A 69,971-nucleotide genomic window follows, 5' to 3' on the forward strand; every position below is an offset into this window, starting at 1 on the left:
GCAGGCAGCGCGATGAGAAATCCACCCCGCCCCCCCCCCCTCGCCCCAGATGCCGCCGCCGCGTGCCCTCGCTGGGTCTGCCACGCCTGGTGTCCCCACGGCGTCCGCACTGGCCACCTCTGCACACACCCCAACCCCTGACCCTTGACACACGCTTGACCCTGTGGCTGCAGTTCTGCAACCCCCCTCCCCAGGCCCTCCAGGTTGACCGGCCCAGCCCTCAACAGGTCAGAAGATAACAGGGCTTGGATCTAACCCACTTCCAAGCGGCTCTCGGGTTTCGGGCGAGTCATTCTCCCGCTGGGATCTGGTGGGAACAGGAGGCCTGGCTGACGGGGATGCGGGTCAGATGCCTCTGAAGGACAAGCCCGAGGCGTCCTGCCCGCTCCACTGCCCGGCCCTTCCTGGAAACCGCTCCCTGTGAGCCTCTCCGACCGGCACAGTCACCGCTGCCCGCATCCCAGTCGCTGCCCCGACATGCCTGGCCTGGCTGGGACAAGGCGCCCAGGCACGGCTGCCATGGTGGCCCCCATTTCCCAGGTGCAGCCTTGGGGGACAGAGGGTCCCAGCCACAGCCTAGGCCTCATGCACACCCCTGGACTGCTGGGGTTGTGGGGGGGGGGGCGGGTAAGGCCTCTCCAGGGTCCAGAAAGAGGGCAATGCCACCCTCCCCCACCATCCATCGGGAAAGAAGGCTCCTACCTGGCCCCCCTCTGCAACCCGGCCAGGAGGGCAGGGACGATATTCTCCCGAGGTTGAGGGGTGAGACGGAGGCCTTTCCAGCCCTCCTCGCCCCCTCCCCACCCCCCACCCCAGAGCTGCAAGGGGCCCCTGGGAAGCTGGGCCCACATGGCACCGGAGTGGCCGCTCGGGGCTCCTCTCCCCAACACACAGGCAGCCGGAGGCCCTCAGCCAGCCGCCTCCTCGGAGGCCCAGGGACTGGCATTCCTGCCCGAGGGCGGCAGCCCGGGCCGGGGATCATCTTACGCGGGCGGCCGCTGCCCGTCTCATCCTGCAGGCTCGCGGCCACCCGCAGCCCCACTCGCTCGCTGGCAGAACCAGGTCAGGTTCACCCGAACAAAGCTCAGCTGTTTGCAGCTTCCGAGAGGCCACGGAGAGCAAAGCTCCCGGGAGCCGCCCCGCACGGCATCGGCATCGGCTCATGCCCCTCACCCGGGACGGAAAGAGCCCGGGCCCTGGACGGAGATAAGGCAGGGACACTGGGCTGGGAGCGGCCTCGCTCAGCCTGGGACCCGCCAGGCCGCCTCCGCAATGACGACCGAGTGGACTCAGGCCGGAGCCAGCCGGCACCCCAGCTCAGCGGGGCTGCAGGGAAGTCTGTGGCCCCAGGGCCCCAGGCCTGACTGTGGCCCCCCGCCCCTCCCTAGGGCCCTGCGGCCCTGGGCAGATGCCCCCCAGTCTCGCTTCTGGACCAGCTGACCTCGGCAGCTGCCCCAGGGACGCTGGCCTCTGCAGGAGACCATCCTGGCCTGGTGGGGGCTGCGACCCGTGGGCTCCATGGTGGTCCCGGGGGCCTCCCCCCTCACCACTTGTGCCCGCGGGTGCCCCTAAGCCCCTGGCAACGCTCAGCCTGGGTCTCCCAGGCCGCTGCCCCAACAAGCAGAGGCACAGGAGCCCAGCCCGTCGGTGCCCACAGGCTCACACCCCTCTGCCGGGCTCTCTGCAACCCTCTCCCCGCCCCCCCCCCCACGGCCACCAGCACCCGCTCTGGCTCCTGGCTCCCTGGCTGGGCCCTGAGCCGCCCGTGTGCTGAACCCTCCGTATCGAGTCCATCTGAAGCACACTGCAGAGCCCACGCCAGGCTGCCCATGGACGATCAGCGTCGGGCCCCGCCACCGCGCCGGGGAGGCCGGGAATCTGGGAGGAGGGCGCCCGGGGGACCGTCGGTGGAGGAGGGAGGGCTCCTGCTGCTGTTGGGGTCCCCGGGGCCTCGGGCGAGGTGTCCTCTGCTGACACCCACCCGCACGTGGTCGCCCCACTTCCACCTGGACGTGGGCTCCCCCCGGCACCTGGCCCAACTTGAACCCACGCGGATGGGCTGGCTCACACTCAGGTGCGTGGCCAGGTGCTGGCACTCGGCTCGGGACCCCCTGGGCGGGTGCGGAGAGGCTGCCGGGCAGGTGACTGTGGTCTGGGGGTGCCTCCCTGCTCTGTACCTGCCCCCAGGAAGCAGCTCAGCCAGCTCTCCCAGGATTGGGGGCCGGGCGTCCGCAAGGTCCACGACCCTGGGCATGAGTCCGACAGACGTGAGAGCACAAGAGGCAGCCGAAGGGACGTGGGTGGGGCAGAGGGTACAGAAGAGGAAGAAACCCTGCCTTCGCTCCCCGCTCCCCGGGGAGTCCCTCTTCCTTCCCTCAGTCAGCTCCTGAAGCGCCGTGGGGGAGGAGGGGAGCAGGGACGACACCCTAACCCTTCCCTGGTGCAGCCTCCAGCCCTGCCCTGGGCCCCGGGGCGGGGGGCTGTCACCACAGCACAGAGCTTTGTAACCTTAGGTAGCCAGCAACCTCCTGAGAGCCACAAACAATCTCAGAACAGCCCGGCTGGCGTGGCTCCGTAGTTGAGTGTCGACCTATAAACCAGGAGGTCACGGTTTGATTCCCCGTCAGGGCACATGCCCGGATTGTGGGCTCCATCCCCAGTGTGGGGGCGGGCAGGGGGCAGCCGATCCATGATTCTCTCTCATCATTGATGATGCTCTCTCTCTCCCTCTCCCTTCCTCTCTGACATCAATAACATATATGCACACGCGGACCAATCCCGTGTCCCCATTTCTGTGGCTCAGGCCTCGGGTAAGTGCCCCCCATGCCACTGAGGATCCCCGGGGGGGGGTCAGGGGCCCAGCACGTGCAGCGACACACCACAGACTCAGGACACCCAGCAACGGGAGGGGTTCAGCCTGCAGCCCGCTCCCACAGTGAAGGGCTGGGTAAGAAGCCGGGGCTCCGGAGCCGAAACCGGTTTGGCTCAGTGGATAGAGCGTCGGCCTGCGGACTGAAGGGTCCCGGGTTCGATTCCGGTCAAGGGCATGTACCTTGGTTGCGGGCACATCCCCAGTGGGAGGTGTGCAGGAGGCAGCTGATCGATGTTTCTCTCTCATCGATGTTTCTAGCTCTCTATCCCTCTCCCTTCCTCTCTGTAAAATATCAATAAAATATATTTTTTTTTTTAAAAAAAAAGAAGAAGCCGGGGCTCCACTCCTGGCCCCCACACCAGCACGGGTGGGGGTGCGGGGAGGGTGCCAGCAGCCCCGGCACCCTGGCCAAGGCAGGGACACAGGCCTCCTCTCCTCCTGCTTGTTGCTAAGAATGAAGGTGCAGGGGCCTTTCTAAGCCCTTTGTGGATGAACTCATTCAATCTTCACAACAAATTAGCAACAAATGAGCCGCCTGAGGTAAGTGCCTTGCCCCACAGCCAGGAGGCGCGCACCTTTGTCAGCTGGGCCCGTGGGAACACGACAGGTAAGGCGCATCCAGGAAGTCTGCACCCCCCGCGGTCCTACAGCCCCACCTGGGCCTGTGCATCCTCCCCCAAGGATATTCTCCATTGATTTTTAGAGACAGTGGCAGGGAGAGGGAGAGACAGAGAGAAACATCCGTGTGAGAGAGACACATCGTTTGGGTGGCTCCTGCACGCACCCCAACCAGCACCGGGGAACCTGCAACCGAGGTCCATGCCCTTGACCGCAATTGAACCCGGGACCCTTCAGTCCGAGGGCCAGGGCTCTATCCACTGAGCCACACCGGCTAGGGCAGGGCCTTCCCTTTGTGGCCCCTGAAAAGACACTTTTTATCCACCACCTCCTCAACATGTCTCACGCCTCACGGCCTAGTTCAGGGGTGGGCAAACTTTTTGACTCGAGGGCCACCATGGGTTCTTAAACTGGACCGAGGGCCGGAACAAAAGCATGGATGGAGTGTTTGTGTGAACTCATATAAATTCAAAGTAAAGGAGCGGAGGGGAGAGCAAGAGAACCGGATAGAACAGCCGGATCCGGCCCGCGGGCCGTAGTTTGCCCAAGGCTGGCCTCGTTCCATCTCGCCTGCCTCCAAACCTCCCATCAGGCCCAGGCTCCTCCTTCTAGGGCAGTGGTCGGCAAACTGCGGCTCACGAGCCACATGCGGCTCGCGAGCCGCGGTTTGCCGCTCTGTTGACTAATGAGTTTGCAGACCACTGTTCTAGGGCATTCTGCAGCTCTGGGCCCCGCGCTCAGCGGGGAGGGGTGTGAGCGCCGCTCCTCCCGGTGTCCTGCCTCTGCAGTGAGGGTGCCAGTCCCCAGCAGGCGAGGGCCACGCCAGCCCTGGGGGCACCTGCCCAACACGGTGCGCGTTCAGTGAGTGTAGATAGGCCCAAGGCACTGGGGATCCCCCCAAAAAACACACGTATTTTTAAAACTTCCCTCTATTCAGAGACTCATGCGTGCTGGGCCCAGCTCCATGAGGACACGGTAAGTATGCCATTTAGTCTCGAGCCTGTCACAGGTCCCGCGCGGTAACCCCACCCAGTCCAGGTGCAGGCAAAGGTCCTCGGATTCCCGACGCCGCATTTTAACGCCGCTCGCTGCCTTCCTTTCTCTCCCGGACACTACAAGGTGTCCTGAATCGGACGGGGCCACCCAGAGAACTGGAGAAGCTCAGACTGAGGCCGCACCAGCCTGCCCTGCGCCCTTGGCCCCCTGCCAGGAGGGGCCCCGACTGGACGCGCTCCAAGCCCTCCCCGCTCTCACCCTCCAGGCCCCGCCCTCTTGGTAAACACAGGAGCTGGGAGGCTGCCCGCTCAAGAGCGGGTCCCTACTCACCCCATAAACTCCACTTCCACCCGCTGTGAAAGCCTCATTTTTTTCTCACCTGCGGGAGGGAGTAGGCTGCAGGAGAGGACCATCAAGCCCGCTTCCCAGGCCCTCTGGCATCTCAAAGGTCCCCCCAGGAAAAGGCCAAGGACCTATGACCTGGGGGGGGGGCAATGGCCCCCACTGTCCAGCAGGAGGTGAAGCGCAGGGAGCCACGGGCAGGAAGGGGCCGCCCTGGCAGCGATGCCCACAACCATCTCAAGTGTCCAGAGCATGCCGGGGGGAGGGAGGAGAGGCCACACGCCAAACCCCAACACCTGCCACCTGGAAGCCCCTCCCCCACTCCTCACACCAGCGCGCCCCGAGCCTGGGACGGAGCTGTGTTCGGGGCTGTCTGAGGGCCATGCTGTTTGCGATGCGGGGGCGAAGGTTGAAATGCGAAGCCACTGACCCAGAGGCATTTTAGGGGACGCTCTGAGGAACCCGCTCAGAGACCAGTTACTCCCAGGATCCTGTCCTCTTGTCAATAAAAGTTAATTCATGGTCCTGGCAGGAAACTACTGCCCGCGGAGCTCGAGGGAGGAGCGTGGTGTCTGCAGGGTGAGCAGGAGCAGGGGGATGTGTTTACTTGACGGCTGAGTGGACAAAGGATCCCGCCCGGCTCCTCAGGAAAACCACACAGAAAAGACGAAGAAAGAGCCCTGGCAGGTTTGGCTCAGTGGTTACAGCATCAGCCCTTGGACCGAAGCGTCTCGGGTTCGACTCCCGGTCAAGGGCAGTACCTGGGTGGCAGGTACCTCAGTTGCAGGCTTCCCAGCCCCAGTAGGGGCCCGGCAACCGACCCAGATGTCTCTCCGACGTCAGTGTTTCTGTCTCTCTCCCCTGCTCCCTCCCGTCCACGCACCGAGAAATCAATGCGGGAGACACCCTCGGGTGAGGATCGTGGACACCTGAGGCACCTGCACCTGCCCTGGAGGGGGGGCCTGTCTGCCGGCTGCGGGATGGAGCTCCAGAGAACCCCCGGGGAAAGGTCCCGCGCGCATTATGAGAGCCCGGCAGGCCTTCTCACCTGTGTGACGTCAGACCCGCCACCCAAGAGAGGGACCGAGTTGCCAAACTGGGGTGCTGTGGGGCATGGTCCCATTTGGGGAGAAGAAATGACCCGAAGAAAGGATGCAGCGCCCAGACCCCGGGAGGAGGCTGACCCCAGAAAATCCTCCACTCAGCCGCCCCCCTACACACACACACACACACACACACACACATACATACACACACACACACACACACACACACACACGCACGCAGCAGGGACGGCCAGCCCAGCGGCCCCAAAGCGGGCAGTGGCTGACAGACAGCGGCAGGGGACCCAAGGCCAAGGCCAGAGGGCTCGGCGCCCGGGGTCTCCCCCTCCCCCCGCACTGGGGCCAAAGGGAGCGCTAACCCCGCCGAGGGCGGCAATGCCGGGAGTCCCCCATCCCGACGGGGAAGGCTGCGTCACTGGCCCGCGGGCCAAACCTGCCCCGGGAGTTCCGGACTCGCTGGGCGCCCGGACCCCTCGCCTACCGCGACCGAGCGCCTGGCGCAGGTGAGCAGGCTGGTGCCGGCCCGCCCTCTCCCGCCCGGCGCGGCGCCCACCTGAGAACTTCTTCATGGCGCCGCCGCCGCTCCCAGCAAGTGTGCCGCCGCGAGGCCCCGGGCGCGGGCTCCAGCGCGCTGATCCCCAGCGGCCGCGGGAGGCTGGACGCGGGAGGAGGAGGGGGGCCCTGACCCCGCCCGGGCCCTGACCCCGCCCCTTCCCGGGCCGCCCCGCCCCGCCCCGCCCCGCCCCGCGGAGGTGCGCGCCCCGCCCCGCTGCACCTGGCGGACCCGCGGGCCCGCGCACCCGACGTGCGGGAGGTGCGCCCCCGGCTGCCTGCGCTGCGCTCGCCCCCGCGCCCTGCGCGTCCCCGACGTAGGTTGTCCGAACGTGGGGGTGCCCGGGCCACATCCATCCCCCGGGCGCCAGGCGTTCGTTCCGGGGCGTCGCTGCCACTTTCCCTTCTGGAGTCCGGGCGCAGCGGGGCCTGCCAGGTGCCCACGAGCGCTAGGAGCCGCCGCGCGCTCGCGGGCACAGCCCGGGGGGCGGACCAGGACGCGGAGGCGAGGGACCGTGCCTTCCCCGCTACCTCCCGGCAATCCAAAGGGCAGGCGGCATCGACTCCTCGGATGAGCCGGGGCCTCCGGGCCTCTCCTGTAAAATGGGTGCGTGGGGCCGGAGGGTCATTTCTGTTCCGTCTGAGAAGCATGGAGCGTGCGCTCTGCGCCGGGTACCGTGTGGCGACATAGAAACGCAGACACACGGACTGGCGTGTTTCCAACGCGGATAAAGCGGCGGTGGGTAGGGGTGTGCGTTCCCCGGCAAATGCTCTGCGGCAGAATTCTAGGTTTGTGCCTTCCAGAAAGTCCCATAACAACTGCGCTTTGTGTGGACAGAGGAGAAAGCGCCGGATTTTGTCTAGTTTTATTGAGGGGATGCCAGGGCGCCAAGGTGCCGGGGAGGCTAGAGGCGGGGCCACGCCTGGGAGGCGGGGTGTCAGGGAATGTGCCAAGGGATACACGCGGGTGGGCACTCCTGGGTTTGCCAGCGAGGCCCCAGGTGAAGACGGGTGGAGATGTGACTCCGTGGGCCCACACCAGCTGAGCACAGCTCCCCTCCCCCTGCCCTCCACCCCAATAGCACGGGGGCCCAGAAAGTGTAATTACCACCAAAAACTCCCTCCTGGCCCTCCTGAGCGTGGGAACTGGTGACGTGGAAACAGAGGCACATGTGGCTCAGCTGGTCTGTGGGTCCTCCCCGCCCCCTTGTCAAGAAATCTGTCCAGCCACGGCCCTGCAAAGGAGCAGCCGGGCCCAGTGACCTTCCCCTCTGGCGGGAGCTGACTGGACCAGAGGGGACGCAGACTCCACCTGGAGCACCTCCAAACCCTTATCTGGGGATCAGTCAGAGGCTGAGGGAGGGAAGGGGTGGGCAGGGAGCAGCCACAGGCCTGGGAGGGGAGATGAATTGTGAGTAGCTGTGCTTGGATTCTGGGATAGCCACGCACACCCCCACACACAACCCCACACACACCCCACGCACACTATGCACACACACACCCCACACACTATGCACACACACCCCACACACACCCCACGCACACACCCCCCACACCCCCCATGCACACTATGCACACACACTACACACACATACACACACACGCACACTATGCACACACACACACCCCCCACCCCCCACGCACACTATGCACACACACACACACACACACTATGCACACACACCCCCCACGCACACTATGCACACACACACCCCACACCCCCCACGCAACTATGCACACACACACACCCCACACACTATGCACACACACACCCCACACACACACCCCCACACCCCTCACGCACACTATGCACACACACACACCCCACACACACCCACGCACACACACACTATGCACACACATACACACACACACACACAATTGCCCCTTGCGCCAGAGGCTTAGCTGTGTTCTGGTTCGGGCCGGTAAGCATGATTCGACCCTGAGGCTAATGCCTGCGGTTCCCACATCCACCACCTTTCAAGAATCCAGCTAATGGGCATGCTGTTGGCTCGTGTGGGGGGTGCCCTGCTGCTCCCCCATCGGCGGAGAGGCACCTGGAGTCGGGCCCCTCTCAGCGGGTACAGGACACTTCACGCGGACACTCAGCTCCCGGAGACGGGATGAGGGAAACGGTAACGACGTGGTCTCTGCTCGGGCTCTGGTGCCCAGCGTGTGCCTTCCGGGGTCTGGAAATGAGGATTCTGCCGACATTTCAAAGGTATGTTATCTGAGACGCCCAAAGACAACGGGCAGTTTCAAAAATAAAGGCTGACCTTTGTCGAGGAAGCTACCGGCTAGGACGTGACCGCCCACTATGACCCGCTTTGGGTAGGAATGCTGATGTTCAGCCCGCCCTGTGGGGTTACCTGGGCCTCCCCTGAGCTTGTCAGGGTCAGCATGTGGCCCCTTCTTCGTCCACCAGGCAAAACTGGTGGCCAGGAGCTGGGGGGGAGGAGGCGTGGGCCGGTGCAGCTCAGAGGGCTCTTCGGCAGCGCAGCGACCCTGTATGACACTAATGGTGGACACACGCCGTTAGACATTTGTCAAACAGAATGTGCATCACCAAGCGTGAACCCTAATGTCCAGCACACACTCCTGGCAATAATCCTACATTAATATTGGCTCATCAGTTGTAACCAAGATTCCTCATGGTAATGAGACGGGGAACAGGGGGGGGGGGGTGCATATGGGAACTCTGTACTCTCTAGTCCAGCCGTGGGCAAACTACGGCCCGCGGGCCGGATCCGGCTGTTCTATCCGGTTCTCTTGCTCTCCCCTCCGCTCCTTTACTTTGAATTTATATTAGTTCACACAAACACTCCATCCATGCTTTTGTTCCGGCCTTCCGGTCCAGTTTAAGAACCCATGGTGGCCCTCGAGTCAAAAAGTTTGCCCACCCCTGCGTCTAGTTAATATTTCTGTAAACCTGAAACTGCTCAAAAAAAAGTTTGTGAAGCCCGGCTGGCGTGGCTCAGTGGTTGAGCATCGATCTATGAACCAGGAGGTCATGGTTCAATTCCCGGTCAGGGCACGTGCCCGGGCTGTGGGGTGTGCAGGAGGCAGCCGATCCATGATTCTCTCTCATCATGGATGTTTCTCTCCCCACCCCCTTCCTCTCTGAAATCAATAAAAAATATACATATATATATATTTTTAAAGTCTGTGAACCTTTTTAAAGGCTTCTGAGTATGGTTTTATCTCATGGAGAAGATTTTAAATTAATAGGCCGCCCCCCACGTTTTCCAAGGATTTAGTTGCTTGGGCTAAATGGATGAGGACAGAAGAATGAAAGGAGGCGGCTGCACTCTGACCTTCTGAAGGGAGGAAGCAGGCTGGGAACGCTGCTGTCCAAGCTCAGACTTCTCATGCGAAAAGGAAGGATGACTCAGCAGACGGGGTCAGAGGGCACGGAGAGCCCAGGCCAGGACTGGGCTCCCTCCCCCCGGAGCCCCCTCTTCACAGGACCTGCTCTCCATGGCCACATCCTGCACCTCGCATCTGAGCCCCAAACCATGAAGGATGGGTCCTGGGGGTTCCCAGGGTCGGGCGAGCGTATTGTGCACGTGGGAGGGATGTGAGCTGTGGCCTGTGGGTGGGCTGTGTCTGAACATCTTTTCCAAAAATGACCTCAAGGCTCTCTCCCATCCTCCTGCTCTTCGGCAGTGTGGCCCTGCCATTCATTCCTCCTGGTCCCCTCCCCTTGGATCTGAGAGGGCCTGGTTGGTTGTGATCCTTGAACTTGGAGTCTGGACACCCTGAGACCTCCACACTGTGGGAGTGTGTTCGTTATCTGCTGCAGTGTAACTAATTACTCCACACTTAGTGGTTTACTTTTTTAAATAAAAAAATAAATATGGCACGGCCATAGGTGAACCTGAGAAGGGGCGGTGAAGGATTGAGAAAAGACAGACAAGAGAATAAAGTTGGGTCTGGGTGGGACACTGTCCTCTCTGCAAGCCGAGTTTTTATTTTATACCCAGATTCCAGGAGGCAAAGGAAGGGCGTGGCTACGTTCTTGTGGGCTTCGAATCCACTCCATTACACGCACCTGATCAAGCTTTGTTTACTGGCTGCAACTCCCGCAGCCCATATCACTCAGCCACGTGGGACCCCAGGTTCGGACCATAAGGTCAAGCTTACAACCACAGCCTTTGGCTGTAATGGTGCTGGGGCTTGCCCGTGGCTTTGCCACGAGAGGATCGTGCCCTCTCCTTAGTCCCAGGCTTGAACCCGTCCGAACGCTGTAGCCGCTCTCCACAATATTTTTAGTGATTTCAGAGAGGAAGGGAGAGGGAGAGAGAAACATCAATGATGAGAGAGAATCGCTCATCGGCTGACTCCTGCATGCCCCCCCACTGGAGATGGAGCCCTCAACCCGGGCATGTGACCTTGACTGGAATGGAACCCAGGACCCTTCGGTCCACAGGCTGACGCCCTATCCGCTGAGTCAAACTCACCTTTTCATCCTCTCTCTTCTGTCAACTTCTTGCCAGTCCTTTCCGCCCCCCTCTCCCCCCCAGGCTTCCAGGCCCAAGTGCTCAGACTTGGCTTTGACAGGCCAACCAAAGCAATGGCTCCTGTCCTCGATCCGCGGGGGCTCTGGCCACCTGTGTGTGCACCCACCTTTGTTGGTGCGACGTGGCTCAGCCCCCCTCTCCCTGCGTGGCCCGGCGGCTCTGCCGCTGACTGTTCTCTGGACCTGTTACGTGCCCGAGGCCTTGCTGAGCTTATGCGGAAAGGAAAGTGGGGGGGAGGGGGGCTTGCAACCTAGTTCAGTATCTGGTTAAAACTGTAGTCTTACTTCCCCACTCTGACTGACTTGGGCGGAGCTGGGGGGGCCCTGAGGCCCACCACAGGAGGAGATATATAGGTCAGAGGCCACCCACGAGTTCAGTTCAGGCTTTGGATCCGGAATCCCCCTGGACTAGCAGATCTGCGAAATAAAGGTTAAACTTGCCCCCCTCAGAGTGCTGGCTGGTGGCTCGCCCGTGCATTCTGCCACAACGTATGGATCTGACGTTGGAGACGTGGCTACGCCGACACGCTCGTATGCAAGAGCGTGTACTGCGCCCACCGTTCCAGAAAGCGCTTTGGCAACATAGAGCAAGAGCTTTAAAAGGCCCAAATACTTCGTCCCGGTAACTACGTGGTTTTTTCCGCCGGCTGACTCAACATATTTCTTGATTAGTCAATACGGTCCCTGCCCCCTAAAGCTTTCCGACGTTGGTAGGAAAACAGACAGTAACCAAGCAAGCATCCAAGGGCCCTCAAAGGTTCACACGTGGACTGGGCCCAGGCAGGGCCTTCCCTGCCGGCGGAGGGGAGATTGGGCTGATCCAGACATGAACAAGGATTCATCAGGGCACACGGAGGGAGGGGGGAGATTCCGGCAGATAGCAGCTCGTGCCAAGGCCCTGGGGTGGGGAACACATCCAACCAAGAAGTGGAGGAGGACCCAGGAGGCTGGAGAGGGGTGGAGGCACCAGGCCTGCAGGTACGTCAAGGCCTCAGATCTTTATCCTAAAGGAATGGGAAGTCACGGAAAGGTCTGAGGGAGGGTGGGGCTGACACACCGGATCTGCATCCTGACAATGTGGCGGAGGGCCCGGAGCCCAGGTGGGCGCCTGGAGCAGTGCCTCGGGCGGGCGAGAGGAGACGTGGGGTGATGGGGAGGGTGGAGGGAGACGTGACAGAGTGAGAGGAATTCCTGGAGATCAGTCCCCTAGACCTGGGGTGCGCTGCCTGGGAGGCGGGGTGGGTGGGAGGTGTCAGGATGGCTCGGGGTTGGGGAGGGGGCCCAGCAGGATGGCAGAGAGAAGGAAGCCTGAGGACCCACCGCGTTTGGGCCACACGGTGCTGGGGACGCTGAGGCACCCACAGGGAGGCCCAGGCGGGCGGGGTCTGCATGGTTGGGTGTGGGGGGGTCTCCCCTGCAAATACAACTCCCTGAGCCACTGGGGAGAGGGGGTGGGAGCTGTGGGGGGCACGTGGTTGCCGGGGCCCTGCCGTAAGGAAACGGACACCAGGAGGAACGGACAAAGGATGCTCGCAGGAAACTTAAAGTGAGCTAGCACTCAATAGTGGCTCAGGAGTCAAACAAGTCACAGCCTCTCACCGTGGGGCCAGGCAGGGTCCCAGCACCCCGAATGCACCAAGTGCTACCCAATGGCTCGCGTTCGAATGTGAATTTCACCTCCACGAAGTCTTTTTAAAAGAGACACTACAAAGGCTTTCTGTACTAAAGGTTTTATTTGTGTAGAAAACAGGCACATAAAACATCTAACGCAGGAAAAACATAAACTCTGTGAACGCGCTCCGCCAGATGTCACGGCGCTGCGGCCGGCCGGGGTGACCTACTTTCTTTATTGTCTCTCTCTGGCTCCCCACAATAAACATGCTGCTCTCACAACCTGGAAAAGAATAGATACACGTGCCACGTTTACACATGTGCACAGGACCGTAGCGACGGCCAGTACTATTCTGACCCGCTTTTGAGGTCAATGTTGGCATATTATATTTCTTTTTTTTTTTAAATTGGTTTCAGAGAGGAAGGGAGAGGGAGAGATAGAAACATCCACAATGAGGAGAAAATCATGGATCGGCTGCCTCCTGCACGCCTCCTACTGGGGATCGAGCCCACAACCCGGGCCTGTGCCCTGATTGGGAATCTAACCGTGACCCCTCCCCCCCCCCCCCCCCCCCCCCCCCGCCGCCCGGTTCATAGGTTGACACTCAACCCCTGAGCCACGTCGGCCGAGTTTAACTGGAGATTTTAAGATGGGGTGGCTCTGTTCTCATTTTGCCAAAAAGACAGAGTTTCAAAGACATGCCCCGCTGCTCCACACCCTCCTGGGCCCGTCTCCCCTCAGTGTCTCCGGCTCAGCCGCTCAGTGCTCTGCTCTCGGCTGGCACCTCCCACCTTTCCAGCCTCCACCGCACCCCTCACCCGCCCCCCGCCCCCCCATCCTCTCAGACCTGCTCCCTGCCCGTGGGATGGGAGGTCTGGCCTGCCTCCCTGTAAGTCTCTTCCTAGCTGGGACCGGGGAGGAGGCACTGGGCCTGTCTGATCTCTGTTTTCTCACCCGGCGACTGGACACCATGGCCTCCCAGGCCGCGGGACTGCCCCGATCGGGTGTGTCCACGTGGGGATGGTCTAACCCAGCGGTCGGCAAACTCATTCGTCCACAGAGCCAAATAGCAACAGGACAACGACTGACATTTCTTTGGAGAGCCACATTTTTTAAACTTAAGCTTCTTCTAACACCACTTCTTCATAATAGACTCGCCCAGGCCGTGGTATTTTGTGGAAGAGCCACACTCAAGGGGCCAAAGAGCCGCCTGTGGCTCGCGTGCCGCGGTTTGCCGACCACGGTTCTAACCTGTGTGCTTTTCTGTGTGGATGCCATCCTATCTAATAAAAGAGTAATGTGCAGATTGACCATCACTCCAACACACAAGATGGCCAGCAGGGGAGGGCAGCTGGGAGGGACCAGGCCTGCAAGGGAGGGCAGTTAGGGGTGACCAAGCCGGCAGAGGAGGGAAGTTGGGGGCAACCATGCCTGTAGGGAAAGGCAGTTGGGAGGGACCCAGGCCTGCAGGGGAGAGCAGTTGGGGGAAAACAGGCTGGCAGGGGAGCCGTTAGGCATCAATCAGGCTGGCAGGGGAGTGGTTAGGGGGTGATCAGGCTGGCAGGCAGAAGCGGTTAGGGGCAATCAGGCAGAGGCAGGCGAGTGGTTGGGAGCCAGCAGTCCTGGATTGTGAGAGGGCAGTCAAACATCCCTCGAGGGGCCCCAGATTGGAGAGGGTGCAGGCTGGGCTGAGGGACACACACCCCCGTGCACGAATTTTGTGCACCGGGCCTCTAGTAAGTCAATAAAATTGTTTATCAAAAATTAGCAGCTAAGTTCAGCCGGCAAGGAGGCTTCCGTGGAGAGAAGCGGACACACTGTATCTCCCAGGAAATGCTGCCCTGGCTTTTCAGTGGGAACAGCGGTTTACGATGCGTTGCCTGCGAGCAGCTGGCAGAGCCCACCGCTGTGGGAAAAATGTTCCTCGGAGCTGACACGGGGGCCGGTTTGATGAGGTTTTATTTTTTAAGATTAACCTCCAAACCCACTGCATTCCAGGAAACGGCAAGTTTACACTGGTTTTCTGTTTTTAATGGACTTACAATAAAAGGAAATATTTAAAGTTTAAAAAATAGATGGCACTTGAAAGTTCATTTTTCAAGTCATCCCATGAGCAAAGACAAATAAACGATAAAAAGAGAAACTTAAAAGACGTCGCTGTAATAAAGATAGCCATCGCCTCGGGCAGACGCTGAACGAGGCAGGAGCCGGGGCCACGCTCCGCCAAGGGGCCGCGGGGCTCCCAGCTGTGCACCTGGGCGAGTGGGGGGAGCAGCTACCAACTTCCGGGCCTTGACCCCCCAGGGACTCAACAAAAGGGGTGCCAACCCCCCATCATCCCCCAGGAGATGGGTGCTCTGAGCCAACAGCAAATGACGTGGGTTTTCTGGAGTGGAGCCACCAGGGGCCCAGTGGGGGTGGCTGGAAATGCGGGGGGAGGGAGAGGAAGTGGAGCGATTGAAGAGAAACAGCTACTCCAGGCGAACCCACCAACCTGATCCCCCAAACATGAGCAAGGCTAAAGCTAACAGTCGGGAGAAAGCCACCGTGAAGATGTGACATCATTCCAGACTCCAGAGGAAACAGAAGTGGTAGAGCAGCTGAAAATAATCCTATCTATAAAGAGGCAATATGCTAAGTGACCATCACTCCGTCACAAAGATGGCTGCACCCACAGCTGAGGCCAAGTTCCCATAAGGAGCCTTAACAAGCAATCAGCAGGGACCTGAGGCTACGCCCTCTCCCGTTCCCTTGGGCTTGACAGGGGACCTTGGGCTGTGTCCCCCACCCTGCAGGGCTTGACAGGGGACCTCAGGCCTCGCCCCCGACCTGGCAAGGCTTGACAGGGGACCTCAGGCCTTGCCCCCACCCAGCAGGGCTTGACAGGGGATCTCAAGGTGTGCTTCCCATCCTGGTGCTGGGCTAGGAGACCTCAGGCCACACCCCCCGCCTCATCACCGGGCCAGGGGACCTGAGGCTGCGCCCCCCCGCCTGGCTGGGCTTGACAGGGGACCTCAGGCCGTGTCCCCCACCCAGCGGGGCTTGACGGGGGACCTCAAAGTGCACCCCCAGTGCTGGGTTGGGGGAACTCAGGGCTTGACAGGGGACCTGAGGCTGCGCCCTCCCTCCTGGCAGGGCTTGACAGGGGACCTCAGGCCATGCCCCTGCCCCGGTCTGGGCTGGGGGACCTCAGGCCATGCCCCCCGTCCGGGCGTCAGGCCAGGGGACCTGAGGCTATGCCCCCTGCCCAGCAGGGCTTGACAAGGGTGAGACTGGCCGGGTCTGGACCTAGCCCAATGCGGGGGTTGCGGCTGGGTCTGGGTCTCACGCGATTGTGAGGTGCATGTGGATGGGTGGGAACTTGACTCTGGGTCCCGTGGTGAGCCCCAGACTCTGACAGGAGGAAGGTTTTCATATACATTTTACTAATTTTCTTTCATGTCTGACACTTCTATTATAGAGAAAGGGCAAATAGCAATATTAAATTATTTCCTCTAATGAATCCCCTTTTAATGTGCACGAATTTCGTGCACTGGGCTACTAGTCCTCAGATAAAAATGCTGAGGGTTATCGAAAACGATAAAAACCTAGGAAAGCAAAACTGGCTTAGATGAGACAAAAACAGGTGGTCGTGAGAACGAGCCAATGAGAAATCCTGGCACTGAAAGGTGTGCTTCTTGAAACTCACAGCCCGACAGCCAGGATACACCTGGTCGGACACACGGCAAACAGAGCGGGGGAGTTGGAAGGTCTGACTGAGACAGTGGCCCCGAGGTGAAGCCAGGAAGCAGATAAAAATGGAAGGGTTGTGGGCTGAAAAGCAAATTGTTGGCGGTGGGAGCTGGCCGAGAACAGCAAACAGAGCGGGGGAGTTGGAAGGTCTGACTGAGACAGTGGCCCCGAGGTGAAGCCAGGAAGCAGATAAAAATGGAAGGGTTGTGGGCTGAAAAGCAAATTGTTGGCGGTGGGAGCTGGCCGAGAACAGGTCTGCCTTGCTTCATGGTGAAACCTACTACCTCCGAGGGAGGCGAGCAAAGCTGAGAAGCTGTCCGAGACAAGAAGACAGGTTACCCGCAGAGCGGGCTGGGCTGGGGCAGGAGCTTCTAGGCCACAGGAACACGGCTGTCACCGAGGACCGTGCAGCCAGCTCAACCATCGCCCGGGAGCGCGCATGCGGCACCGGCGTCGGGCGGGCAGTCTAGGAAAGAGCTGCCCCGACAAGCCATCCCCCAAAGGTTGACCCCCGGTGACCATTCGCGCGGAGGAAGCCAGCCCAGGAGGAGAGAGGACGTGGGAACGAGGGTGAACTCAGAAACGCGGTTAAGGCGTTACTCCTGACTGCGGAACGGCTAACTGCGTGTGTTACCGGGAGGGAGACCGGGATTCTAACGACAGTAACGGCCTGCGGGGCGTGATGTTCGGTGGGAAGGGGGGTGGGATCCGGGAGGGCTTCCAACTCGGTGATGACGACGTCTGGTGACATAGCTGTGTCTCAACGCCTGCCGCTGCCGAGCCAACAGAGAAAAGAGGATGGTGAGACCCTCACCGGCCCGACAGAAGGCCGATGGGAGACAAAGGAATGAAGCAGCTAGAAAACGAGAAGCTGGACGGCAGCGGCGGTCCGGTCCAAACACGTGCGGGCTGCAGAGACCCGACGGCCAGCCTCCCGCCGCGCCGTGTCGCTGAGCATGTTCACACATGTGAAGAGGTGTGCAACCATGGATGTAAAGACCTGAGGGAAGGAGTTAGCTCTGGGACAGGGTGGGGGCCCCCGGGGTGGAGCCCGGCGCAGCCTGCCGTGGGCGGGGGCGGGGGCGGGGATAGCACAGTGTCACTCCTGAGTGGACTGTTTTAAGGGTTCACAGGCAAGGCTCCTGGAAGCAGGTCCCGGGCTGCTAAGTGCAGGGTGAGCCCACAGCTTCCCTCCACGCCGCCCGGGGCCCACGACAGCCGCCCCGCTCCAGCCGCCGGCAGTGACTCAGCCCCAGGAAATTACAGGCTGCCACGCACGGTGGGCGCCCGTCAGAGGAGTGGCCCCTGGTGGACATGTGGGGGGCAGGAGAGCTGGCAGCAAGGCCGGAGGTCTGGGGGTGGGGACAGGGCCTCTGCCTAGGGTGACTCAGGTCACGCCTTCCAGGAGCCACAGACAGACCCCAGCTAGAGGGGGGTGTGGGGGGAGCCACAGACAGACCCCAGCAAAATGGGGGTGTGGGGGAAGCCACAGACAGGCCCCAACTAGAGGAGGGTGTGGGGAGCCACAGACAGACCCCAGCTAGAGGAGGGTGTGTGGGGAGCCACAGATAGACCCCAGCTAGAGGAGGGTGTGTGGGGAGCCATAGACAGACCCCAGCTAGAGGGGGGTGTGGGGGGAGACACAATAGGCCCCAGCTAGAGGGGGGTGTCGGGGGAGACACAGACAGACCCCAGCAAAATGGGGGTGTGAGGGGAGCCACAGACAGGTCCCAGCTAAAGGGGGGTATGGGGGGAGACACAGATAGGCCCCAGCTAGAGGGGGGTGTGGGGGGAGACACAGACAGGCCCCAGCTAAAGGGGGGTGTGGGGGGAGCCACAGACAGGCCCCAGTTAGAGGGGAGTGTGGGGGGAGACAGAGACAGGCCCCAGCTAGAGGGGGTGTGGGGGGAGCCACAGGCAGGCCCCAGCTAGAGGGGGTGTGGGGGGAGCCACAAACGGGCCCCAACTAAAGAGGGCTGTGGGGGGAGCCACAGACAGGCCCCAGCAAGGAAGATAGGGTCAGGGCACAGGACCGGCCTGGTGGGTGCTGGGCAACTGCCCCATGAGGCCCCTCCGAGCCTCAGCTCCCCGTGACAAGGGAGCAGCGCCCTCGCCTGGCCAGGTGCCAACTGAGAAAGAGAATGCCCGGCCACCAACGCTGGCCTCTGAACCCTCCCAGGCTCCAGTCCCAGGCCTGCTGAGCTCTCCTGGGCTGAGCTGTGGACCAAGGACCTGAGGCTCGGCACGGGGGTCTGAGCGGCTGTGCCCCCCGCTCCCCTCCGCCCCCTTTCTCCCAGCACAGAGCTAGTTTTCTGTGTTCATGGAAGGAAAAGGATTAAGACAGAAAAAACTGGCCGCTGGGGTCTCCCTTTCCTCCTGCTCCCATCTCCCAAGGCGCCTGCCTCGCCAGCGCCCCCTGGTGCCCCCGAGGAGGTGTTTCCACGCTGACTCGGGCAGAGCTGTGAGGTCACAGGACAGACGGGTCTCCTCTCGCGTTTTCTAAGCCGCGCGTGACGGTGGGAACACGAGTGCTAACACATCCGATGCTCAAGGCACTTAGAGCAGCAAAGTCTGTTCCCCCTTCGGGAACTGCCAATCACCCCAGAAAAGGCCGCGGAAACCCCAGGGTGCTCCAGCAGGTGGCGCTGCCGCCCGTCGGAATGGGAGTTGGGCGCGGATCCCCATCTGGAAAGTGGGAGGGGTGACCATCTGCTGTTCCCCATTCCAGAGAAGCAGGAAGAGTGACCAGCAGGACTCAGCGGGGGGGCGGGGGAGCAAGAGCAATTATCCTGGGTCACCAAAGCCACCTGCTGCCACACCCCTCCCCCTCCCCCTCCCCAGCACCCAGCAGTCCCCACAGGTGCCCACGGGCCCCGACACCCATGCCCCCACTCCTCTGCTCGCCCGCTCCCACTGCCCCCCCCCACCCGGTCCTCTGGGCTCTGGGCTCTGGAGCTACAGCACTGAACACGGCACACGAATGTCCCGAAGTTGGGAATCTACTTTGAAATGAAAACCAGATGAAGTCAATGTGGCGAACGCTCGCGATGGTTCAGGAAGACGGGGGCCCGCAGCACTCCTGTCGCTGCTCCTGTGCGTTGCCGTGTTTGACATCGTCCCGAACACGGCTCTTTAACTTTCACTGAGGGCCGAGCGCAGAGCCCACGGAGGACGTGGCCAGCCACCACCAGAGAGGGAGCTGGGCCCTCCCGTGGGGGGCTGCCTGGGAGTTCCACGTGGGGCCGGGGGCCGGGGGCTCTCAGCACAAAGCCCTCGACACTTCAGGAGTCACTTTCTCCTCGTCCAGGACCCACAGATCCACCTGGGACCCGGGACGGTCCAGAGCAGGGCCCAGGTCTCAGAGCAGCCCAGAGGATCCTGGAACTGTGGGGAGGCCTGACCTTGGCCAACAGCCCCCCCCACCCCGACCTCTGAGCCCTGCATAGCTCACTGTGGGGGCTTCTGGCCCAGTTCAAGTTGTTCCCCAAGTCCCAGGCCCTGCAGACCAGCCCTGTGCCCTGCCCGCCACCTGCACTCACCCTCCAATGAGCTGGAGGACTCGCTCCATTTCCCAGAAAGCAGCAGCCGCCCTTTGAGGCCGGCGGGACTTTCTGGGGCACAGTGCGAACCCCGCAGACACTCCCAGCACAAGTTCCGTGGAAGGGGTGTCTACCCTCCCAATGAGGTCCCACAGGGCCGAGGTATGGGGGCCCCACCAGGACAGTCTGACCATCTGTGGCCTGAGAAAGGTCGCTGGGCTGGTGAGCAGAGTCCTCGTCCACAGCGGGCCCGGAGGGTGGTCCCACGCCGGCCTGGCTCACAGGCAGCAGCACCGTGGGCGCGTCCGCTGGCACCGTGGCTCAGGGCCGTTCGTCTCCCGAAGTCCTGCCAGAGGCTCGGATGCGCTGGGGACTGAAGTCTGGCTTTGGTCCCGGGGAAGCGCCCAAGGCCTGAGTGGTGAAATCCCAGGGCAGGGCGTCTGGACCACGGGGCTGGGTTCACTGATCTTTAATGACCCGATGGAATTCAGCAACAGACTCAGCCGCAGAGTGCAGACGGTCACTGTTCCTGGTGCTTTAGCTGGTCTCTCAACCACCACCACCCTCACGGTGGCCCGAGCCCCTGGCCTGGGGAGCCCACCTGAGCTGGCCCCGGGGCGGTGTGGGCCCGTCCAGGACCACGGCCGCAGGACCAGTGGGCTCAGATGCACGGCCTGGCTGAGCACCTGGTGCAGGGTTCTGTCCCTCCTCCACGGCCGTGAAGGCTGGAGCGACGGGAAGCACAGCTGACAGCGATGGCCACACCGGCTGGGCTGGGCCTGCAGGATGAAGCGAAGCGGCTCCGGGCCTGGCGGATGGATCGGCCGGACCGCCTCGCAGGAAGGGCTGAACCCTGAGTGTGTGATCAGAAGGGCCTCGACTCAGCTTGAGTCACCGTCGCTGTCTGCCGCATCTCGGCGGCTAATGTGTATAGGACACGTGCCGTGCGTGTTCCAGGCTCCGTGCCGACACACCAAGCACGCCAGCTCCTGCCACCAGAGAATAACCTCTTGAGATTTAAAGGGGCCGATGGCTTCCCCGAGGTCGCGCCACGAGTCAAGGGCGGAGCTGAGGCCTGGGCAGGGAGCAGCGCAGCGGCCCAGCCGGCTTCCAGCACAGCAGCCCGCCAGGGGCAGGACACGCGCCGACTCGGCGCTTGGGGCGCACCGGGACGCACAGAAACCCTGCTGCTCTGTCAGATGCCGTCGCAGGGAGGCAGAACGGGCCCCAGACAGAACCAACGTCCCGCTCACTTGCATCCATTTCCCTCCGATCTGCCTATCGTGTGCCAGGGCTGCTCCCTCCGGGACTATACAATCAAAGGCATGAGTGAATTCCTGCACCCTGCTTGTTACAGACAAACTCAGAACTCAGGGTATGTCTGACACTCCTGAATCCCTCTCCACACACACACGTGTACACACACACGTGTACACACACACACACACACACACACACAGGTGCCTGCGCTTCTATCCCCATTTCCAAAAAAGAGTGTGCTTTAAGAAAATTCCGCACGTGTCTAATTTCCTTTCTCAGGAAATCAAAGCAATCGCAGGAGCTGCTTCCTGGGGCTCCAGTCCCGCCTCCCAGCCCCGTCCTCACGCCGCTGCGCCGCTGGGAAGGGGCTCACGGAGCGGCTGCAGCCTGCCTGTTGCTGGAGAACAACAAACCCCGCACCTGGAGGTCCTGATGGCGGGGAGGCCAGCAGGAGCTGCTCTGCCCCGTGAGCCCCGCCACCCTGCAGGCCCAGCGGGGAGCCGGGGAAGGTGCACTCCTGCCCGTTGGCCCCGCGCTGCAGCCACCTGCCTTGAGGAGCCCGTTCTACTAAGAAGCATCGCATCAGGCCTCGGGCCACACCCGTTAGCCAGGGGTGGGCAAACTTTTTGACTCGAGGGCCACCATGGGTTCTTAAACTGGACCGGAGGGCCGGAACAAAAGCATGGATGGAGTGTTTGTGTGAACTCATATAAATTCAAAGTAAAGGAGCGGAGGGGAGAGCAAGAGAACCGGATAGAACAGCCGGATCCGGCCCGCGGGCCGTAGTTTGCCCACGGCTGTGTTAGACCCTGTGTGCCGTGCCGTTGGAGGAAGACGGCAGCAGCCCTCGGCGCCCGCACTGCGAGCCGGTGAGGCGGGGCACGGGCGCTCGCTCCGGCATCTGGGACACGGACCTCCTCAGGGTGTCGCTCCCGAGCCCGGCCTCTTAGGAAGGAGACGTCACAGTAAGAGGAAGACGCTTTCTTCAAACAGCTCACGTTTATTATCGGTAACAATAAAAAATCCTGTAAAGACCGTCGGCCTTGTATCACCAAGAGTGAGGTAACAGGGTTACAAAACCGTTACAGAAGGTGATGCGCGGACAGTGCATTCAGGGAGGAGGGGAAACCAGGTGGTTAGTGCGGGGAGGCAGGGGCAGCAGCCGGGAGCGCAGGGCACGGGGAGGCGGGCCGCGTCACGGAGCCGGGCGAGGCCCTGCACAGGGAGCGCGTGCACGTCTGTTCCTGACCCCTACAGACGCCTTCAACTCGGGGTGAACCAGTGCCGCTTCCCCACCCACTTAAAAAGAACACACCCTCAGCCTGGGGCGGGGGGGGGGGGGGGCGGTGGCTGTGAGTCAGACAGCTCTACCAACGTCCCTGGGCTGATGTGCAGTGGTGACCGGAATATTCTCTTTTTTTCCAAAACTTTTTTTTATTGATTTTTTACAGAGAGGAAGGGAGAGGGAGAGAGAGTTAGAAACATCGATGAGAGAGAAACATGGATCAGCTGCCTCCTGCAGACCCCCTACTGGGGATGTGCCCGCAACCAAGGTACATGACCCTGACTGGAATCGAACCTGGGACCCTTCAGTCCGCAGGCCGACGCTCTATCCACTGAGCCGAATGGAGTGTTTTCTTGGCAGCTGTCAGCAAAGTCGCCATCTGAGACGAAGGGAGGGAGGGAGAGAGAGAGGGAGAGAGAGGAAGAGGGGGAGAGGGAGAGAAGGAGAGAGGGGGAGGGGGGAGGGGGTAGGGGGGAGGGGGAGAGGGGGAGAGAGAGAAGGGACCACCTTCAGGTCCTTATGACTTGGAAGCAGGAGGGCCGACTGGCAGCAGCACTAACCCTGGAAGGAGCTCGAGGTGCCGTGAGGAGCTTCCCTTTCCGGAGGAAATGCACAGCCGTGTTCCAGGGCCACGGTCTCGGGAGCCCAGGACCACGTCAGTGTGCGGGCGGGTGGGCCAAGAGCCTCACTGACCGGGCCGGAGGGCTGCGCACTGCTCCCCGTCCCCCTGGCACCCCCCTCGGGCCGCACACGGGCCCACAAAGCTCTCCAGCCCCACGGACGCCCACCTTCGAGCAGCCTGAAACCCACGCAGCCAGGACTGGTGCGCGTCGCACACACGGCCCCGGCCGGTGGGTTCCAGGCACACACACACCTGCCGCGCCCGCCACAGCACGTCTTCGTCATGAGGCGACCGATGTCGCCCAGACAGATCCCAGAAGAACTGCCTCCCCCATAAAAAGCGGAGAACGAGGGCCGACCCCAGACGGACCCATCGTTGTGAATGGGAACAGAGAGACTACGTGGGAGGCAAGCCAAGCTCCGAGCGGTTCCGCCCTGTGCACAGCCTGACGCCGGGCGAGGTCCTCCGTGCCCGCCCGCCAGCCGCACTGCCGTGCCCACACCCACGGTCACTGCCTCTCAGAGACGCAGGCTCCCACAAGCCCCACGCCATCCTGGAGTGGCCACGCCGTGAGCGGGCTGGCTGGAGAAAGTGAACCGGGCAGTTTCAAAATGGCAACTGTGACCGGCTGTTCAGGGAACCCCCTGGGACCAGGGAGCCTGGGCTCTGCTGCTCTGAGGCTCTGGGGGCGCCGGCGAGCTACGCCTGGAATGAGCTCAGACCCCACGTGCGGGCAGGACCGGCAAGGCACCAGGAGAGGGCGAGTGCCCGCAGCCCAGTGCCCGCACAGCAAGCCCTGCTCTGAGTGCCAGCAAGGAGGAAGGAGAGAGACAATCGTGTTTAATGATGGCGGGGTGCCTGGCGTCACAGGGGCCCGGACCCAGCACCCACTGGAGAGCCGTGGATCCATCTGGCCCGGAAGCCGGGTGCGGACTCCCCCAGGCCGCCTCTCAGTCCTTCCAGGATAAGCGGCGTCTGTTCTAAGGAGGCCGCAGGCTGCCGCTCAGTCCACGACAGGCCGGTGACAGCAGGGAGGTGAGGGCTCCGCGCAGGAGGCCAGACCGCCTCGGAAGGCTGGCGGAGGGATTGTGGACAGTAGGGAGGTGATCCAAACATTTTTTGCATCAACAGTGGAGGCAAAGTCTACCTCCCAACTGGCATATAAACTACGCTCCTTCGCGATAGCCCTTGTGCTCGGGTGATTTTGTGCGCGCTGCATACAAAACCTATGGCTATTGATTTGAGTTGGGTTAAGCTACCTGTCCGGAGTCGGGGTCAGGGACTACGTTTCCCATCTCGAGAGCTACCTGCTACCTAGGGTGGGGCGAGGGGCTCAGCACTGGCCGCTGGTGGAGCGCTGGGCCGTCCGAGGAGAGGCACTACCTGGACGCCATGGAGCTGGAGTGGGACTGGCTGGACGAGGTGGTGGCGGCGCTCAGCTGCGAGAACCCGCTGTGGCTGGACTCCAGGCTGGTCATGGAGCCCCTGCAAACAGCAAGCGAGGGCGCGGCGTGAGGCCCGAGCCGCCCGGCTTCCCTCACTGTGCCCACCTCCCGCCAGTCCTGCTCTCCGCGCCCCCTACTCAGCAGCCCCTCCTCCCGCCAGGGTCCCTAGGACAAGGTTCCCCGCTGCCCTGGGCCCCGCCGCCGCCGGGGCCGTACCTGAAGTCCTCGGAGCCGATCACCTCGGTGTAGTACATCACTTTACACTTGTGGGAGGAGACCTGCAGGGAGGCCAGCACGTCGTCCACGCGGGGCAGGTTGGTGGCGGCGCACGCGGGCATGCTGTGGAATTTCCACTGCAGGATGTAGAAGCCCGGCCACCGGGTCACGTGGGAGCCCTGGAACGAGCCGGGCAGGCTGCTGAGGTCTCCTTTCCTGGGCCTCGCCTGCAGGGGGTCTGCCAGAGCCCAGGGAGCGCCCCCAGTCCGCCCGGATTCAGCGGGGTCACTGCCCGCCGGGATGGGAAGGACCTGCTTGCTACTCTGGGTCATCACCAGGGCCGCTGCCAGCCAGGCCTCTGCTAGGGGCTGGGAAGGCCGCAAGGGTGACACTGAGTTTGTCTGCCCAGGACCCGCCGCCGCCTCGGGGGCAGAAGGCCAGGACACGAGAGTTCAAGAGGGCCCTTTGCTCGGCCTTGAGGGGGTCAAGAAGGTCATGTGGACCAGGCAATGCTCTCGCACACACTTCCATGATCTTACCAACGTGTTCTGTGTTAACAGGAAGTCCATCCCAAACCAAATGTCAATCTGTGAAAACTACCTCCTCCGTTAATTCTGGAATTGGGACGGATGTAGCTTAAAAGGCCCGTGATTTTTCACTGAAGCAGCTATTTCCTGGACTCTGCTTCTAAGACACCAGGACACTGACAGGCTCAGCCCTAAAACGAATGGCAGCAAAACCACGCATCTGCTCTGAGAGCCCGAAGCACCGAGAACACCTTCTGAGCAGGCACTCAAAGCAGCCGCCGAGTCTCACCGAGGAACTGACGGGGCGCCTACATGTATAACAGGCTAAGTGACCGACTGCCTGTCCATCCGACCGAACGACCATCCGACTGTCAACCAGCACATATGATGCGTACTGGCAATTTCAAAATAAACGTTGACTCGCGCATGCGTGATGCATGTAAAGCTCTCGCTGGCGCCAACAGTGCACATGTTTCGATCTGTCATTGTCGATGGTGAATTTGGTTGTTTTTGTTGACATTCTGAAGCTGAAAGTGGCTGCGTCAACAGAATATGTCTGAAGACCAACTACTGGCACAACTCTTGGTCACTTAGCTTTTATATGTATAGGTACATTTCAGTAATTTTCTTTCATCTCTGACACTTCTATTACAGAGAAAGGGCGAATAGTGATATTAAAATATTTCTTCTAGTTAACTTTCTTTCAATGTGCACGAATCCGTGCACCGGGCCACTTGTTTTAAATGAACTGGAATGCCCAGTAAGACACGTCACAGTCCCTGAGACACCCGTTTCTCTCCCTTCATTTAGGGGACGGGAACACATGGCATGCAGCCGGGGCGCGGTGGTGGCGTCCCCGAACCCCAGCTGTGTGCGCAGTGCCTTCCCTCCTCCCGGGTCCCCTCTGTGAATCCATTTCCAAAGCAACTCACGCCCTTTAGACGTAAGGCCTGGGCTCTGTGCAAAACCAGGCCTGAGCCCTCTGCTCCAAGTCACTCTGATCTGACTAGACACGGAATTCGCACCTCCGTGCCCACAGACACACACACGGCACCGCCATGCGGGCGGGAGTGAGGCGACAGCCCCGCCGCAGGACAAACCACCGAGCGGGAGTCGCCGACATATCACCTGCACGCTCTCCCCTTCTCTGCAGATGAGCGGCGACTCCACCATGCTGTAGTCCCGGCCCAGCTGCCAGGCCCTGTCGATCAGCTGCACGTTGTTCCCCCCGGGAGACGTGATGCTATGCGCCCCCAGGGAGTCCTTCTTGGGTGGCTGTGGTGACCTCTTGGAGTGGTAGATGTTGAAGACAATGTCCCCTTTGCACACGTCAAAATCCCACGTGATCACCGAAGAGGCATCCACGATCTGAACGAGGATCTGGAGGAAGGGGACATATATAGGCGTCATCCCCATGGCCGCGAGGGCCCGTGCCCGCTGCCGTGGCTCCCGGGCGCCCAGCCAGCTGTGTGCTCGGAGGAGACCCCGTCAGCCATCGGGTCCCCTCGGCCCCTGGTGCTGCTCTGCGGCTGGGCCCTGAGCTGGGCGCTTTGTTGGCCAGCCCACAGCCCAGGGCTCCCCAGCACACGATCTCAGACAGCCCTCCAAAAACTGGGTCCGCGCTCTGAAAACTCTCAGCAATACAAGACGGGTGGAGGTCAAGGCGGGTCCAGGGAGTCCATGGACTGCTCTGGGCTGGGAGCTCAGGGAAGCTAAACCAAGAGCACATGGAGGAGGGACGCTCTGCCAGCCGCCCCTCTGCTCACAGTGGGACAGTGGCGGCCGTGGGGCGGGAGGAGGGAGCCCCGTGGCTTGGGGTGGGACGAGCCCGGGGTTGAGAGCCAATCTAAAATCTGCACCTTATATGGCGCCACAGAAAGCTTCCCGGCAGGGAACGATCAAAGTTAGTTTCGGGAGATTACCGCGGGAGGGCGTGAGAATCAGAAGGAGCTGGGAGAAGGTCTGTGTTCACTGGAAGCCCAGCAGAAGCCAGGCCCGCGCCCCTCCCCTGCGCCCCCTCCCCTGCGCCCCCACAAGTGGCCTCTGCATGGCGTCTTAGCACTTTGCTGTCTTCAATTCACCATTGCCCCTTCTCGCTGCCAAAACACCACTTTGGAAGTTCCTTAACGAGCAGGTCCAAAAAGCACAGGGTCATGTCTGCGAACAGTGGTGGCCCTAACGACTTGCCCTGCCCCCCCACACCCCGCAAAGTGGCTCCCCCAGGGCGAAGCTCTCGGAGATGTGCACCCCTCGGCTGACAGGCCCCCTCTCTCCTGCCTTCACATGGGACACTTAATTCAGCCTCATTTTAGACCCATCACTGTCCTTGGTTTGCGCTTTACTGAATATCCAAAGCGGAAACGGAGCGGGCCCAAGCCAGCAGCCCGCTCTCTGAATGCCACTGGGGGTCCACGTCCTCTCCGCGGCCGAGCCAGCAGCCTGGCGCTGGGGCTCAGGGAGGGAGACTGGCGGTGAGCCCCTCACACCCACGGCGTCAGGACAGTGCGTGTAAGACAGGACGCTTCTGCCCCACAACGCGACAGCAAGAGGGGAAATTTCTCCTCACTGCACTAGGCCAACAAAAATGGGGAATCCCTTTTAATATGAATAACCGAACTCCGCCCATAAAACACAGCAAATGAAACTTGTACCCCTGCACAGACTAACCCCAGGAGTCAACCTCCGAGCCGGCCAGCGAGCGCGAGGGGACCCACCGCGCAGCTCCCTCGATGCTCAACCACAGTCCGGGGACCAAGCCCCTGCTCTCCTCTCCGCCTGCGCCTGCGGGAGGACCCTGACCACCCGCGGGGGAGGGGCCCGGCCGGCGCACCTCGTGGGGGGCTCCTTTGAAGACGCTGGCGGACTGGTAGATGGTCTCGGTCCAGAGCTTGAGGTCCTCGTTTTCCAGCTCCTCCGCAGTCCGGTACAGGGACTTGGGGACCAGCCCGCCCTCCGGCACTTCACACTGCAAAGCAGACCCCCGGTGAGCGCTGAGCAAACAGCGTGTTGACCCTGACCATCAAGGGCTGTGCCGGCCCCGCCGGGCAGGCCGCCCCGGAGCTGCTGGGGAAGCGGAAGCCGGCGGTGCGTGGAGCCCGCAGCACTTGGCCACTGACTCCCAGAACTCCTTGCCCCCGTCTGGCTGTAAGGAAATGAGAACGAGCTGAAGCTGAGCTACCACGGAATTCACACTAACGTGGATGGGGCTCTGGACTCGATTGCTAACGCTGGTTCTGTGAGAATGACAGGTATTCACACTGCCCGTGAAGGGAAACGTTAGGAAGGGGGTTTATTACTTTTATTTCTGTAATTACGGTCCAGATACGTGAGCAATGACGAAAGCTCCGTGTCTACTGCCAGTCAAATGACTGCCGTAACATCAGCCAGAAGCGCATGGCGCACAGCTTCTTGGGAAGGGGCGGCTGCTTCGGGATTTGCCTGCAGCAGGCTGCGGTGAATGGAAGCTGTGCATTTCGCAAGCTTCCTAATTCACCTCGACACGATGACGTCGTCCCGCAGCTCATAAAACCCACGTGCTTCCCGTGTAATCAGCGCTGGGCGGCGACCACAGGAACCAACATGATGGACACCTGTCACAGCCGTGCCGTCTCGTTAGAGACCTCACACGGCCGGGCGGTTAAACCCTCTTGTGCAGCAGAACGAGGTGAGTGCCGCCTCTTCCACACCAGCCTGGACACAAGCAGAGCGAGGGGAGGAAGCTCGAGGGCCGGTGCGGCGACCTCCCTCAGCTACGAGGGGCTCCCTCCTATCTGAACGCCGCATGGCGGTCAGGTGACACGAGGCCCCCCTGGCCGTGAGCCGTCTCCTGCTCCCACGAGCTTCCCACGGGAGCGACCGCCTGAGGGTCCTCTCAGGGAACACAGGTCGCGGGCGGGCTTCTACTGTCTGACCTTGGGGCGAGGTCACGGGCACCGGGGCAGTCCGGGCCCTGTAGCTGGCATGCTCCCGCACGGCACTGTGGTACACCTGCCACTCCCCACGGAGGAACTCGGAGCGGAACATGAATGCTGCTTAAATTCCTCTCACCATCCAGAAAGATTCACCTAGACCCCAACTCATTAGCTGAACACATGTGTCGAGCCCAGGAGGACCCACCTTGAAAAGACCACTTCCTCTACAGGAAGGATGAGCGCTTCCCTAATGACAGCCTGGCTCCTGAAGCCACGCCCGCTCCGGTCCCTGGGCCTCTGCAGCTGCGGTGCCTCCCCGCTCACAGGCAGGCGAGCCCCAGCGGCTGCAACGTCCTCAGGGAATCACACACCCTGACTTCCTCCTCACGGCTCAGGGCAGAGACGGGCAGGAGCAACTCAATGCATTAAAAATCCAAAATCACATGGAAGAGTAGGATTTATCCTCTTTAAAATGCCATCCTGATTCATTATCAATGGGGAAATCTTTTTGAAAATAACGTTGATTTTGTTAACAGTGCTTTAAAAAAACATACAGCTCTGCCCTAACTGGTTTGGTTCAGTGGATAGAGCGTTGGTCTGCGGACTGAAGGGTCCCGGGTTCGATTCCGGTCAAGGGCATGTACCTTGGTTGTGGGCACATCCCCAGTAGGAGGTGTGCAGGAGACAGCTGATCGATGTCTCTCATCGATGTTTCTAACTCTCTATCCCTCTCCCTTCCTCTCTGTAAAAAAGTCAATAAAATATATTAAAAAAAAAAAACAAAAAAAACCACACAGCTCCTCCACAACGGCTGAGAAATCTGACTCGGAAAGACAGCACTTTACGATCTCACTCACGTGGGGAATCTAAGGAACAACGTGCACCAACATCCGACTCACACGAAGCGGAGGGATAAAGCAAGCTGCAACTAGATTAGACTCTACAGCGAGCTCCCTTCAGTGTTTAACAACGAGGAAACGTGCGCCTTAGCAAAAATCACCTAAACGGTGCATCAGAGAGATGCCAGCCAAAAACAATAGAAACAAACCCAGTAACCCAAACGGAAATTCTGAAAACCGCTGCGCAGACCCCCCGCCCCCCGTGAGGAGCCCAAGGGGCAGGATGTGCTGCGCACGCACCATGCACTCCCCTCCCAGGAAGTCGGGGATGACCTCCTTGTCGATGTAGTCCAGCAGGCCGCCGGGGCCCTGGTAGTCGTTCCCCGCGTAAATGAGGAACTTCCGCCGGGTGTTGTCGTCGATGAACGGGCTGACCTGTCGGTGAGAGAGCCGGGAGTCACCTCTGCTTGGCCACCTGGCCTTCAGGGGCTGAGGGACAACGTGACACCACGAGTGGGGAAAGGGAGTGTGAGTCTGACACCCTTTTGGAAAGTCCATCTGCACGACATGGGGACCCTCGGGAATCCTTCCTTCCCCTCAACAGCTGGAGAAGTTTTGTGTCTTTCCCTGACAACGTGTTTTTTCTAACTAGCCAGGACTTGGCGTCACAGTCGCATGGATAGGACTATGGTATGTGCCTCGCACATGCTAGCGGCTGCTGGAAACAGCATCCAACCCACCAGCGTCCAGAGGACGGGAAACACGCGGGGAGCCCGCAGGATCAGCAGGCGGCCCAGCGTCTCGGGGTAGTTGGCCTCCACCACCTCGATGATGCGCAGCAGGGCCTTGACGCCGGGCCTCCACAGGTGGCGCATGTTCAGTCCCTCCAGGTCCACCAGGCAGGTCCACGAGCTGCAGGTGCGCAGACGCGTTATTCCACAGACGCACACGCGGCACACTGGGTCCCACAGCTATTGCTCTTTATTCTTGATACTGTAACACAGTCACTTACATCCATTTTCAAACAATGTCCGTTTCAGAATGACAGGCTACGCACTAGACTGGTACCTGCTTGTAAAGGCATACGGGTCGCGTGGGCCCCAGCCCTGCTCTCCCAGCGCACCGGTGGCTAACGGGCAACGCCTAACCCTCGGCCCAACATGCTCAGCGACCAGCAAGTAGGGCACGAGCTGCGACGGCCCTGGCAGGTCTGCGCTGGGCGGCAGCGTGACTGAGCTGCGGTGGGCTCCCCGAGGGTCCCGGAGCCGAGCGCTCTAGGAGCTGAGGCTGCAGCGGGAACCAGCCTCGGGGTCCTGCCCTCGGAGCTTCCCTCCAGTGGGCCCTCTGCCCGCACCTGGTCAGCCTCTCAATCCCGCATAACAGTTTGCCAGAACCAGCAGTAGGATTTAGGAGCACACACTGATTTTAGAAGCTCGCGCGCCCTCCCACCCCTCCCCACCCCCCAAAAATTAAAAACACCCAGACTGACCCTAACCTGCAACCCTGGGCTCTCAAGGACCATGCAGACTAGCCAGCCTGGCCACGCCACCCAGGGGGTTAGAAATGCCAAATCCAGCATCGCCCCCCTGGAGCCACACACGCTCACTGTCGTCTACCTTCAGAACACTACTTAGACTTGGCTCTAAGGATCGACTGGGAACGCTGAGGTCCGAGCCTCCATCAGCCGAAGGAAAACAAAGGCGCACGCCTACCTGATGGGCCGGCCGAAGACTTTGGTGTTTTCTTCACAGCGTCTCAGCCCTTCCTCGTTGATGGAGAGGACCTGCACGAGAGGCCACGAAAACGCCTGTTAGCCTGGGAGGGGACGCCAGCATCACCAACACGGCGCGCTTAGGTGAGCACGCAAACCCACGGCGTGTTTAGGGCTTCTGACACAGCACATCCCCGACAGTCTCCCTCTGAGAAGAGAGGAGTGCTGTCCTCTGCAGCTAGGGACAGTGCCCCGAGTGGGGTCACAGGCGGGCGTGCCTGCCGTGGGGTAAGTGGCCGCCGAGTCGGGGACGACACCACGCCTACCAGCCCGGGAAAGGGCGGGGTCAGGCTGACCTGAAGCACGGCCGGAGGAACGCCGCTTGGATAACAAACCTACCCCCGTACAAGCGGCCCGTCCACATCCCCACGGGCGATCTTTCTGTGCGTGTGTGCGCGTGGATATGCTTGCACACCCGTACAAGCACACACAGGCGGGCTAAGAGTCCACAACAGAACGCCAGCGGTGGGTGTTTTAGGGTCACTGGGTTACGGATGTGCCTTTTAAAGTTTTGTTTGTTTTTTTGACTGAGGGATCGTATTCCCCTCCTTGTAACTGCCCACTGTGGAGGCTGCAGGGGAAGGGGCGAGCCGAGTCGGGGAGGGGAAGGGTGCAGGAGCCCGATCGAGGAGGTGCCAGTGGGAAGACCAGTGTGAAGAGGTCGGGTGAGAGAATCTCGAAAGGAGAGTTAGGGTGGGTGAAGGTCAGAGAAGACTCGGACTTGGCGCCCAGAGGCCATCCCGAGTGGCCATGGTGACCTTTTGGTCAGTGCCTCCCCGTGAGAAACGTTTTTATAACTTCCGTGCCCGCCTTTGACGTTCTTCACGCACACTAACAGCTTCTCCTTCCTGATGACAAAGCGACGTGCTCGCTGTGACGGGACGACTGTAATACCCCAACCCCGCTGTGGCCGGGCGCGGCCGAGCACTTACGTATCTGAGCAGGGCCTCCTCCCCGAGGGCCCTCACCAGGCCTTTGGTGTCCATCTGTCCCAGCCTGAGCACGTAGAGGGGCCGCCCGTCTGCAGGAGGAAGGCCGGTGATTACACGCGGTGCCGGGTGCGGGAGGCCGAAAGGAACGCGTCCTCGTACTCGGGGTGAGCTTCAAGCCCTGTCCCACTGAGAAGCAGCTTCTGTGTGTACAGGAGCCCCCCATCTCTTCCCAAAAATGGCAGAAGGGAAAACAGAAGCCGCCCACAGAGCAGCTCAGCAGGTGGCGGCGACAGGTCTGCGCAGACGAGGGGCGCCCCCTGAGCACAGGGCTCGGCTCCTCACTGCACACCCAGGGCTGGGCAGAGCTCCCCCCTCGGCAGCAGGGCGGCATCACCCACGGACAGCTTCCCTGGGAGCGGCCCTGTTCTCCTCACTTCACAGGCTACCGACAACGCGGCGTCAGAATCGGTGAAAGCAGCGTCCTCCCCTCCCGCCCTGAGAACCAGGGAACCGAGGACTGTGGAGTCCTAAACCCCACAACCGGCACATGCTGGCTCTGCTTCTACAGCCGGAGGCCTGGTGGATGGGACCTGGGAGGACTCACGCACTGGGGACAGCCCGGTCACCAGGAGCCAGCTACACAGCCGGAAATGGCCTTGATGGCCAGTGTCCCCAGCGGTCCTGGACCTCCGCTCGGGGCCGCAGGAGAGCAGCGGGAAGGACAAGGTGCTGCTGCTGAGACGACACCAAGACGCCTCCTGCTGTCGAGGAGGGTCAGCGCTGTCACCCCGACACTGGGGCCCACTGGTCCCTGTATCACCACCAGTAACTTTGCCTCCTGGGAGATGTGGGTCTAGAGCTGCTCCACCTACTTCAGCAAAGAGGGCCCTGTGCTCCCTGATCTTGTTGACAGGAAGATTTATACAAAGTCCCTCCCAATGCCAATTAGACACATTTGCTAGTGTCTTACTACCAGACTTTCCCATCTTTCCAGGGTCACAAAGCGGAATAAATATATACTGCCACTAAATAAACAAAGCCACACTTAACCTGGAGAGGCCGGAAAGGTTAAGTCAGGGAAGCGAGCCATCGAGCTGCTCAGGTGAGAAGGACCTGCCTGGCAGCGGGGAGTGCCGGGCGGCCTGGGGCGGCGCCGCGTCTGGGCCTCCGTTCTGGGCGCTGAGTCGGGGAACAGGGCGCGTGCCCGTGACAGTGCGGCTCTCCCACAGGCCGACAGGGAAAGCCGCCCCATGAGTGGCTCATGCTCGTCCCTGGTTTGGGCGGCCACTGTCCTCGGCTTGCTCTCGCTACCCCCCCAGCCCCCGAGCTGCCGCTCTCCCCTGCTCTGAGGTGGGATCCTGGCTGTGCGCCCTGCAGGTGCGCGTAGGCACCAGCGTGCCCCACCAGCACTGCTCCTCAGAGCTGCCCTCAGCCTCTGGCTTTACGCCCCCAAACTCCATGTAACTCGGAGGAACGAAGTGCCTTGCCCAGGGCACCTGAGGCCTGAGGAGGAAGCTAGGGCCCGGCCCTTCCCCAGGCTCTGGGTGTTTGCCGGTGGCCTAGGAGCGCGACGCCGCCGTGATGAATGGGCATCGATGTGTTCAGCTGCGGGAGGGCAGGCATGACGCCCTCCAGGGCCCCCTTCGCCCTGTGGGAGGAGGTCTCCCTCCAAGCACGTCCCGAGTGCACGCCCCTCGCTACCTTTGTCGTGGTGGTGCCAGCCGCCCGCGTAGTAGTCCTGCAGGACCTGGGGGGGGTTCCAGGTGTCGAGGATGTAGTCCACCTGGTGCTGCTTGCGCCAGGTCAGTGACTGACACATGATCTCTCTGGCTTTGTCGATATTGAAGTCCCGGGCGCGTAAGAACCGGAGGATATGCTCATCTTTGGGGATCTACGGAGAGAAGAGGGGCTGTAAGCAATGCTGGAAGTTGCTACGAAAAAACACAAGTTACCAAGGGCAGGACTCTCCAACGCTCACTTCGTATCACGAGTGGGCTGGTGCTAGCCGGTGTGGCTCAGTGGATAGAGCATCGGCCCACGGACTGAAGGGTCCAGGTTCAATTCCAGTCAAGGGCACGTACCTTGGTTGCAGGCTCAATCCCCAGCCCAACCAGCCCTGGTCGGGAGGCAACCAGTCAATGTGGCCCTGGGTTCCTTTCCTAAGTAATGCCAGTGTGACCAGACACACAAGCGTGCCTCTGCGCGCTTCCAGACCCCATTAGCCTGAGGCTTATCACAAAACCTGGTTCCTTACGAGGCTAAAATTCTACCAAAAACTTCAAAATCAGCTTCCAGACCCCATTTGCCTGAGGCTTATTACAAAACCTGGTTCCTTACGAGGCTAAAATTCTACCAAAAGCTTCAAAATCAAAGCTCATTTCTAATCTCTGAACAACCTGTGAACTCCTTCCAAACCTTCTAGACGTGTCATTGTTTTCAAGCGAGACCATTCTCTGTAAAACCCGGAAAAGGGGCACCACAGCCTGCCAGGGGACCGGTGCCACGCAGACCCCGATGCGTGACTTTTAGTTGGAAGGGCAGCCCCAGCTGTGGCAGGTGGGACAGTGACTCTGAGCAACTGTGGGCGGGACCAGGCCACGGTTCCCCACAGCGCACGCGCCGACTCTCACCTTGCCCTTGTGGGTTTCCTGGAGCCACTGGCGCAGCCGGATCAGGCAGCTCTCCTGCAGCGGAGTCAGGTCGCCCAGGTACCTCTTGATGTAGTCTGCGTCCAGCTTGTCTGCAACGGAAGTCACATGCCATCGGTTACAACCAGCACACCGGAATTCGATGCCACAGGGCCCTGCTCCGTGAAGCTACGTGTGGTCCAGTCTCAGGACTCAGGGACTCCGCAGGACTCCAGAGGGAACCCGGCCACCCCAGGACGCCTCGAGGCCAGCCTTTGAAACCCCATCACTGACCCAGCCCAGGTAACTAGCTGGATCTATCCTATTCCCTAGTTGCCAGATGGTCCCCTCGATTTGCAAAATGTCAGCACTACTCATGGCCGAGTAATGGCCATTACAGGCATTCAATGCCTTTTCGTTAAAAGTTACATAAAGAGAACTTACAGGGTCTAAAACTATGAAATGAAACAAATGGATCTAAACCTGTTTTAAGCAGAGCTGGGTTCAAGAATACCAGAAACCTTTTTCATGCTAAGCAGCATAAACTGCAAAAGTGAGGTAGGAAATTAAGTGCAGCAGAGAAAAATTCACAAGGGGCAAAACGGAGCGTAGCCCAAGCCAGGGACACTGGCCACCTGCTGAAAGCAGCGAGTGGCACAGCGGAGCTCAGAGAACGTGGAGAAAGGGAAGTATCAACATTCAAAAAGGCGCCAAAACCGGTTTGGCTCAGTGGATAGAGCGTCAGCCTGCGGACTGAAAGGTCCCAGGTTCGATTCTGGTCAAGGGCACGTAACTTGGTTGCGGGCACATCCCCAGTAGGAGGTGTGCAAGAGGCAGCTGATCGATGTTTCTAACTCTCTATCCCTCTCCCTTCCTCTCTGTAAAATATCAATAAAATAAAAAAATAAATTAAAAAAAAGAACAGCGCCTGACACAGTGAGCACGAAGCGACGAGGACAGAGCTGTGTTAGACCGTAAGGTGCCACCCTGCACTCACTGAGGGTGCGATCAGCTGCCGTAAGCGGAGACATTTCTGGCGTCATAACCTCACACCACCCTCCCGCCCATTACAGACAAGACGCAGTGTCTTCGTCTGAGAGAACACCACCATGAGGTGCTGCATAAGCTGGAGGAAGGGGCCTGCGAGAGCTGCGTCTCTTCCTACGTGACGTCCAATGTCCTACGGCAGCGGTCGGCAAACTCCTTCGTCCACAGAACAAATATCAACAGGACAACGATTGACATTTCTTTGGAGAGCCACATTTTTTAAACTTAAACTTCTTCTAACGCCACTTCTTCAACATAGACTCGCCCAGGCCGTGGTATTTTGTGGAAGAGCCACACGCAAGGGGCCAAAGAGCCCATGTGGCTCGCGAGCCGCAGTTTGCCGACCACTGTCCTACGGGAACTAGAAGAGGCAGAGTCACCGGACAGGAAGCGGCGGGCAGGGCCCTGGCTAGTGCCGCTCTCGGAAGGCACCCACCGTCGGGGGTCCCCGCGGCGGGCTCAGAGGCCCCGCTCGGGCAGCTGAGGGTCTCGCTGCTCAGCCCTTCCTTCTGCGCAGCCTCTGGGGCCACCGAGGCCAGCGACGCTGCTTGTTTCTTGCAGGACGCGGCCGTCTCTGCAGAGGGCGCCAGGGGCGGCGGAGTCCAGCGGGGCACGAAGGTGATGCCCTCCTCCTCCAACTGGTGAAGGTAGTACTCAATTATTTCCTTTCCCTTTAAAACAGAACCAGTGCAAGGTGAGCATGCTTTCAACATTCAGATCGCCCATCCCTCACAGGCTTTTACAACCAACAAAAACTGAACTGCGGCAGAACAAACAGGGGAGTCAAATGCCTTTGCGTTCTTGTTTTTCACATGTCACTTCCTCTGCTCCAAAGGTCTGGGAAGTACTATCTAAAGAGACAGAATCTGCTGAAACCGGTTTGGCTCAGTGGATAGAGCGTCGGCCTGCGGACTGAAGGGTCCCGGGTTCGATTCTGGTCAAGGGCATGTACCTTGGTTGCGGGCACATTCCCAGTGGGAGGTGTGCAGGAGGCAGCTGATCGATGTTTCTCCCTCGTCAATGTTTCTAGCTCTCTATCCCTCTCCCTTCCTCTCTGTACAAAATCAATAAAATATATTTTAAAAAAATAACTAAAGAGACAGAATCTTTAAGACTAAGTAGAAGCACTGCTTTACCGCACTTGTACGCAATACGTGCTTTGTGTCTCAATCCAAATTCTTCCCAAAGCCCCAAATGAGACAAGCCTTCAGAAGCACTCAGGACCCCATACGGTACAGTCCAAAACCAGACCTCCACAACGAGCAGCAGCAAAAGAAGGACGAGGAGCCCCGGCCGGTGGGGCTCAGGGGATAGAGCGTTGGCCTGCAGAATGAAGGGTCCCGGGGTTCGATCCCCGTCAAGGGCACATGCCCAGGTTGCGGGCTTGATCCCCAGTGGGGGCGTGCAGGAGGCAGCCAATCAATGATTCTCTCTCATCACTGCTGTTTCTCTCCCCCTCTCCCTTCCTCTCTGAAATCAGTAACAATATGTTTTTAAAAACTCTATTTAAAAAAAAAAAAGAACTACTAGAAGGAAAGTTCTTCCATGCAGATGAGCCGACGACCCAAGGCTGGCGCCCCGAGCACGCTGGGAAGTGCCTCTTCCAGATGCAGCACTTCCAGCCGCAGATCCTGGCGGGCACCTGGGGCCTCGGCTGGAGTGAGCTGCTCCTGCCTCACCCCAACTCTCACCTTCCCGGCAAGTCCCAGCCAAGAACGCATGGCCCATGGCCACATGCTCCCCCTCACCTCATTGGCAGCCAGCATTCTGGGCACCCCAACCTACGCCTCCCACTCCCAGGGATCTAAGGCACAGGGAAGGTCAGAGCAGTTCCCCCAGAGAAATGGCTGGGACCCGACTACCCCATTCCCAGCCTCCCAGAAAGCCCGCCAGCACCAATCATCCCTGCCCACCCGCCCTTTTCCATAAAACTCCAAGACAGACTCACTTTTTTAATGTTGCTGGTATACTGTCTCATTGCAATTTTCTCCACTGTACTTTCAAAACCAAAGAAAGATTTAATATCTAAACTTGCAGACTGTTCAAAACAGGTCCAATCTTCATTTTCGGGGTGAACCTTTAGGTTGAGAAAAAATTACATTAACTAACTGATAATAGAGAATATCATCCGTCTGCCCCTCAATTAACTAGTCAGCATAAGAAAAAACTTACTTTACTAAATAATGTTATTATCATGGAAGTAGCAGATGGAAAAATTACAGAGAGGTTCAAAATCACGAAAAGAACAAAATACTGTTTCTAAAATATTCAGGGCTGGCCTCATCAGGGAGGGCGGTCAGCAAAGGCTGGAGGAGGTGAGGGCGGGCCTCCAGCAGAGGACGGGCGGAGGCTTCTGGCAGGGGAGCCCCGGAGCCAAGGTCCCTGCGAGGCCCGTCTACGGAGCAGACAGCAGACGGAGCGGGGCTGTACAAGAGGCAGGCAGGCAGCAGAGGTCTGACCTCTGAGTGCAAAGCCGAGTCCCTGCTGGGTTCTGTACCGCGTCACGTGATCTGACACACTGTCAGCGGGTGGCTCGGGACTCAGGGCTGATTCTATAGGAGGCTGGGGAAGAGCGGGAGACCCAGGAGGTTATTCTAACGATCTGGGAGGGAAAGTTCTGGAAATGGTGGTAAGCATGAAGCTGTAGGGCACTCAATGCACTCAGCGCCACTCGGAGGTCCCAGTGTCCTGAGTCCTTCAACAGACATCTAAAGGTGGAGTGGGCCAGCAAAGCAAATTCACACAGAGACCAAGGCAGCACTTGCCGCCTCCACTCTGAGTAACCCACACCTGCCACCTGCCGCCCCAGCGCGGGACGGGGGGACAGCCTGATGGAGAGGCGCCCTCAGACCAGGGCGCCGGGGCAGGCGCAGGCGGTACTCACGGTGTAGCAGCAGTGCTCCTTAATGATGACCCGGTTAGCGAACGTCTCGTTGTGGGCCTCAATGTGCAAAGTACGCTCCCGGGAATTCAGGGAGTTCTTCTGGACGAAATACACGTAGTCAACTCCGGCAATCTTTAAAAAGGAAACAGGGAGAGGGTGCATGAGTGCCGCCCAACCGCAGCAGCAGCAGCAGCAGCAGCAGCAGGGGTGCGCCTGGTTCACTCAGGGCGGGGGCGCCTCCTCGGCCGGCGGTCACCTTTTTCAGCAGCCGGGGTGCGTCTATGTCCAGTTTGCAGCGTCTTTCGATGATGTGAATGGCCCCGTCCTCGCTCCTGAATTCATGCACAGTGTCACTGTCCACAAACATCGGGATCAACGGGCACGTGGGGAACCTCCTTTCGTAGGCCTGGGGCATTTGGAGAAAGAGGGTGAGGAGGGGGCACAGACACCCTCCTGAGAAAAGCAGCTCTTCCTGAGGCATCAGCGCGGCCACGCTTCCCGTCTCCAGCTCCCACGGAGAGAGGCGCTTTCTGTGTTTGCTCCTCAGGGCCTGGAAGGCTGGACACGGCAGAGGCCATTCTCCCCACGTGGACACAGACATTTCCCAAGGTTCCTCCGAGTCCCAGCTGGTTTTTATGTGTAGCTCTCCAAATAAATTGGGAGGAATGGCTGGACGCGGAACTCAGGCTCACTGTCTAAGCCACAGTGAGGCAGACCGGGTGGGACTGGTAGAGAGACAGACACCCAGCTCAACGGACAGAGCGGACAGCCATAAACTAACCCGCACGAAGAGGCCCGAATGCCTTCTGACAAAGGTGCACAGCAATCCAACGGAGGAAGACTAGCCTTTCAACACATCACTGGAGGAACGGCACACCCGCAGGCGAAAAATGGGCCTCCACCGAAACCCCATAAAATTATAAAAATTAACTCAAAATGGATCACAGGTTTCTGTGTGTGTCTGTTTTCTTCTGTTTGTTTTTTTAAATATATTTATTATTTAAGAGAGGAAGGGAGAGGAAGGGAGAGAGAGAAACATCAATGATGAGAGAATCACTGACTGGCTGCCTTCTGCACGGCCCCTACTGGGGATCGAGCCCGCAACCCAGGCATGTGCCCTTGGCCGGGAATCGAACCTGGGACCCTTCAGTCCGCAGGCCGATGGGAAAGACAGAGAAACATCGATGTGAGGGCCCGGGGCTGGGGAGGAGCCTGCAACCCAGGCATGTGCCCTTGACCAGAATCGAACCCGGGATCCTTTGGTCCTTAAGCCGACGCTCTATCCACTGAGCCAAACCGGCTAGGGCAAAACGGATCGCAGATTTAAACATTCTTGTAACATCCTTGAAATGACAAAATCATAGGAACAGAGAACATACTGGTGGTTGCCAGGGTGAAGGCGGGAGAGGAGGGCGGAGGGTATGACTGTAGCGGGCGGCAGGGGCACACGGGGAGGGCTCTGTGCCTCGATGGCAGCCACGCCAACGCCCTGGTTGTGAAGATGTGCCAAGTCTCTCCAGATGCTTCCACTGGGGGTGGGGAAAGAGCGCGGCCGCTCCGTATTCCTGCTTGTGAACAATGCTGGTGTGCTGTGAACCTACAATTACCCTGGAACAAACTATTTAATTAAAGGAAGACTTGCTATGTATATAATTCACCCGAACTCCTAGGAAACGCACACGGGTACCCGACTGGTTGACTCGGCGCCACCGTGCAGGCCACGGAACTACAGCGCACAGGTTTCTAGAAGCCAGCAACCTGGCTGCTTACCTGAAGCTCCCCTATTTTCACACCCTGTCCGGGCCGCAGAGCCCACCCCGCAGCCTCCCGCTCTCGCCTCCGCACGGAGAACCCCGAGGCGCCCTGTCCCACTCTCCCGCCTGCTCCCCCCGCATCGGAAGAGCGGCCCTCGCTTCCCAATGTCTCCTTTCCACCAATTGTCCGTGATGTCACCAGGTCATTTCCTAATCACGCTCACGTTTATGAAATCAAGAGAAGGCCAGACACAGCGAGCGCTTCCAGGAGTGGTGTGGCAGAGGAGAGATGTCCTTCGGTGTCTCCTCTTAAAGGAACGTGGCTTCTGTGAGAGATGCTGTAGCCATTAGCTCAGCCTGTGTGTGCGGCACAGCAAGTGTTTCCACGCTGAAAACAAGACCGGGCCTCCGCACCTGCCCCAGGGGAGCTGCCTTCTGGGTAACTCGGCTTCCTCCCACCTCCTCGCCCACTCGTCCCTTTCAAAAGGGGCTCTGAACCTGCAATCTGGGAGCCTGGCAACAGGGCCTCCAGTTTGCCGTCAGCCTCTGAATGCAAGTCTGACATTAAAAGCCTGTACTGTGCGAAAGAAAACCGTATTTTAGCGAAGACATTCTAACTTGGTAATTAATGAGCTCAATATTGCATCCTGCCAGGAAAACCCATGTAAAAGAAATTCCATTTAAAGAACCTTCCTTTAAATTGAACTATGTTCACATCCAATTTAGCCAACCAGCTAAGCCGGCTGATTTCCATGTACCCACTTGGGTATCTATGGCACTGGGCCTGGCTGTAGACTCATTTATAAGCAATTCTGGTTTTGCTCTGGAAAATCCATACACGAAAACACGAACTATGCCTTAAGTCTCTCTTAGAAGTTACCAGTGGCTCAAAAAAACAAACAAAAAACAACCAAAATACAACGTATCAAGAAAATGTGGTAAATTGACCAAAGTCCCTCAGAGTTAAAATTCTGTAATTCATTCACGATCAGAATTACAGATCAAGCCTAGCCAATTTTGCTCAGTGGATAGAGTGTCAGCCTGCGGACTGAAGGGTCCCGGGTTCGATTGCAGTCAAGGGCACGTGCCCAGGTTGCAGGCTCAGTCCCCAGTGTGGGGCGTGCAGGAGGCAGCCAATCAATGATTCTTTCTCATCATTGATATTTCTATCTTTCTCTCCCTCTCCCTTCCTCTCTGAAATCAATAAAATATATTTAAAAAATTACAGATGGGCACAGAGGGCGCGCCACATGCAGACACTGCGCTGGTCCTAGAGAACGCTCAAGTGGAAGGCACGGGCATGGGCTGTCTAGAGGCAAGACGTCAACACCTTCCTCTGCAGCGGACAGGGAAAGAAGACCGGGGCGGCAGAACCTTCTAGAACTGCACTGACAAGACCTCGGGGCAGTCACTTGGTGCTGGCGCTGCAGAAGGCCCTGCTGCGGAGGGGCGTCCTCCCGGGCCCCGAGGAGCGGGAGGAGGGGCCTGTCCTGGGGGAGGAAGCTGAGCAGAACCGAACAGGAGCAAAGCAGGGCGAGCTCCAGAGAAGCCGCCCAGACCGTCCGTCCAAGGACGCGGTTTCCCGGGACGCTGGCTGGAGCCGGAGCCGCTCCACGAACAGCTCTGGGCAGCAGGGTCCGCTGCGGAAACACAGAGCATGTGCGCCCCGAGGCTCCATCCGGACGTCAGAGTGACAGCCTCCGGGGACCAGGCCCGGCGCTCATGTTACCCCCATTCAGTGCTCTGTGCGCTCGATCGCACCTCCTCGCAGGGTGACTTCTATGCAGCCCACTCCTAAACCGAGGCCCCAATTCATGCTATTTTTGAACAAATGTGTTCATGAGCTATTTATAAAAATTAAAATTTGTGTAAATTTGAGCCCTTTAAAGGAACAGTTATAATGCAGTTAGTCATGACAAGCCTTATTCATCCAAATACCTACTGACAACCCAGCAGAGGGCTGTTTTCACACTAGCACGAGACTAGGCGCAAACCAAGGCCTTCGAGTCCCAGCCAAGACCACCTGAAGGCTTGCCAGCGGAGCCAAGAGGCTGATGGCGAGTTTCCCATGAGCAGCTCACTTAGGCCAGCAAGCCAGGCCCCGTTCGGCTGGGCCACCTTCCGCAGAGGTCTCGCGGGTGACCTCCGACCCGCCGGGGCGCCGCGCTCTCAGGCAGCGTCCGTCTTGAAGATGATCTCCGGTGGCACTTCCGATGGTGAGAGGAAGCTGTCCTGAGCGGGGCCACGTGCTGCTCCACGCCAGAGGTTTCCGATCTTCAGCACCGGTCACGTTTTCAGGGTGCGCCAGGGCCACAGAAACGGCACTTTACCTTACACCGGGGTCCAACCCTCTGCAAAGCACCTGCGTCCACCAGGGACCCGCTGAGACAGCACGGCACCTGAAGCTGAGGGGCGCGTGCTGGCTCGGCATCATCGTGAGGACGTGCACCTCTGGGCACTGCCCAGCCTGGCACTGCTGATGTCCCGTTCCCTGGTGCCCCCTCCTCCTCCAGTGCTGCTGCACAGCGACACCCAAGCCCAGCTTCACAAACACAGGACACCACCCCGGCCCCAGGCACACAGCGACGCGTTCGTGCGGCGGCACGGAGCTGGGAGCGGCACGGCGAGCGGAAATGCCAGTGCCACCGCGCTTCCGCCAGCTCCGTGGTGCTCGGGGCGCCTGGGAATGCAGAGCTCTAAACCGTGCGCCGGAACCCAGAAACCCCTCTGCCTAAGGGCATCATTCCCCTCTCCACGAGTGCCCCAGCCCACGCCACGCACTCTGCTGGCGCCCTTCCTACCGGATTGAAGGGGCCGGCGTTCAGGAAGCTCCCGATTTCTGCACGAAGGCCTTTACAAACCCGAGCGGTGGGTGAACGGCTTCTGTAAGCGACGGGCCTGACGGTGAGCATCTTCCGCTTTGTGGCCGATGGGCTCCCACACACACTCACGTCTGCCTTCTTGGACAGGGGCAGCCCCAGAAACCCCGTGAGCCAACCCCGCGAGCAAGCTGGGCCCCGCCCGCTAGCACCGTCTTCGTGCACACGGACACGTGAACTGCACACACTTCACGTCATGACTGCCTGACTGTCCCCAACCACCCCAATGGGAAGGCCGCTTTTCGCCCGAGCCCAAACAGGCAGCAGGCACAGTGTGTCCTCTCCTGATCGAACGGATAAACCGCCATCGGTTCCACGGAATCCTTTTCTCACAGAAATGCAAGTTATTTTAGATGCCAACCAGTCAGAACTGTGAGGCACAAAACCCTTAAATGAAACAGAAAGGATCACAGCCCACAGACTGTCACTTAATACATTTGTATTGAACTAAATTGTTCTCCATTACACGGCAGGGACCCCACCCATGCACCTCTTAGACACAAATCGGACCGTGGACATGTACCCCGAAAAGAAGTGGGAGGAGGGGACGAGAACTTGACTGCAGGCAGGGAGGAGAGCGCCCACTCTTCCCCTCATGAGCAGATGGCTCCTGCGCCATCGCGTCTAAACCGGCAGCTATTTATTTAAATTTAGTTCGAAGGAACAATTAAAGTTCCGTTCCTTAGCATCACTGGCCACACTTCAAGTTCAAAAAGGTGCTCTGATATTCTCCACTGACTCCCAAGGAATAACTTGGTTCTGTAACCAACCTTCTGACCCGACAACCACACACGTTCGTCCTGACTCCTGTCCTTAGGAGAAGGTCGCGGGCCTGGCTGCAGGGGCAGACGCCCTGAACATGTCTTAAGATAAATGCTTCTAAAACCCAGCCGCTGATCCTTAGGGATAAACTCATTACACGGCAGGAGTTTCAAGTCTGTTTTAGCCACAGGCTCTGCTGTTTAAAACCTTCTGTCTATATGCAGAATAGAAGGCTGCACCCGGTTAGAAGCTTCTGGCAAAGTAAATCTGTGAAACAGCAAGCAGGCTCTGAGCTCCCCGCCCCCCTACAGCTAGGTTACGGGTAAGCCTGTGTTACCTTCCCAACGCAGCTCACCGAGGGCAAGGCTCTCGGAAGACCTTCCGGCGGCAGCGGGGCCACCATCGGGCCACAGGCCCCCCACTCTGCCTCTGGAAGCCCCCCCCCTCAACTCCCTTCCTACTCAGCTCTCCCCCAACTTTATCTGCTTAACCCTCCCTGTCTTGGTCCTAAGGTTCACAGATCCAGGTTTGTTCTCTGCCTGGAATGTAACGTTAGTCACTGCTCTCCTTTCCTTTTTCCTGACAGCCTGAAAGTAAGTGCCTCTTTATTTTCTGGTTTACACCCATCAATACAGACTTCAATAGATTATAGGCTTTACTCCGTCCTAACAGACCCAAGACCTTAGGAAAGGACTGCGAAATAAGAAAAGCATTACCTTTTAAAAATGGCAATGTTGCCCTGACCGGTTTGGCTTAGTGGATAGAGCGTCAGCCTGCGGACTGAAGGGTCCCAGGTTCGATTCCGGTCAAGGGCATGTACCTTGGTTGCGGGCACATCCCCAGTAGGGGGTGTGCAAGAGGCAGCTGATCGATGTTTCTCTCTCATCGATGTTTCTAACTCTCTATCCCTCTCCCTTCCTCTCTGTAAAAAATCAATAAAATATATTTTTTAAAAAAAAGAATATTGTCATCTTTAAAAAAAATAAAAAATAAAAAAAAATAAAAATGGCAATGTTTTCTGCTTCAATATATGTAAACGAACGTATCATGGTATGGCCGGCCAACAGAACGCTCATTAGCAATACAATGTAATGAATAATACAATGTAATGAACTATTTATTCACGCACACACGAGTGAATCCAAGTTAACTATGGTGAATCAAAGCGACTGGGCAAAGAAAAAAAGTATATGACCCTATTTCTATAAAATTCTAGGAGAAACTAACGTATACTAACAGCAAATCAATGGTTGCCTGGGGGTAGAGGTATGTTAGGAGTGGGTAGGAAAAAGTCCAAGGCAGAAATTTGGGGGTGGCCCTGGCCAATGTGAACCAGTGGTTAGAACATCAGCCCACGTACTGATTCCAGTCAAGGGCACACACCTGGGTTGCAGGTTTGATCCCTGGGGCACGTGCGGGGGGCAACCAATCGATGTGACTCTCTCATATTGATGTTTCTCTCTTTCTCTTCCTCTCCCTCCCCTCCACTGTCTCCAAAAATCAATGGGAAAATAAGCGCATTAATAACAACGAAGTGGCCACTGTTCCACGTTGCACGTGAAGGTCTCAGAGGTACAAAGAGGCAAATGCTGGGTGAAGACACTGCCAGCTAACAGCCAGGAAGCAGGAAACACCGAACGGGAACCTTCCGAACGCGAACAGCTTTAGAAAGGCAAATGTTTCATTTCACCTTTTTTATTCTACTTGGAAAATGCCACCCGAAAATGCTTGTGTTCGCCAGACTAAAATGATAATTATATTCCCTACGGCCCTAAACACACAAGATGAGGCTTTGTTGGAAACCAGTTATTTTGTTTATTATTAGCAACTTTTAAAAAAGGAAGTAGTTGTAAGTAATGTCACACAGGTCTCTCTCCCTCTGACAGGCAAAGGAAAAGAAGGTGCAGACAGACACGGCCTCACTTCAATGTCGGCATTAAGGGTCCGCTGTCCCTTCGCAACAGGAAGGAAATAGAAGGAAGGCCCGGCCTGGCTCATTATGTAACTGCCCTGCAGATAGCCGCGAGCGGGGAAGGCGCTGCGGGTGAGTGGCGGGGGGGCGGGGCCGGGGGGGGGGAATGACAAGGCGTCCTCGGAAAAGGTTAGGGTTACAGGCAGCCCTGCCTGGCTCAGTGCTAACGGCATTAACCTTTCCCACAGAATGAGGAAACAATGCACTCGGAAGGGGAAGAGCTCCGTCCGGAGACAATCGCTCAGCTCCGTCCTGGTCGGAAAGGATGTAACACCAGCCTGGTTCCCACAGTCCTGGGGGCACAGCTCCGTTCCCAGGACAAGGCCCTCCCCGTTTCCTCTACAGTTCTCCCCGAGGTGCACTGCAGCCCGCACACCCCGGCCAGTCCAAGCGCAGAGCTCCTCCGACTTCCCTCGTGCCTCCCTCCCCCTCCAGTGCCCAGGTGGTGTTCCCCAAGTCATCGACGACACCCCCTCCAACCACCCCCCGCCCCGCCCCCCGTCCCGGAGCCCTGTCACTTAGGCTAAGACACAGCCAGGTGCAGAGCAGCGCCACGGGAGAGCCTGCGCATCAACAGGCCTCAACTTGAATGCCAGGGCCAACACCACCCACTCCGTGGGCCACCAAGGATGGAGTCTGGGGCAAGTCCACTCCCCGCAGGGCACCAGGTCAGAGATCAGAGGGCAGGGAGGCAGGAGACAACGGGGAGGGTTGTGGAAGGACTGCAGCGGGCCTGCCGGAGCTAGGGAAGCCCGGGCTGGGTGCTGCTGGCTGCCTGGCACGAGCCGGGTTTGTCTGGAGGGGGCGGCTGCAGATGGGCTGTGCAGACCCACGGGCAGCTCAGGGCTGTGGGACCAGGCAGTCTGCACCGAGAGCAGGTGCGGCAGCCAGGCGAGGCCGGTCCCTGGCCAGCCACTGCCGCCTCTCCTCCCTTGTCCAGCAGCTGAGACAAGCTTCCAGTCAGAAGATAAGGAGGTCCCGGAGATATCAGGGACAGCATGTGACGAGTGAACCATTCTTTACCGTCATTTACTGTCAGGTGCTAAGAGAGTAACTTAAAAGGTATCATCACAAGAGAAAAAGGTGTAACTCCGTGGGGTGATGGAGGTTAACCACATTGGTGGCGCTCATTTCACGTGTCAAAGCATCACGTTGCACACCTCACACTGATCCAACGCGGCCTGGGGACTGTACGGCCTGGGACTGTACGGCCTGGGGACTGTACGGCCTGGGGACTGTACGGCCTGGGGACTGTATGGGTACAGGGGACTGTATAGGTACAGGGGACTGTGTGGGTACAGGGGACTGTACGGCCTGGGGACTGTATGGGTACAGGGGACTGTATAGGTACAGGGGACTGTGTGGGTACAGGGGACTGTACGGCCTGGGGACTGTATGGGTACAGGGGACTGTGTGGGTACAGGGGACTGTATGGGTACAGGGGACTGTACGGCCTGGGGACTGTGTGGGTACAGGGGACTGTACGGCCTGGGGACTGTATGGGTACAGGGGACTGTACGGCCTGGGGACTGTGTGGGTACAGGGGACTGTGTGGGTACAGGGGACTGTACGGCCTGGGGACTGTATGGGTACAGGGGACTGTATGGGTACAGGGGACTGTACGGCCTGGGGACTGTGTGGGTACAGGGGACTGTACGGCCTGGGGACTGTGTGGGTACAGGGGACTGTGTGGGTACAGGGGACTGTGTGGGTACAGGGGACTGTGTGGGTACAGGGGACTGTATGGGTACAGGGGACTGTACGGCCTGGGGACTGTGTGGGTACAGGGGACTGTACGGCCTGGGGACTGTATGGGTACAGGGGACTGTACGGCCTGGGGACTGTGTGGGTACAGGGGACTGTACGGCCTGGGGACTGTGTGGGTACAGGGGACTGTACGGCCTGGGGACTGTGTGGGTACAGGGGACTGTACGGCCTGGGGACTGTATGGGTACAGGGGACTGTACGGCCTGGGGACTGTATGGGTACAGGGGACTGTACGGCCTGGGGACTGTATGGGTACAGGGGACTGTACGGCCTGGGGACTGTGTGGGTACAGGGGACTGTACGGCCTGGGGACTGTGTGGGTACAGGGGACTGTGTGGGTACAGGGGACTGTGTGGGTACAGGGGACTGTGTGGGTACAGGGGACTGTACGGCCTGGGGACTGTATGGGTACAGGGGACTGTATGGGTACAGGGGACTGTGTGGGTACAGGGGACTGTGTGGGTACAGGGGACTGTACGGCCTGGGGACTGTGTGGGTACAGGGGACTGTATGGGTACAGGGGACTGTATGGGTACAGGGGACTGTGTGGGTACAGGGGACTGTGTGGGTACAGGGGACTGTATGGGTACAGGGGACTGTATGGGTACAGGGGACTGTGTGGGTACAGGGGACTGTGTGGGTACAGGGGACTGTGTGGGTACAGGGGACTGTGTGGGTACAGGGAACTGTATGGGTACAGGGAACTGTACGGCCTGGGGACTGTGTGGCCTGGGGACTGTACGGCCTGGGGACTGTACAGCCTGGGGACTGTATGCCCTGGGGACTGTGTGGGTACAGGGGACTGTATGGGTACAGGGGACTGTATGGGTACAGGGGGGAAGCCTGCCCAGAGCCAGTGTGAGTGGAAACAGGACACGGGCTCAGAGCGCTCCAGGGACACTCACCCTGCTCCTCAGACCTCCAGGTGTTTTTGAAGTGTTTCCTAACCGGTGGCTCCTCAGCAGGACCCGTCACCAGGGTCCCGGCCACCAGGCCTCCCACTGGACTGCACGCTGGGCGAGAGCAGAGCTCAGGGAGGTGGCGCGGCTGCCCACTGCGCTGAACCCAGCACAGCTGAGCCCAGCACAATCCTCCCGGAGGTGGGACCTTGAAGGCAGAACCTGTGTCAGAACCATCTCCGCCCCTGTGGCACCCAGCCCTGCTCTGCCACCTGTGTACATGGCTAACATTCTCAAATTCAGTTGCTTTGAAAGTTCCAAACTGTTAACACAGGATACAGTTGTATTTGCAAAGCTCTCTAAAGTCTCCTTCAGGGAGAACAGCATGACCCGGAGAATCGAAAACACAGCAAGGTTTCGCCTCCCCTTTCCACTGTGGGCAACAGAGCAGTCAGAACGGGGCACCGTGTCACTGCCACAGATCTGTCAGACCCAGAAGGTGGAACAGACACCCCTCTTCTCAGCCTCCCCATCGAAACTCAATTAAAGTAACGTTAAGACTATCACTACTGATTCACTGTAAGGAGGGATGCCCATTAAAACAGCTGAGCCAACCAGCCGCCCAAGAGAAGCAGAGACAGTAACACAAGAACCTTTATCTCTCCCCCGACCTCTGGTTGGGTTTCAAACAAAACCCGATCTGAGGGCCTGGCTGACTGGGGCTAATCAAAGCAAGCAAAATCTCTAGCGCGGAGAAACTGCTCATTCAGCCTGCAGACGTACCAACCCCTTTCAAAAGGGCACAGGTTCCGTGGACCTTCAGTGTCGACCAGTTATTTTTATTATAATGTTACTCAAATATGTACAGAGTCGGGGAAAACTCATACAATGGTCAAACCAAACCAGCGGCACACATTCAGTGGGAAGGATGACCTCGTGGCCGACGATCGGTCCTCACCTTGAAGAGGAACGGATGGGCTGGCAGGCCCAGGCCCGAGAGGCAGCTGCTGACACCCCGCCCATCGCTTCTCTATTTAAACCTTTGTCTGTCCGCTCCCCGTGCAAGTAACTTAGCCTATACCCGGCTCCAGCACACCTTTTACATACTAATTCTACCTCCACTCTTCTCTCGTTTGCTGTCAACCTTTAAAGTAGTATCATTTGGTGCCCAAAAAAATAAACATACACACAGACCTCATACTGTCTGACAGAATCCAGCTATCTCCATGTGTCCATGTATTTTTTTAATATGTTTTTATTGAGTTCAGAGAGGAAGGGAGAGGGAGAGAGAAACATCAATGATGAGAGAGAACCAATGATCGGCTGCCTCCTGCACGCCCGCTACGGGGGTTCGAGCCCACAACCCGGGCCTGGGCCCTGATAGGAATCAAACCTGGGACTCTTCAGTCTGCAGGGTGATGCTTTACCCACTGAGCCAAACCGGCCAGGGCTCTATGTATTTTTTCAATGGTCAAAATAAAAGCATTAACTCATCCCTGCCAGAGAATTCAAGGACACTAGCTGGGAAAACTAGAAGTACCCACATCTCTAAGCAGATCTTGATACTTAAGATATCTTATTTCTGTCAATAAGCCTGGAAGGTCAAATGTTTCACTGGCCAGTTTCTTAAAGCCCCAGGCAAACAAGAGCATCTGCAGTACTATGACAGGTCTCTCTTCTCATCGCTTTTCACGGGCTTAATTGTGTCTTTAAAGCAATCACGTGACTGGCTCATGATCCAATGGGATCCACAACAAGCCCTGATTTTCCATGCGACTTTTTGTCTAATAAAGAGCAAACTTTATGTGACAACAAGCAGCAGCTCCGCACTCCTGGGCAGACCCGGAGGGCCGGGAAGAGCGCGTCTTCCTTTCCGGAGTGTGAAAAATAAGCTGCAACTTCAGCGGAGCACGTGGTGTCCGGGAAGCACAGCTGTCAGCCTCGCAGCTGCCATGTGTCTGCCCCCACGGGAATGGAATGGGCTTCTGAGCCAGAATAAAAACTGCACCGTCAGTGGGCTGCGAGCAGGAGCTGGTGGAACCCATCAGGAAGGTCTCTCTCCCGTCCTATTGATGCCACGCCTCACACACGCCTGCACCGCACAGGCCCTGAAGCGTCTGCTTCTCCTTCCTCTGCCCCAGGGGCCACCCTCTGCGGCCAGCGGTCACCACTGGCTTATCCTCTCCCTGCTTTTAGTCGCTGCTCTTTCTTTGTTAAGAAACTAACAGCATGGCAATCGTGAGATGTAAATTAAAGGTATCTTTCGACAGCGCGGAATAAGATACAGTGAGTGAATTCCTCAGGAACTTGTCTTTTAGATCTGGAATCTATCAAATATAAAAGACCAAAGACTAAACCTGAAGAGGTATGCCATTATTTTTGGTTGACATTATAGTTAAAATGGTACAATAAACATAACGGCCCCAAAGGGGAAGCAACCCAAGTGTCCACTGATGGATGAGTAAACAAAATGTAATCTACACGCAAAATAAATTATTCAGCCTCACAAAGGAAATTCTGACACGCGCTACCTCATCAACAGTGAAGGCATCGTGCGAAATGAAGGAAGCAAGTCACCAAGGACAAAGACTGTCCGATTCCACTCACAGAGGGAACGGCCACGTCATAGTCAGAGACCAGGCAGAAAAGGGGAGGTGTTCACCAGGGGCTGGGGAGGGGACTTGGTTTTCTTGGGGACTTTCCGAGGCTCCCTTAGTCTGTACTCAAATCCATTTCTGAGGGCTCCTATGTGCTCAGGATGAAAAGCAAGATGGTCGGATTCGCACCATCAAGACGCCTGCCGGCGGGGAGGCCACCAAGCCCAGCGACCGGGCGAGGCAGAGTGAGCAGTGAGGTGACAGCGAGCAGGAGCATAGCTGGAGCTCCAGGGGAAGGGGACCCGGCCAGTTGATCAGACAGACAGACAGACAGTGAGCAAGAGGGAAAGGGATCCCGCAGGCTGCTGGACAGGCATGGGGGCCGTGAGAAATCATGTGAACTGCGGACACGGCCCGGACCCCACAGAGCGAGGTGTGGAGCGGGTGTGGGGCCTACATGCGCAGTGGAGCAACAGAGAAAGGAGGGGGCGGATGGGAAGGGCTCTGGGGACCACACTCAAGAACCTGAACTTCTGGAAGGTGAGGTGCAGCCACTTGAGAATTTTAACTAGCGAGGGGCATGTTCAGATTTACAATCAGAGCGCCTGGGGCAGCAGCCAAGAAAGAATGGGCGGTGAGAAGGGCGTCCAGAGCTGCGACTCAGTGTGCATGGTGGACGCTGCTGCTCAGCCCGGCAGGAGATCCCTGAGCACAGATGGCAGGCTTCGGACCGGAGAGGGGCCTCGGCACATCCCAGGACGCATACAGCAACCGTCTCAGCTGGAGCGATGATGACATACATAAAGCCTTTTCTAAAAAATAAAGGCCAGCAGCCCTGACGTCAAATTGTACCGCTCGAGAATTATGATGCATCATATGCATCGTTCCGTGTAAAATTATTCCAGGAGAAATAAACCAAGCTGTCTGCTTCTCTCTTGTACGGGTTAAAAACCAAGAAAGACCCATCAATGGAACAGTGGCCACCAAAGCCTCCTCTTCAGGGAACTTGAGCGGGAGCCCCCGCAGCCAGCCCCACATCCCCATCGGGCCCTGGCGGACGACGCACGAGGCACTGCCTGCCTGAGCACCCCGGGCCTCACCAGCCCCAGGCCGGGCCGCCCCACGCCTTCCTGCAGGTGCCCCCACAGAGGCCTCCTCATCAGACCTGCCAAAAACCAACTCCTTGCTGTGCTTTCTGCATAAATACCAGGACTGGCAAGGTGGGTTAGACAGCAACTATAAATAAGAGACCCAGTTTCACGGGGGATGAAAAATTTTATACCCTATTTGCAACTCAGAATTGCACAGGAAAATGAAACAAAATAAAATGAGAATGAAAAGAGCAAAAAGGCACGCTTTCTTGCGGCCATTTAATCAACTGCACAATAGTCTTTCTAGTTCTTCAACCTATAAAAGTACATCGCTTAACCTACTATTATGGCACCCGTCAACAGGGTTTTGCATAATTTACAAAGGTGTTAGAAAAAGGCCAGGATCTCTGAGAAGAAAAGAAACTCCACTAACAAGAGAAAGGACAACACTGCCTACGCTGGGGCTCCGAAGGAAGCGTGAGCGGCCTCAGCGCGGCAGGGAAGGGGTGGGTCAGGCAGACTACGATTCCCAGACCGCCCTGGCCCTCAGCTCAGTGGCTGGGGCATCAGCCTGCAGACTGGAGGGTCCTGGGTTCAATTCCAGTCAGGGGCGCATGCAGGAGGCAACTGATCATCGATGATGTGTCTCTCACATCGGTGTTCCTCCCTCTGTCTCTCCCCTTCCCCTTCCACTCTCTCTAGAAAATCAATAGAAGAAATATCATTGGGTGAAGATTAAAAAAAACAAAAAAGATTCCCAGAGACAGATGGGCAAAGGCAAACACTGAAGGAAGGAAGGAAGGAAGGAAGGAGGTCTCAAAAGAAAGGGGAGGGCAGGAGACGACATGGCGAGTGGCACCCTGGCACAGAGAAGCCCTAGTGTCTGTGCTTCGAACTTTGCATCATCTGTGAAATAGGCTGGACGGAGAGGTAGGACACGGAGGACCCTGAAGAAAAAGCAAAGGCGCTCGGAGGTTACGCCAGCTCACAGATCGCTTGAACAGAGGGCTGACCAACGGAAAAGTGTCTGCACCAGAATGCAGGATGGCCTACAGGACGGCAGATGGAAGAAGTATCGAGTGAACTGGGTCCCTGCCGAGGTCCAGGGGAGGGTGACCCGGTCAAGTCTCACTAGAATCTGAACTAGGAAGCATGACAAGAGATGGCCACTCAGAAACGGAAAGAATGCAGCCAGAAGCGCCACAGCACTGCACCGGGGCCGCAGGGTTTGCCCAGCTGACAGAGCACGTGGGCTGCCGCCCAGGGGAGGGAACAGGAGGAGTGGGCAGAGCAGCCAGCTGGTGGGGGGGGAGGCTCGGGCACACAGAGGCCCACCGCGGGGTGAAGTTCCAGGGAGAAGGTTGCTGAGGCCCCAGCACTGCAGGAACGCCCTCCCAGCTCGCATTCCTGCATTTCTGCACCATTCCTATCACCAGGCTAACAATCCTCTCCCCTCCTCCTCCTCCTCCTCCCCCCTCCTCCTCCTCGCCCCCCCCCCCTCCTCCAGCTCCCCGGAGTGGGTCTTCGCTCTTACAATCAACCAAAGGCTAAACCAGCACACAGACGTGCAAGCAGGAAGCGAGCCGTTCCATAAGCTGCTGCCATAAACGCTGAACAGCTCTGGCACTTCCGGGCACTAGGGAGCTAAAAACCACACCAGAGAGGAAACAAACAGCCTCACACCTGGCAGAGGGGCCCAAGGGAACTTCCTGGGGGAACGAATGGGCGCAAAGGGCCTGATCCTGGCAGAGGTGTGGCCACGCTGTTGTCAAAACGGATCCAACTGCGCACCTACCAGTGACCACTCACGCTAGGTAAATACCTCACTCCCAACCCTAACTCACTCCCTTGAGAGGGCTTGAATTTTTGCTTTGTTTTTCAAAACCGGATTGATCTGGATAAACCTCACCGACCGTGCAGAGCAGAAGGGCTTAAACACCTGAGTTTCCATGTGTATAGAACAGAAAGAGACCATCCAGCCACGTGCTTGAAGTGGGGGGGTGGGGGGGCTGAGAGGGGCCCAGTGGGGCTTATCAGGGGGCTGGTATGCTGTGGTTCCTGACCTTGGTTCAAGCTGACACCTTCCTCAGGGCACATGTTCGGGACAGAAGCATTTCCTGGGCGCCTGTTAGACCTTAACAGAACCCTGAAGAGAAGGGCAGCAACAGCCTACGGTCATCTAAGAGCACTGGAAACGGTCAGGGGCTTTTGCATCTAGCGAAATGCTTATTTTCAGCCAAACGCTTCAGGTAAATAACGAAGACTAGTAACCCCATTGCTGGAATTCTCATGTGACTCATGAATCTGATAGCAGGGGCAAACACTGATTCAGCAGAGTAACCAGAATAATGCCCATTTAACTCCATCGCATGGAGCTCGGGTGTAGGCAAAGGCATTCACCCATGACCACAGCGCTCTTCCGAGAGGGCAGCGGAGGGGGAAACGCTCTCCGAATCCTTGTTCCCCTTTAACAAACTAAGACCCAGAGGAAGAAGCGTTGAGTCAGAATCCCACTTCTGTGTTTTCAAAGGGAGAACCAACTCAAACTCAGATCTTGATTTCCAGAGACGCAGAGTTTAAAAACATTTCACAGAACCTAGATACAGTTCATAAGCATAAAACACACAGCACCAAGGGAGCAATGGAGACAAACAACCAATCAGTTTATAGATCACCAAATCCAGATACTTAAAAAAAGACGTAAGAAACCAAAGAGGAACGGACAAGTGAAGTACTCACAGCCATAATTAACTCAAAGGGGTGTTTGTACACCCTCACGGGGGACTGGTATTTTTGCACCATGATTGTAATTTTCCTGCAATCTTCTCACTCCTGCAAAACACAAACGTGAAAAATAACCAGGATGGGGAAAAGACGGAGCCTGCATTTTGTACGTCACACTACGCTCTAAGGGATGGAGCCTGCATTTTGTACGTCACACTACGCTCTAAGGGATGGAGCCTGCATTTTGTACGTCACACTACGCTCTAAGGGACGGAGCCTGCATTTTGTACGTCACACTACGCTCTAAGGGACGGAGCCTGCATTTTGTACGTCACACTACACTCTAAGGGATGGAGCCTGCATTTTGTACGTCACACTACGCTCTAAGGGATGGAGCCTGCATTTTGTACGTCACACTACGCTCTAAGGGATGGAGCCTGCATTTTGTACGTCACACTACGCTCTAAGGGTAGAAAGGAACCTCAGCAGGTCCTAACTCCACGCACACAAAAACCAAAGGGACAGCCGAAACCGGTTTGACTCAGTGGATAGAGCATCAGCCTGCGGACTGAAGGGTCCCAGGTTCAATTCCCATCAAGGGCATGTGCCTTGGTTGCGGGCACATCCCCAGTAGGAGGTGTGCAAGAGGCAGCTGATCGATGTTTCTCTCTCATTCTAACTCTCTGTCCCTCTCCCTTCCTCTCTGTAAAAAATGAATAAAATATTTTTTTTAAATAAATAAATAAATAAAACCAAAGGGACAGCCAAGGCAGGGAAGGTCATGGACGGTAAGAGAGGGAGAGGGAAGCCCAAGCGGGATGAGGGGCACAGCCTGGCCGGAGGCCTGAAGGACCTTCTGCAGCTGCCTTGCTGGGCCCTCCCAGGGCAGCCCGGGGTATCCCTCCGGCAGTGAAATGCTACCACCTGATTATTCTGACAGCAACACAAGCAGCTCCTGAATCGTTTTCTCCTGGACAACTTCTACTAGAAGCCAAATACAAATGGTGGCACTTTAAGGTATTAAGTGCAGGGCCACACAGAAATTTAAAGGTGGGGGGAGTGAGAAAAATACCACTGTTATCTCAAATTATGGAATACTCCTCAAAAGCTGGCTTCAGCCTGGCCAGTGTGGCCCAGTGGTTGAGCATGGACTCATGAACCAGGTCACACTTAGATGCCTGGGTTGTGGGCTCCATCCCCAGCAGGGGGCATGCAGGAGGCAGCCCATCAATGATTCTCTCTCATCATTGGGGTTTTTATCCTTCTCTTCCTCTCCCTGAAATCAATAAAAACTTATTCTTTAAAAAAAAAAAAAAAAAAAAAAAAAAAAAAAAAAAAAGCTAGCTTCAAAGGAAGCTTGTCCCTCCCACTCTGGAAGCGCACAGACGCCGTTTCAGACGAACCCTGTCTTCAAATGGCAGCGGCGCCCAGAACTCAGGCCACAGGCTCCTCTGAAGGGTCCAGCCTCAAACGGCCGTCATATCGGCAGGCGATCAATTAAAGGCTGGCGCTTCCTTCACCGGGCAAGGAATTCACACTCCGTCCCAGCCCACAGGGGTCTTTCGGAAAACACACTTTACTCCCCTATGTTCACGTGAGAAAGAAAATAAATCCAAAGCGCCTACCTGCCCTGCAGAGGATAATCATGAAGGGTGTTAGTTTACGCTGAGTATGGTGAGAGGGTCCTCAAAAGCGGACGTGGAATATCCTCCAAGAGCCCGAAGTCTAGATGCAAACAACAATAAAAAAAAACACGCACAATTACAAAGACGGACTGCGCTGGAGGGTTCCTGTCTGTAACGTTACATCTAAACAGGTCTGGGCTTCCTGGTCCTCTGCTCAGCATCCCTCTCCGAGGAAGCGGTTAGGGTGGGAAAGGGCTCTCACTCCCCGTCTGACAGCCTGACTTCCCTCGGACCCGGTTCACCTCCGTAGGATGAGATTTCGGGTGAGATAATCTTGAAAGATTTCCAGTTCTACAATCATGAGACTCGGAGCCAAACTCCCGAGTCTCCGCCACACTCGACTGGAAGCGTCGTTTCTCTCTCTCGGTTCGGGGACCCGCCGGTCCTGGCGCGCTGGGACCGGGTTCTATTTAATGGGTGCACAGCAGGAGATTCCAGAATCTTCTTAAAATTTTAACAGGGGAAGTTAGTTTAGGGTACCTCCGGGTAAGGAGGAGGCTGACTGTCGGGGATAGAAAGCGGTGAGGGGGGAAGGGTGTGTGAAAAAGCAGAGTGCTCCGTGGATGTCGAGGCGCCGTGACATCCACTCAGGACCCACTGCCCCGCAGGACCCGGAGTGACCACGCCGAGGAGCCTGAACTTCACAGGCTCCTGCCAGTTCCCAGCTTCGGATGCTCTGGTCCCCGGGAACGTCCTACGTGGGAATCCGGAGTGACCCCGGCCACGGGGCATCCAGCCCGGGGCAGCCTCTATTGCATGACAATTGGTCCTTAAAAACTAGCCAATGGCCAGACCCAGTGAGTCCGTCCCGAGCAGGCTCGCGGGGCGGCCGGGCCCTCGGGTCACCGGGCAGGAGGTGCAGCGCGGCGGCTCCGGCGGGCCCCCAAGCCCCGGCCGACCCGCGGAGGTGCGCCAGCAATGGGCTCGGCCCCCAAACTCCACTGCCCGCAAGGAGGGGTGGCCAGTGGGCAGGCTGGTGGGGTGGGGGCGGGGAGGGAGCGACCGGTACGGGAACGGCGGCGAGGGCCGAGGGGGCAGCGGGCCAGGGACGGGAGGAGGGCCGGCTCGGGGCCGAGGGGGACCACGGGGGCTAAGAGGAGCCGAGGGCCCGGGCCGAGGAGAGCTGAGGGGAGTCGAGGGGGCCGGGAAGGGCGGGCCGGGCGCGGAGGCGGCCGCCGGGAGAGGCCGCGCCGGGGGCGCTCTCGGACCCGCTGCAGCGAAGCGTGCCTACCTCTGTCAGAAGGGCCGGGCCCAGGACGCGGGGCGGCGGGAGGCGCTCATCCCGGCGGCTCCGCGACGCCGTCGCTGCTCCACTGCCCGCGGCCGGAGCTCCGCCACCGGTTCCGGGGAGTGGGCGGGAGCGGGCGGGGCGTGGCGCGGCTCCAGTGGTTGTTACGGGTGACGGGGCGGGCGGGGCCGAGCGGCCGGAAGCAGCGCGCGTGCGCGGACGCGGCCGAGGCAGGGAGGCGGGCGTAGCCGCGGTTGCTAGGGAGGGGGTGGGGACTAGCGCGGCCCGGACGAGTGCGCAGGCGCCAACTCCGGGCCGGCGGGCGTGGGAGGAGCTCCGAGCGGAGTCGGCTCCGAAGTTCGGCTGGTCTCGCCCTAGGACGCTGACTCCGCCCAGTTTACGTCATGGGGGCGGGACCATGGTGAGGGGCGGGGCGAACCCCGCAGGGGGTTGCGGGCTCTGGCCGAGAGCAGTTCCGCTGAATCGGAACAGGGAAGTCTGCTGGGTTCCAAAAAAGCTGGGGCCCCGGGCTCGCCAGTCTGCCCTGAGCCCCCTCCTCCAGACGGCCGGAGTTGCCGGTGCCCTCGAGCTTCCTCATTTTTTGTTGACGGCTCAGAAGCTGCAGGCTTCCCCTGCAGTGCCCTGACCACATTCTCGCCGATGAAGCAAACGCCTGGGCTGGGGAGGCGCTGGGTGGGACCCAGCAGCAACCTGTCAACACGTCCAGGCTGTGGGATGGAACTAAGGCGAGAGCCAGGGTCTGCCCTTCTGGGGAGATGAGGGCTGCATTTCAGCAAGAGAAACGCGGTTCCGGCTCCCACTTTACAACCCAAGTGTGATACATCCTGTGACATTTAGGGGTCCCGAAGAGGAGCTAATGACTAGAGAGGGACACCACAGATGCCCACCCACACAGCAAAGCTGGCTTTATAACCAACGTGCAATTTCTCCATCAATGTCACTGCTGTTCCGTTCTCGTTAGTCACCCTGGGTGGCTGTCCATTTGCTGCTGCTGCTGCTGCTGCACAGGATGTTTTCGGAACTGTGTTGGAATTTCCTTCAGGGACAGTTTTCCAACCTCACAAGAAAGTCAGTCATGACTTGATCACACCTTTTCAACTCAAACCACCATTTTCCAGCTGGATCACTCACCCTGCTCCCCAGCCAGCGTGGCCTGGCTTTGGCCCGTTGGTAACATCCCATCCACCTTCAAAAGATGCTGTCAGAAAGAGGCATTCCCAAGAACCACGAACCAGGAGTCAACAGTAGCACCTACCAAATGGCCTTGCCCAAAGCTGAGCTGATCTGATAAGCCACTGGATGTAACCTGCAATTGACAGGGGAGAGAGAACATGCCAAACGAAACCATGGGCAACCAGCCAAGAAGGGCCGTGGAAAACTACAGGACTAACATGTTCTTGACCAAGTAAATTCCACAGGAAGAGTAACAGGGACGGGGAAGTTCACTGAGCCATACACTTAAGGCTCATATGCTTCTTCCTGTGTTTACTTCAATTAAAAATGTTAAAGAAAAACAGATCTGAGACATCAACCAATAGGTGAACTTTTATTCCTACCTTGATTTTAACAAATAAAATAGCACAAAAATTATGCATTAGGAAATTTTAAATGCTATTTGATCATATAATGACATTAATAAATTACTGTTAATATTTTAGGTGGGCTAATATTTTTTCAAGAAGCCTTATCTTTTGGATAAACTGAAATATTTCTGAGTGGGGAAAAAATGTGATCTCTAGGACTAACTTCCAAGTAATGCAACTGGGAAAAGGAAGGAGTAAGGGCCCCTAGATGAACTAAGATTTGTCCTAAGTTGGTCACTGTGCATTATGTCATTCTGTCCACTTTTGTATATGTTTGAAATTATCCACGATAAAAGATGGTTTGTCACCACCGAGGACGGGAAATCAAGATGTGATTACAAAAAGAGGTTTTCGAACGTGTCTCAAGCAATAGCCGTATCATTGAGATACGTGAACAGAGTCTCTAGGTAGATAATTTAAAAGAAACACTTGTTTAGATGTATTCGTGATGGTGTGTTTGATTGTTTCTGAAATCGTTTTACCGGGCAGGTGTCCAAAATCCACAAGAAACTACTGCGTGGGTAGAACGGTATGGAGGGGAATGGAAAGTGTCCTGGGTCAACTTTGTCTGCCAGCGACCAACACCCCAAAGTACACGTGTCCATCCTGACAAGACAGAAATGTATGTCCCTCTCGCGGGGAGGAAGTCCAGGGCTGGTGTGGTGGCTCCATGATCACTGTCCACTGCCAGCTCCCCCAAAAGACCAGCAGACACACCTGTCAATGCCCCAAGCGCAGGGGCTCAGCCAGCTGCAGCAGGGAGAGCCCCGCCTTGCCCGCCCGCAGACACTCTGGCGGGTTGGCGGGGGCAGGCCCAGGTGGGCCTCTCGAGGTGTGGGAGTCTCAGCTCAAACGTCCAAGGCGGTCTCTCCAGGCTGGGGTCTAAGGGCAGCCACGTCCAGTGTAGGCCTGGTGGGCGCAGCCTTGCATATGTGAGTCTTGATGAGTAAAAACAGCTGTTAGATAAACAGGCTGTTGGCCCAAGTGAGCAATCTGTTCTCCTGAGAAGGGGATTGTTTGCCAAGATGAACCAGACGTTGTTTTTCACGATTTCCTGAAGCAAACAGTGAAGTTATTTATTGGTTTGCAGTCTGATCTTCCTGACCAAGCGTTTCCTAGGTAAACAGCGAGGCGTGCTGACACAGGAGGCTTAGAGCTCAGTCCTGATAGGCTGCGTGGACGCAGGGAGCCCGAAGCCTCGTCACGTGGACGCAGGAGCCCGAAGCCTCGTCACGTGGACGCAGGAGCCCGAAGCCTCGTCACGTGGACGCAGGGAGCCCCAAGCCTCGTCACGTGGACGCAGGGAGCCCCAAGCCTCGTCACGTGGACGCAGGGAGCCCCAAGCCTCGTCACGTGGACGCAGGGAGCCCAAAGCCTCATGGCCAGGGACAGAGGCTCCTTGTGGCCGGCTGCTTGGCCGTTACCAGTGTATCCTCTACCTCCAGCCAGCAAGGAGGAGGAAGGGGAGGAGCAAACATTGTCCTTCCCCGATGCCCTTCCTTGGTGTGTGTGTGTGTGTGTGTGTGTGTGTGTGTGAATGCATGTGTGTGTTTGTGTATGCAGTGGTGTGTGAGTGTGCAGTAGTATGAGTGTGAGTGCAATAGTATGTGAGTGTGTGTGCAGTGTGTGTGTGAGTGTGCAATAGTGTGTGAGTGAGTGCGCAATAGTATGAGTGTGTGTGTGAGTGCAATAGTATGTGAGTGTGAGTGTGTATGCAGTAGTATGTGTGTGTGTGAGTGTGCAGTAGTATGTGAGTGAGAGTGTGCAGTAGTGTGAGTGTGAATGTGTGAGTGAGAGTGTGCAGTAGTGTGAGTGTGAATGTGTGAGTGTGAGTGTGCAGTAGTGTGAGTGTGAGTGAATGTACAGTAGTGTGTATGTGACACCCAGGGAGAGGGCGACGGGCTCAGCCGTGCCCTAGCAGAGCTAATGCTGTGCGGCCGTGTCTTCAACAGCTGCCGGTCTTCTGTCTTCTGCGGACGGGCTCCCCCATCCCCACCGCTCGGTGCGGTTTCATCTGTTGGCCCTTCCCCCCTGAGCCCCACCGCTTGGTGCGGTTTCATCTGCGGGCGCCTCCCCCGTCTGCGGTTGCCTCTCCCTCAGCGGGTGGAAGCCCTGACCGGTGCTACATACAAGCCACGCTTTCCGGGAGGCCCTGGGATGCAGACGGGACACTGACCGGTCCTGGCACCCACAGTGAGACGCTCTGGGGCCCTGGAGCCGAGCCTGAAGCTGCTGCCCGGGGTCGCCTCTGGCTGCGGTCAGGATGGGGGAGCAACAGTGCGCTCCCGCCTGGGCCGCGGCCTCATGGCCGCTCGGGCTCCCCCTCAGGATTAAGCTGGGGACACGCTCCGTTCCCCCCTCCACCACCACATCTCCGGGGTTCTGAGTGCCATTAGGAGTCATCGCCAGAAAAGTGTGGGAGCTGGTGACACCAAGAGGGTTGAGGGTAGGGAGTAGGGGCGGTCCCCGCAGGAAAGACATTAGGAGGCCAGTGGCACCCTAAAACTTCGCCGGCAGAGCCCCGCCTCTCCCCCAACGGCTAGAGCAGCCGTGGGCAAACTACGGCCCGCGGGCCGGATCCGGCTGTTCTATCCGGTTCTCTTGCTCTCCCCTCCGCTCCTTTACTTTGAATTTATATTAGTTCACACAAACACTCCATCCATGCTTTGGTTCCGGTCCTCCGGTCCAGTTTAAGAACCCATGGTGGCCCTCGAGCCCACCCCTGGTCTAGAGGAACAGAGGGGAGCAGGGGAGCGTGGAGGCTGTGCCCAGGGGCCAAGGGGCCGGTGCCCTCACCCCTGCTCCCTGGTGGCCTCCCGCGGGCACTGTGTGCCCAGTGCGGTCAGTGAGGGACGGGCAGTCTGCCCCGTGGAAGACACGGCTTCTCATCCCGCGCCGAAGGGTAAGAGCCAGCCGCGCACACATGACGGCTCCCTGGCCGGGCACGTGGCCGCGTGCAGCTGGGAAAGTACAGGAGCCGTGGTGACCCCAGGCCGTTTCCTCAGCGCTGGCAGCCGCGGTGGCCCGAGGGGCACCCTCTGTCATCCCAGCCCTGGGACCTGCAGTCACCACCCCGGCCTCCCCACCGCAAACGTCCCATTTCAGGCTGGGAGGCCACGCTCCGGGTATGGTGTGGTGTCCCTGCCCGAGCCGCCTCCCTCCCCCGGGGCCCGCTCCTCTTCCAAGAGCACAAACCCACGCTCACCCCTTCCCTCCAGAACTACACCGCCGGGAGGTGGACGGAATCTCCCAAGTCGCCAGCCCGAGGCGGCTTGAACTCTCCTCGCCAGCTTTCCTTCGTCAGAACGATCTCCTTTTCATCTCCACGTTATCTGCTATGTATTCATTCCATTGTCAGCTCAGCAGACATTCGCTCAGCCCCCTCATTCCAAGTGTGGGAGGATGCACGGTATAAAAGTAGATTTTCGGCCCTGGCCGGTGTGGCTCAGTGGATAGAGCGTCGGCCTGTGGACTGAAGGGTCCCAGGTTCGATTCCGGTCAAGGGCATGTACCTTGGTTGTGGGCACATCCCCAGTAGGAGGTGTGCAGGAGGCAGCTGATGGATGTTTCTCTCTCATCCCATGTTTCTAACTCTCTACCCCTCTCCCTTCCTCTCTGTAAAAAAAATCAATAAAATATATATATATTTTTTTAAAAAGTAGATTTTCGCCCCAGCTGGCGTGGTCCAGTGGTTAGAGCATCGGCCTTCGCACCAGGGGGTTGCAGGTTCGATTCCCAGCCAAGGGCAAGTACCTGGGTTGCAGGTCTGACCCCTGCCTCCCTCCCAGGGTGGCCTCTGTTGGGGACTGTGCTCATGCCCAGGCGTCCCCGGCGGCGCCCCTCGGGACATTAGCTGGGGTGCACTGCTCTCAGCAATAGGCCACCTCTCTGGCGAAAAACCAAGAGCCTGTGCGACGTGTTCCACACCCGCAGGGTCACAGGCACACCTCTGAACCTGACCTGGCAGGAAGGGGGTCTTTCCACCCCCCCCACCCCCGCCAAGGCTCAGGAAGCACCCACACTGACGTGCTAATGTCCTGGGGCTGCCATAACCAACGGCACAAACTGGACAGCTTAACAAATAAATGGGTTCTCTCCCAGGTCCGGAGGCCAGAGGTTCTAGAGAGGAAGTCCAGGTGTGGGCAGGGCTACACTCCCTCCTGAGGCTCGAGGGGAGGGTCCTTCCTGCCTCTCCCCGCTTCTGGGGGCTCCAGGCATCCCTTGCCTCAGGCTGCATCCCTCCAGTATGAGGGGGTGCCGTGGTGAGAGCCCATCGCCCACCAGCACAGAGCCGTGCGGAATGCCCAGGTGGCGCCCTGCATCCTCGGACACGCTGCCGAGCAGGCGACCGGGACCGGAACGGGCCTGAGACATTTTTCCATATGGCCCCTGCGGAAAGGTTGAATTGGCTTGACTCATAAATTCTTTAAATAGCAAGTGGCAATAACCTGAATGACTTTTTAATGGCCCAGTTACGCTCTCATCCGCTTATTGTTCTGAGATGTAGAATAATGGCACTCCCTCCCCGAGTGCCTGGCATATGACCTCATGGAGGGAAGAACCCCGCAGCGCAGCTTCGAAAGCCAGGGATCCAGCCCGAGTTAATCCAGCTTATCAAGTTCAAGGCACCCTGAACTCGGAGCAAATAGTAAAGTGAGGTTTTTCTTTCTTTGTCTTTAAATCCACGCGTGGTTCTGTCCTCGCAGCACAGACGGCGAGGTCAGTTTGGCTCCGAACACCAAGCAAAGCTTATCGTATTCTCTGGTGAAGACACGGAACCCGGTGTCTTTGTTGCTGCGCCCCTTGCTTCAGCCGGTTACGCCTGTACAGCCGGCTGGCAGGCTCCGAGCTCCCTGCAGCCGGTCCCACGTGCCAGGAGGCAGCGGAGGAAGACTGGGGACTCAGGAGAACCCGAGGGGCCTCCCAGCGGCGCCGCCCCCGCCTCAGATTTGCAATGCTGGGGTCCGAGCCACCTTCAGGGCCATCGCATGCATCGTGGCCGAGCCCTTGCGTGTTAGGAAGCCCCCGTCAAGTCACGTCTGATAAAAGCTCAGCGCTGGTCCTGGCGAAGGACAGGATTTAAGTTTGAGCCACCACAGCTTAGGAAAGGACCTTCTTGCCCGGCCGGCGTGGCTCAGTGATGGAGCGTTGACCTATGAACCAGGAGGTCACGGTTTGATTCTCGGTCAGGGCACATGCCTGGGTTGCGGGCTCGATCCCCAGTTTGGGGCGTGCAGGAGGCAGCCGATCAATGATTCTCTCTCATCATGGATGTTTCTCTCTCTCTCTCTCCCTTCCTCTCTGAAATCAGTAAAAATTTATTTTAAAAAAAGGAAGGACTTTCTTGGCCAAGAAGGGAGCCCGGGTCATGGCCTGGCTCCTCTGACCCGTATGACAGGCAGCCCTGAAGGCGTGTGGGCCCCTCGGCTGCCCAGTGAGACCCATTGGGCTCCTGATGTCCCCAGCGATAAAGCCATATCCAGCAGCAGAAATGGGGCAGGGCTTGCTCCTGCTTGGCCATATTCCCATTAAGAGCAGGAAGTTTTCCTGAATGGAGGAGACCCATCCACCCAGCCCCCACCAAAGCCCTCGCCTACCAGGGGTCCTCAAACTTTTTAAATGGGGCCAGTTCACTGTCCCTCAGACCGTTGGAGAGCCAGACTATAGTTAAAAAAAAAAACTATGAACAAATTCCTATGCGCACTGCGGGCCCGGGACGCGTCGGCTGCTAAGCAGGACAGGCAGCGGCACCTGGGGGGCCGGACACATGTCCTCGGTGGGCCGCATGTGGCCCGCGGGCCGTAGTTTGAGGACCCCTGTTAAATCTAACTGCACGGGGTAATTTTTAAAGTTTTCAATTATAAAATGATATACGCCATAGCAGACTGTCTGAGTGGCACCATCCTTCCCAAGGCCCAGACCTTGTTCAGGCGCAAACCTGAACCCCACCCTCCATGCCTGGGGGCCCCAGCTCCGCCAGGTGGCCAGGGGAGCCTAAGGCATCCCTTCTCCAAGGCACAGCTTTAGGAGTGGGCCGGAGACCTGCAGGGGCTTCTGGAGGGTTCCTGCACTCTGAAAAATGAGACCCTGCAGAAGGGAGGCAACGTTTCTGTGTCTGGACGCTGCAGTGCCCTCTCGGGCTCCTGGGACTGCTGCATGTGGGTGCCCACGAGGGGACCAGGCATCCATGGGGGGTGTGCTGGGCACAGGCAGGAGAGGGGGACGGAGAAGAGTGGGCCTTTAGTGGCATCTCTGACCCGCCACACCTGGGCCTCCTTTGCCGGCCTTCCCGTCACCTGCACTCATGTCCCCGTTGTGTAATCCAGTTAGAGGAAGGACTGTCTGTTCCCTGTGGCTGAGAGCAACCTGGGCACGTGCCCCCTCAGAGATGTCGCAATGCAGGAACGCGGAGAACCCGGAAAAAAAAAAATCCCTCTAATCCCCTCGCCCAGCAAAATCACAGCCTGGCTTGTTGCTTTCCCATCCCTTGTAAACCGCGGCCTCGGTGGTGCTAAGTGTGCTGGCCACGTACTCAAGGGATACGCATGGTAAGGATTCGAGCAGCACCCTGATGCACTGGAATAACTGGCCCCCGGGCCGAAACCGGTTTGGCTCAGTGGATAGAGCGTCAGCCTGCGGACTGAAAGGTCCCAGGTTCGATTCCAGTCAAGGGCATGTGCCTTGGTTGCGGGCACATCCCCAGTAGGAGGTGCGCAGGAGGCAGCTGATCGATGTTTCTCTCTCATCGATGTTTCTAACTCTCTATCCCTCTCCTTTCCTCTCTGTAAAAAATCAATAAAATATATTTAAAAAATAAAAATAAAAAAAATAACTGGCCCCCGGGACCCATCCCCGCAGCCCGGCCTCCATGCAGCCTGGCCTCCATGCGTCTGCTCACGAGGTCTGGACACTGCCCGGCTGTCCCGGTGTTTCTGCCACGTGGGCTGTTCCTGACTGACCAGCCCCATGACCTCTCAGCCCATAGGCAGGTAAACTCAGGCCGGCTAGGCGCCTGGGCTCTGAGGCGGGACGCCGGAGGGCGGGGGAAGGTCTCCACTCCCGCCGCCAGCAGAGCTGGCCTGGCCAGGGTGGCGAGGGCAGAGACCCTGGGCTGGAGCGCAAGGCCTCTGGGTCTGAATTCTGGATTCACCACTGAGGGCCGTTCTACCAGGTGGACCAGTCAGTAATGCGGATACCGGTTAATAATGCGGATTTTGTAATCAGAGAAAACACGGTAATTTCAAGAGAAACATCAAAAGTGCTTTATTCAAAGTAATGTCCATCGCTAGCTACACATTTCCCCATCTTCCAAGTAATTTGTGGGTACCGTCCCAATAGAACTTTTCTTTGTTTTGAGGCAGACCATTCAGAGACCCCATTTTCCACTTCTTCGTCCGTTTTGAAGTGCTGCTCAGAAAGTGCGTGTGCCATCGATCGGAACAAGTGGTCATCTGAAGGAGCAAGGTCTGGTGAATATGGCGGGTGGGTTCATACTTCCCAGGCAAGATCTTTTAACGTGTCTTTAACTGGTTTTGAAGTGTGTGATGGTGCGTCATCACGAAGCAAAATTACTTTGCCGTGTCTTCTGGCCCATTCTGGTCATTTTACGATCAAAGCGTGGTTCAAATTGACCTAGACGTTCTTTGTCTTTCACATCGAAATCATCACTTTTAAAGCGTTTAAACCAGTGTTCACAAATATCTTGAGATGGAGCATGTTCACCATAAGCTTCCTGAAGTATACGATAACTTTCAGCAGCACTTTTCTTCAAAATAAAGTAATGAATTAAAACTTCCCGCAAATGCTCTTTCTTTGGGCACGAAATTCGACATTTTTAAGCGTAAAAATATCTATGATGTTAACACCTTCAGCAAATTTGACATATGAAGTTTTGAAGCTTGCTGTCAATACAACAAAATAGCATACATATCAAATCGCATATATATCAACCTATGTGTAACTCCAGCTATTGAAAAAAATCCGCATTATTAACCGGTGCCCCTGGTAAGCATCTCCTCCTCCGTAAAGTGGGAAGAAAGACGGCTAACAGTGGCAGTAAGGGTTAGAGACGATGCACCTGGTAGGGCCCCCACAAATGGCAGTCCTTCTTCAAAATACTTGCCAGCTTCCCACATCTCTGCCTGGACTCTTCTGCCACTTCCTGGGCGCCCTGCCCCGCCGCCTGCTGTCCTGGCTCCCGCCGTATCAGCCAGGCGTTCTTAGCTGCAGACAGTGGGACCCATTGAAGCTAGTTGGTGCTGGGGTGGGAGATGAGGGTGGGGGAGGGGGAGACAGAGAGCTCACAGATGCGGGCCCTGGTCCGGCTTCCAGGAACTGGGATGAACTGGCTTCCAGGGGACCTGCCACCTCACCAGGATCAGGAAGCTGCCAGGGTCAGCTGCCGCCTTGGCTCCTGCCTCCAGACCCAGCTCCCTCGGGCATAATCCACGCCACCAAAAGGGCGCCCTGCTGCCTGCGGCCCCTCGGGGAAGTCAGCTCCGAGGGGGTCTCCTGCAGGAGTGTGGGATCCCCACATCTGCCCCCAGCAGGCCCTCTGTTTCCACGGTGGAAAGGGGACAGCCGCAAATGGAAACCTGACACCCCAGAGTGTGGGGAGAAGGGCGAAACCTCTGGGCAGCCTGGGCGTGTGGGTGGGGGGCAGGTAGGTGCGCGGGCGGGAAGGTGCGTCCCTCTGTCCTGGCGACAGACAGACGGGGACTGTGACATGCTCCCGTGACTGCCTAGCCGGGCTCAGACGGGAGGCAAAGCAAAGCAATGAGCCACCCATCCTCGGGGCATATGGGAGGCGTGTCCTTCACAGCTGACTCTTAAGAAGATGCTTGGGATGGGGTTCAGGGCACGCTCCCCCCAAACATGGCACCCGGCATGCTGAGGACTCAGCTGACGGAGTCTGACCACAGCAGAGGCAGGAAGCCCACTCTGACCCCCACTCCCTCCTCTGAAACGCCACAAAACCCTGGAGGGAGCGGGGCCCGCCCTGCACCCCCAGAAAGGAGCACCCTTACTTCTGAAGACAGAGGGACGGAGAAGAACCCAAACAGGCCTTGTTCGGTTTCCCACTGACTGCGTGGACTCCTGCTGTCTGACCCTCCCCACTTCCCCTCCCCTCCCCCTCCCCCACCCGCAGGAAAACACTCAGCTAGCTGCTTCTCTGGGCCTGCTCCTCCTCTGGAAGGCTCCCGGGTCCTGAGACTCAGTTACAGAAATCTGTGTTTGCTCCCGTTCATCTGTCCTTGTCAGGGTAACATTCAGGTCCAGCCAGGGGCCCTGGGAAGGTGGAGGAAAACCTGTGCCCCCGGGCGTGTAACTCTCATCTGATGGGAGCGTGGGCAGCCTCAGGCGGCGCTCCGGGTGCAGCAAAGGGCGATGTTGTCAGGAAGGGCCGCAGCCAGGCCAGCAGCCTGGGAAGGTGCCCCGGGAAGGTGCCCTGGGAAGGTGCCCCGGGAAGGTGCCCCGGGAAGGTGCCCGTGGTCAGGCCCCGGGGGCTGCCCTGCTCTTCCAAGCTGCTGCCTGTTGGCCCGCGGGATCTGGACGTGTCTGCACAGGCTCTGATTGGGCTCACGATCCCAGCCTTTGCGCTGAAGTGGGGGACCCGTGGGTTGGAGAGTAGGGTCCGGGGGTCACACACATACTAGACGCACAGACTAGAGCGTGAGGCCCTCTGCTCAGGGATGAGACCCAATGCCCTGCGGGTGCAGGTGCCACTGCGGTCACCCCGCGCTGGTGATTCTGTGGGCACCTGCTGTGCTGACACTGTATACGGAGACTGAACAAGC

General features: G+C 58.2%; 1 protein-coding gene across 8 annotated transcripts; it reads right to left on the reverse strand.

Annotated features, from left to right (window-relative positions):
* Positions 1-12,674: 12,674 nt before the first annotated feature.
* On the reverse strand, positions 12,675-58,783 carry SEC14L1 (SEC14 like lipid binding 1). 8 transcript variants are annotated; one of them, XM_080681441.1, is made up of 18 exons: positions 58,574-58,714; positions 57,283-57,382; positions 55,673-55,765; positions 39,469-39,618; positions 39,213-39,344; positions 38,277-38,405; positions 36,765-36,999; positions 35,285-35,394; positions 34,356-34,545; positions 32,655-32,743; positions 31,664-31,734; positions 30,692-30,863; positions 30,252-30,386; positions 28,032-28,166; positions 26,330-26,581; positions 24,675-24,853; positions 24,397-24,498; positions 12,675-12,857 (listed from the first exon to the last, which is right to left on the reverse strand). In XM_080681441.1, exons 3-18 carry the CDS (start codon positions 55,733-55,735, stop codon positions 12,851-12,853), a joined length of 2,151 nt encoding a protein of 716 aa, XP_080537567.1. In that variant the 5' UTR covers positions 55,736-55,765; positions 57,283-57,382; positions 58,574-58,714; the 3' UTR covers positions 12,675-12,850. The 8 variants fall into 8 exon arrangements, with proteins under 8 accessions (XP_080537567.1, XP_080537570.1, XP_080537568.1 ...); XM_080681444.1 differs by having other exon boundaries at positions 12,681-12,857; positions 36,765-36,966; XM_080681442.1 differs by lacking the exon at positions 58,574-58,714 and adding an exon at positions 57,585-58,288 and having other exon boundaries at positions 12,681-12,857.
* Between the last annotated feature and the right edge of the window lie 11,188 nt (positions 58,784-69,971).

Source organism: Plecotus auritus (genome assembly GCF_963455305.1).
Source record: "Plecotus auritus genome assembly, chromosome: 7".
NCBI lineage: Eukaryota > Metazoa > Chordata > Mammalia > Chiroptera > Vespertilionidae > Plecotus > Plecotus auritus.

Excerpts from the sequence above, each read along its gene's own strand:
- SEC14L1 (XM_080681437.1), bottom strand. The coding sequence starts at position 55,735 with ATGGTGCAAAAATACCAGTCCCCCGTGAGGGTGTACAAACACCCCTTT. Across the intron at positions 39,345-39,468 it reads CACCCCGGCTGCTGAAAAAG|ATTGCCGGAGTTGACTACGT; the intron begins GTGACCGCCGGC and ends TCCTTTTTAAAG. Across the intron at positions 30,864-31,663 it reads GTCTTCGGCCGGCCCATCAG|CTCGTGGACCTGCCTGGTGG; the intron begins GTAGGCGTGCGC and ends GCGCACCTGCAG.